Source organism: Trichechus manatus, unplaced genomic scaffold, assembly GCF_000243295.1.
Source record: "Trichechus manatus latirostris isolate Lorelei unplaced genomic scaffold, TriManLat1.0 scaffold00081, whole genome shotgun sequence".
NCBI classification, from domain to species: Eukaryota; Metazoa; Chordata; class Mammalia; order Sirenia; family Trichechidae; genus Trichechus; species Trichechus manatus.
The window spans coordinates 3,147,109-3,217,421 of record NW_004444017.1 but is presented as its reverse complement, the minus strand read 5'-3'; the positions used below and the strand labels follow the sequence as shown (position 1 = coordinate 3,217,421).

The 70,313-nt window shown below is 48.9% G+C and overlaps 3 protein-coding genes across 5 annotated transcripts in view; 2 read left to right on the top strand and 1 right to left on the bottom strand.

The window, feature by feature from the left end:
• Window positions 1–3,682, top strand: part of SLC6A13 (solute carrier family 6 member 13) — a 57,726-nt gene extending 54,044 nt beyond the window's left edge. The window contains exons 11-13 of one of the 2 annotated variants that reach the window (XM_004381195.1): window positions 1,045–1,145; window positions 2,145–2,315; window positions 3,225–3,682. In XM_004381195.1, coding sequence (XP_004381252.1) covers window positions 1,045–1,145; window positions 2,145–2,315; window positions 3,225–3,347 — 395 coding nt within the window. In that variant the 3' untranslated portion in view covers window positions 3,348–3,682. The remainder of the gene's footprint in view (window positions 1–1,044; window positions 1,146–2,144; window positions 2,316–3,224) is intronic. The other variant, XM_004381193.2, reaches the window with a different exon arrangement.
• A 5,886-nt stretch (window positions 3,683–9,568) lies between these two features.
• On the top strand, window positions 9,569–45,326 carry SLC6A12 (solute carrier family 6 member 12). Its single transcript, XM_004381192.3, has 16 exons — window positions 9,569–9,755; window positions 11,451–11,535; window positions 13,436–13,714; window positions 26,426–26,560; window positions 30,468–30,608; window positions 31,616–31,703; window positions 32,870–33,002; window positions 34,337–34,471; window positions 37,640–37,743; window positions 38,177–38,301; window positions 38,706–38,818; window positions 39,355–39,492; window positions 40,581–40,683; window positions 42,924–43,024; window positions 43,527–43,697; window positions 45,183–45,326. The coding sequence occupies exons 3-16, from the start codon at window positions 13,495–13,497 to the stop codon at window positions 45,324–45,326; spliced, it is 1,851 nt and encodes a 616-aa protein (XP_004381249.1). The 5' UTR covers window positions 9,569–9,755; window positions 11,451–11,535; window positions 13,436–13,494.
• Window positions 45,327–62,123: 16,797 nt separating this feature from the next.
• The window catches only part of IQSEC3 (IQ motif and Sec7 domain ArfGEF 3), a 115,771-nt gene continuing 107,581 nt past the window's right edge, over window positions 62,124–70,313 (bottom strand). Inside the window, exons 12-14 of one of the 2 annotated variants that reach the window (XM_004381190.1) lie at window positions 69,265–69,357; window positions 66,469–66,518; window positions 62,124–62,558 (exon numbers count right to left, since the gene is read on the bottom strand). In XM_004381190.1, the coding sequence (XP_004381247.1) occupies window positions 62,124–62,558; window positions 66,469–66,518; window positions 69,265–69,357 (578 nt within the window). Of the gene's footprint in view, window positions 62,559–66,301; window positions 66,384–66,468; window positions 66,519–69,264; window positions 69,358–70,313 lie in introns of those variants that run through there. The other variant, XM_004381191.1, reaches the window with a different exon arrangement.

Sequence of the window (70,313 nt, the reverse complement as noted above, 5' to 3'; positions counted from 1 at the left end):
TGCATCAGGCAAATCTGCTGCAAAAGACCTCTTTAAAGTGTTGAAAAGCAAAGATTTCATTTTGAGGACTAAGGTGCGCCTGACCTAAGCTGTGATATTTTCAATAACTTCATATGTATGTCAAAGCCGGACAATGAATACGGACAACTGAAGAAGAACTGATGCCTTTGAATTATGGTGTTGGCAAGGAATATTGAATATACCATGGACTGCCAGAAAAATGAATAAATCTGTCTTGGAAGAAGTACAGCCAGACTGCCCCTAGGAAGCTAGGATGGTGAGACTTTGTTTCACATACTTTGGATACGTTATCAGAAGGGACCAGTCCCTGGAGAAGTACATCATGATTGGTAAGGTAGAGGGTCAGCAAAAAAGAGGAAGACCCTCAATAAGAAGGATCAACATAGTGGCTGCAACAGTGGGCTCAAACATAGCAATGATTGTGAGGATGGTACATGACCAAGCAGTGTTTCATTCTGTTATACACCGGGTTTCTATGAGTCGGAACCAACTGGATGACACCTAACAACAAGAACAATATTGTTTGGTTTTAAGAATACTTCAGGGGATATTTTTGATTTAAGGTTTAAATATTATCTCAGGGCAATAGTTTCGGGAGTTCATCTAGCCTCCGTGGATCCAGAAAGTCCAGATTCCATGAGAATTTGAAATTCTGTTCTGCATTTACCCCCTTTTGATCAGGATTCTTCTACACAATCTTTGCTCAAAACTACCTTCCTGGTTTTGACTACACCTAAACTGCTCCAGATGGACCCAAACCTTTTCAACCTTTAACAGTCTTGACAACCAATAGGTTAAAAAAAGGTAATAACCTTTGCCTAAGCCAAGTTCTGCCCACTGCTGTTTATGCCTATTAATTCTGGGGAAGAGTCCTCATCCAGCTGTGCTTTGAAAAGATGACTGTGGTATCTTTTATTTATTGATACTTACTCATCCTGGTCTGGTGGCCCCCCCCCCATCCTGATGTTTTGGAGGCTAAAGAATATTCCTCCTCCCCCTCCTTCCTTCTCTTCTCCGTGGTAGGAGCCGGGCGCTTCTATGACAACATTGAAGACATGATTGGATACAGGCCATGGCCTCTTATCAAATATTGCTGGATCTTCCTCACACCAGCTGTGTGCACAGTAAGATAATCCTCAAGGGGTAAAGCTAGCTAGAGGGAGGGAGAGACGGTGGTGGCAGCAGGGTAGACAGACATTAGACCTAGAAGGGACTTCTCCCTAGAGATTGAAAATTATTTTAGATTTTCATTCATTCTCCTGTTGGATTTTAGAAAATGACAGCAAGATAGATTCTTCCTTTTCATTTCACAGAAGGATAAACTGAGGTCCAGAACTGTCAGATGGTTTGACCAGCACCACAGTGAGTCTAATGTTGTAGCAAGACTAAAACCCGAGTACATTAGGCTGCTCTTAATAACACTAATAATCACAGCAATAATAATAGCAACAGTTACAGAGTGCTTACTTTGTGCCAGACACAAAGTGCTTCATGTGTATTAATTAATTAAATCCTTACAAGAACCCCGTGGCTAAGTATAGACATTCAACTCATTTTACAGATGAAACTGAAGCCGAAGAGGTTAAGTAACTTACTGAAGCTGGAAAGTGACAGAGAGCTAGGATTCAAACCCAGGCAACCTGGCTCCGGAATCTGAGCCTTTAACCACTATGTGCTGCTTCCTCTCGCTTTATCTGTTTATGTCAGCCAATCCCCCTGAGTCCCTACTGTGTGCAGAACATAAATGAGGTACAGGGGAAAAGACGCATGGTTCCTGCCCTTGAGGGACTCAGCCCAAACTGATTGTGCAGGAGAATTAAGCACCCCTCACTACCACCCCACCCCACCAAGCACATAATCATGCCCAGATTGGGGGATCAATCATGTATAGAGGTGCCCAGGGAGAGGAGGGCCTGAAGTGACAGCGTTTGTGCCCTGAAAATACATAGTAGGGAATGTGAACTTTGAGTAGAATGTGGGTGGAGATTTCATTGACCCAGAAGAGCCCAGAGGCAAATCCAGCCTTGGAGTTTGACCTTGGCTAGGCCAGCTCTTCCAGGTGGGGGACTGAGGACATGAGCCCCTTTCCTCTGTAACCCCTTCCTCTTCTGCTCTCACCCCAGGCCACCTTCCTCTTCTCCCTGGTCAAGTACACGCCGTTGACCTACAATAAGAAGTACACGTACCCGTGGTGGGGTGATGCGCTGGGATGGCTCCTAGCTCTGTCCTCCATGGTTTGCATTCCTGCGTGGAGTTTCTACAAACTCAGTACCCTCAAGGGCTCCTTCAGAGAGGTAGGGAGTTAGTAGGGAGGAAAGCAGTCAGAAGGGGAAGGAACCCTATTAGAAGAGGTAAGATCCCTTGATGATAGGTGGGCTGCCTGCCAAGGGTAGAAGCTGGTACATAGAGGGTCCAGTGAGCCGGATGTGGGTGTTGGGGTGATAGAGTCCTCAGCCACCACCTATCCGTCAGTTTGTCATACTGTGGTGGCTTGCATGTTGCTGTGATGCTGGAAGATATGCCACTGGTATTTCAAATACCAGCGGGTTCACCCATGATAGACAGGTTTCAGAGGAGCTTCTAGACTAAGACAGATTAGGAAGAAAGGCCTGGTGATCTACTTCCAAAAATTAGTTGGTGAAAACCTTATGGATCGTGACAGAATATTGTTCAATATAGTGCTGGAAGATGAGCCCCTTAGGTTGGAAGGCGCTCTAACTACACAGTGGCTGCAACAATGTACTCGCGCTTATCAACGATCATGAAGATGGTGCAGGACCTGGCAGTATTTCATTCTGTTGTACATGGGGTCACCATGAGTTGGAGCTGACTCGATGGCAACTGACAACAATAACAGAGTGCTTAGAAGTTACAGAAAGAGATTGGGTAGCTCCAAGATTGCAGGAGCCCTGATGGCACAGTGGTTAAGAGCTATGGCTGCTAACCAAAAAGTGGCAGTTTGAATCCACCAGCCACTCCTTTGAAACTCTATGGGGCAGTCCTACTCTGTTCTATAGGGTCGCTATGAGTCAGAATCAACTCATCAGCAACGGGTTTGGTTTGGTTTTTTGGTGTGATTATAGGGTTTGCACCTGGAAGGGTACGTTTGTGCAAGGGGAGGCAGGCAGACATTGGTGATGAGGGAAGCTTGCGTTCCTGCCCCCCACTCCACCTCATAACAGCCGCCTCCACTCTCCTTCCAGAGAATACGCCAGCTCGTGTGCCCAGCTGAGGACCTACCCCAAAAGAACCGAGCAGGACTCCCTGCTCCTGCCACGCCCAGGGCATCACTTCTCAGACTCACAGAACTAGAGTCCCAGTGCTAGATGGGAGACTCTTGCATGATGCCTGTGAGCCTGGCTGTGGGGACAGCTGCAGAGGAGAGAGGGCAGAAAAAGCCCCACTGTGCTTCTCTGCCCCTCACCTGAGATAGCTAATACAAAAGGAGGTACTTTGGAATCTGCCTTCTGAGCTGGAAGCTCCCACTCCAACTTCCTTGCTCTAGGGGTGGTTTGAACAGATATGAAACGCCAGTATCAAGAGCATCTCTTTGAGATGAGCCTTCGGACGCTGGGTGAGGGCTGGTGGGTGGGTAAGAGCTTTGTCAGCCTCGGGGCCCTCCTACCCTTCATTCCATTAAATCCACATTCTTCTCACTGACTGTTAGCAATTGTGCCTGGTTTCTGCCTCTCTGCCCTGCTTCCTCGACCAACTCCCCACTTTAAAGTTATGGCTTCAGGACCCTGTCTCCTCCCCACCTTTCCTTCCCTCACAGAGTTCTCCTTGTTGACCATATGGCCAAAGTGATTGCTGTGGGGAGGAGGGTGATGAGGCCAAGCTGGGATCCTCCACCATCAGACACTTGGACCAGAGGAAGCTGTCCCACCTCTCTCCAGGCTGCCCCCAAGGTCCCTTCCCTCTACCTTTGCTCTGTGGAATAAGACAGGAAATTGAGGGAAGAATAAGGAGGAGACCTGGGCCCTAGTTAGAGGAAAGGAAGAGGAAAGACTGCTTGTGGCTTCTTCCTGTCACAGGTACCTTGCCGTGTCATTGCCTGCCTGCCTCCACTTGCCAATACTGTGCCTGTGTGTGCCCACCCAGTGCAAGGTGCTGGGTGCACAAGAGAGGGACTGGCAGGTATGGATGTCTCGGCAGAGCGGAGTACTACCAGGACTTGGCCAGCAGAGGGACCCCGCTTCCTCAGGACCACCTCACTTTTCTTCATCTGCTTCAGAGGCTAGGAGAAGCAGGATGCTGTCATTACTGGACATGGCCACAAGGGGGTGGCACTGCTGCAACCACAATTCATCACAGCCATGGCCTGAGATGTGGATATAAACTCTGAAGGTTAGGTTGCAAGAGGATCCCAGGTGTGAGGTAGAGCTTGTCCTACCTTGGGACCAACGGGCATGGCCTTGGCCCCAGAGGACCTCACTGGTGTGCCTCTGCAGCCTTACATCTAAGCTGGGGTGTGGAGCTGGGACACATGGATCTCGGAATGTTTATGTGTGTGTGTTTGTGTAAGTTACTGAACGCAGACACAGCTGCATTTCTCCCTGACTGAGTCCCTGGGTGGTGCGAATGATTAATGCACTCGGCTGTTAACCAAAAGGTTGGAGGTTCGAGTCCACCCAGAGGTGCCTCAGAAGAAAGATCTGGCGATCTACTTTAGAAGAATCAGCCATTGAAAGCCCTATGGAACACAGTTCTACTCTGACACACATGGGGTTGCCATGAGTCAGAATCAACTCAGGGACAACTGGTTATCTGTCTGTGTCCCTACCTCTGTCCAGATGGTTCTTCCAGTGCTGGTCAGAATGAGAACGTGTTCTGTGATTCTTCGGGCTGGGACAAGAGCTGCATTATTTATTTTTTGTTACTCTTGGAAGAGTTTATAAAAATTAATGACATCAGCCCTACTGTGTGTTGGCCTCAGCCACTCCTTCCTGGAGAATGACTGGCTGGCCATTCCCCAAGTGTGCCAGGCTCAATTACAGGAGAAATAAATCTGCTAGAGAAAACATGTTGAAACTCTAGATATCACATAACTGGCATCTCCATCCATCTGTCAATATTTCCAGAACACTGACTATGTGGTACTGTGCCATGTTCCTGACACAATGATAAGTAAAAACAGATCCACTGAAACAAGAAATTGTGAACAAGTGCTATGAAAGAAAAAAGCAGAGTGCTATGAGAAATAGTAACTGGGGCCCAAGAAGGAACCTGATGGTTTAGGTTAGGTGGTCTAGAAGGCTTTCTGAGGATGTGATATCTGTCTCCCTATCCATCCATCTGATCACAGTTGCGAGAATTGGCTGAGCCCAGGAAAATAAGTACTCAGTTCAATAATGATGATTCCATTCCTAGTAGGAGATCTACTCATAGTGGAATATAGTGGGAAAATAACCCACTGGCATAAGGATCAGGTGATAGGGGTTCTAGTCCTGACCTGCCTCTACCTTCTAACTTGCTGTGTGTTCTATGGGACTTACTTGGAATTCAGGTTCTTTATTTTTCAGATGGAGATAATAGTGTGCACCCTGACTATCACACAGGTTTGCTATAGGGTTCAAATAAAGTGATGGGTGTGAGAGCCCTTTCAGACACTCAGTGCCAAACAGCACGAGGTCATTAAGCCACTTGGGGGGATGGTGAGAGGGGCTGTTCCAACAACACAGGTCGGGCTGACACACTGAGATGTGAGAAAAATACCGCTTGCTCAGGTCAGGACTGGGAAAGGGAGCAGGGGTACCTGGACTTGGCTTTAGCCAAGAGAGTTGAAAGTATATGTGTGTGTGTAGGGGGTGAGGGGTGGTGGGGAGGGGATCCCTGTCCCCCCTGCTTTCCCTGCCTGGAAGGGTAGATACTGGATCCTGTTGCTCTCAGGGGAAGATGCAAAAGGAAGAGGAGCCCTCTCCTGTCTAGAGGCCACACCTATTGGAGAAGAAAGGCAGTGGAAGAAAGATGGGGAGGGAGAGCCTTGGGGCAAGTAACAGCTGACTAGAGAGAGCAAATGCATACATAACTGTGCAGAGTTACAAACTGCAGCCCGTGGTGGTGGGCAAGCACTGGCTGCCTTGGGTCCTCAGACCTCAGACCTTGCACACATGGACACACACCCAGGCCTCAGATCCACACATGTGCACACACATATGCACAGGCACACACATACACATGTGTACACACACCTATGCACACACACACACAGTCCCTCATTTATCTGAGCACATGTGCACAAATTCAGAGACACCACAGCCAGACAAGCACACTCCTTTACAGAGGCTGGCAGACCTGGCTTTGATCCTGGCCCTCTTACTAGCTGTGTAACCTTGAGCAAGTTAGCTTCTCTGACCCTTAGTGTTCTCCTCTACAAATGGGAATGATAATGCTTACACCACAGTGTTGCTGGAGTCCGGTAGAAGGTCTAGGGAGAGCTGCTCTGGGGACACATCCAAGCAAATCCATCCTATTTCCATGGCCCCAGCCCCACCACCTTGGGCTGTCAGTGAAGCAGAAAAGCCCAGGCAGAATTCAGAAACATCCTTGCTGCCCTAGCGCCAGGCACCAAGTTGCAGTGGCGGGGTTAAAAAAAAAAGAAAAAAAGAAAACCCAAACCCATTGCCATCGAGTCGATTCCAACTCATAGCGACCCTATAGGACAGAGTAGAACTGCCCCATACAGTTTCTAAGGAGCACCTGGTGCATTCACACTGCTACCCTCTTGGTCATAGCAGTCAAAGCTCTTAACCACTACACCACTGGGGTTTCCAGTGGACGGATTAGGCATTTCCTTTTGGGGAAATCAAATTCCACTCCCTGGGTCACTTCCTGGGCCAGGTCAACAAGATAGCTCTTCTATAGGAGTCTCTGGGTGGTACAAATGGTTAATGCACTTGGCTGCTAACTGAAAGGTTGGAGGTTGAGTCCACCCAGAGGTGCCTCAGAAGAAAGTCCTGGCGGTCTGCTTCTGAAAAATCAGCCATCAAAAACCCTGTGGAGCACAGTTCTACTCTGACACACATGGAGTTGCCATTAGTTGGAATTGACTCAATGGCAACTGGTATTCTCCTACAAGGTAAAGGAGAGGTGACAGGTCCTGCTGGACCATGTGCAAATTGAGGGCAAGGCCTGTGTAGTGTTCACCACTGAATCCCCAGGTCCTAGCATAAAGCCTGACCCATTGTCAGCACTAAATAAATGCTTTTTGAATGAATGAATCAACGAGGAAATCCACCCTCTTGTCCAGCCTGATTCTCTCCCTCCCTCTCACCTGCATGGAGAGGCTGAACATAGTGTTGTTCTGGAATAGCTGCAGCTGATTAAACACGTGGACTTTGGTGTTCCCTCTGTAATAAGTTCTACAGTCGACACATGGTGGACCAGGTGTGCAGGGACAGGGCCGACATAGCAGTGCAGCTTCCCATGGTCCCAGTCGAGCACAGGGGTAAAGGCTGTGAATCCTGGCTGTGACCATACCCTACTCTGACAAAACTGACCCCCAGCCTGGCTTCTGGTTTCACAGAGGCAAAGGGTCAGAGAACTGAAACTGGATCTGGATTTCTCTTGATGAGGAACCTCACAGGAGATGCTGAGAGGGGCCCTAAAGACACTGAGTGAGGGTGCTTGATGGAAAAGTACAGACTGAAATACTCACTTCACACCCCAGCCCTGCTGGGGAAGTCCTAAATCCCAAAAGGGAAGCACACGTAAAGGGGAGTTTCCCTTTCTCTCCACAACTTCCTCTCCTCCCACACCACCTGAAGTTGAAGAGACATCTTCAACGTCTTGAAGGAGACTCTGGCTAGTCTGGATGAATGGCCGAGGGACAGCCCTGTGCCCAGCACCATGAGGGCGTGCTCAGGAACAGACCCTGGTCTGGAGAAACCCACTGGCATGTGGCCTGGAGCACACATTTATTCAACAAATACCAGCTCACCACTAGTAGCTGCAAGGCTATTACAAACAAGGCACGAAGAATCCTGAGACATTGGTGGTCTGGGTAATGGTTTGCTGCAGTGGGGACAAGCAAAGATCTTTGCAGCCAGGAGGCCACAGTTCAAATCCCAGCCCCATCATTTACCAGCTGTATGGCCTTGGAACAAACCACTTAGCTTTTATTCACTCCAGTTATCTATTTGTGACTAGCTATGTGCCTTAGTGCTGAGAGGTGACCAGAGCATTGTTACGGCTGCCTGGGACCAGACACTCCACCACCCCAACCTCTGTTCCAAAGGACCCATCACAAACACAGTGACTCCCCCTTAAGGCCCTACAATATCCCAAGCAATTTACCATATTGTCTTTAACCCTCAACAGCAACCCTGCAAAATAGGTATTGTTATCTACCTTTTACAGGTTGGGAAACTGAGACTCAGACTCTTGCTCAGCTCACACAACCAGTAAACAAAGAGGAGGGGTTCAAACTCAGGTCTGTCTGACTGCAAACCTGCGCCCTTTCTAGATTATGCCTCTTGAGATATGCTCTGGGTGCCTTCTATAGGAAAATCCCAAGGAAAAACGTAGCAGTTGTGAAGAAGGTCCCAGAGTCTTGCCTTGAAGCCACAGAGGGCACGTACTTGGTGGAAAACTCCAGTAAATGATTCACCCTCCTGCCATGCCCTCGTCAGTGAGGCCAGTTCCCCCTCCCCGAGGTTCTCAGATTCCAGCCTGGGAGTTGGTGAGTCCCACCCTGCTGCTCCAGTAAGTGGGCTGTACTTTGTCCCGTACATCCCATCTGTTCTTCCCTCGGAAGGAGATAGTACTGGGAGGGGGCAAGGTGAGGAGGGGAGAGAGGGAAAGGACAAGGAATAAGAGGGGGGAGATAAGATTGGCATGTGAGTCTCTGAGCCCCCTCCCCTGCCCAACAGAGCAGCTTGGGCCACCTCTGGAGGGGTAACTTTGGGACACTGCCCACTGGGGTGGGGGGACAGTCTGGAGGGAGGTGGGGGCCACAGTAGGAGCAGGATGGGGGTTGGGGGAACTGGGGACCCAGGACTTGACTTTCTGAGGCTGAATGTTGTAATCCTGGTTCACAGACTTTTGGCCTCATTCCCTCCTGTTGCTTGTGGCATTTCTCTGTCCTTTCACTTCTCAATAAGCTGGCCTGGCGGGAGCACACACACACACACACACAGAGTCGGGTTCCCTCTGGCCATCCCAGGACAATGACTCCAATGGGATTCTGAGCTGAGAGGACCAGGAGGAGGCGTGAAGGTGGAGGACAGTTTCCTTTTCAGGTCCTGTCCCTCTCAACATTCTGGAAGCACCTTCCCCGAGACTCTCCTGAGGACCTGATGCATGGAGCTGAGGAGCTGACCACAGGAGCCAGGACGTAGGACTGAGGTGAGCCAGTAGAGGAGAAGCTACTCAGAGGGGCTGGAGGAGTCGAATCTGGGAGGAAATCCTTGGTAGAAATGTGTGTGGTTGTGATGGAAAGCAGAGCTAGGCAAACTGAGGCCAGAGGAAAATTCTGATGTTCTGGAATCCTAGGACAAGAGGTGTCGGCCCAGCTCCCGCCTTACCATCCACAGCATTGGAGTTGCCCAGGGATGAGCCTGTGTGCCAGAAAAGTCCATAGAGGGGGAGCTGGCCACAGGGAGTGGGTGAAAGAGGGAGTGATCAGCTGAGAGGGGGAAGGAATCAAAGGTGCCTAGTGAAGAGGTTAGGAATCATGGACCGGAGAAACCTCGGGGCATTCCTGAAGGCCCTTGATTTGCCATTAATGATCCCAGGTAAGGAGCTCCTGCCGGCCCCCTGCCAGGCGTGTACAGAGGACTGGGAACTTGTGTCTCCCAGAAAGCTGCCCTGGCTCGGGGGTGGCAGGGAGGCCTGGGCATGCTTGTGCTGAGGAGTCAATGAGGGAGCTGCGGGGAGGTGCGGGCGGCCACCAGCTGAGCTAAGGGGTGTGAAGGACTAGGGACTAGAGTCAGGTTTTGGTGCCATGCACACAGGTATGTGTGTGCAAAGGGACGTGACAGGGAATGGCACCAGTGTGTGTGCGGGAATGGGAATCGGTATGTGGGTGTGGGCTGAGCAAGGGCTGGGGCTTCCTGTCCCCCCGGTGTCCGGGGACTAGGCCATTCCTGTGCTGGATTGGGCAGTTAAAGGGGACCGAGGTGGGATCCCAGCAGCTGTAGGGAGCAGCATTTCTACACTTTTCCGTTCCTCTGCTAGACCCTGGCCAGCTCCTGCAAACAGAGTTAACTGTGGACTTTCCGGTCTCTTGAGGATTTCCTCAGTGGGCAGACCAAGCCCAGTGTGGGTACTGGTGTCTTTGCTTCTGGAGGGCACTGATTTATGGTGAGGGCCATCCCATGTCCCCATACCCTGCCCTAGCTTAGCACAGCAGGTGGGCAGCCTGGGGAGGTGATGCTAGGGACTAGAAAGTTGACAAAGCTGGGGTGGACCCTCGGGCAGGAAGAGAGTTCCAGAAGTTATCTTGACTATGGACAAGACTGCTGTTCAACTATTCCTAGCAAATGGGTTGGGGTAGGGGGACATGGGGTGGGGGTAGAGTGAGTATGGTAGGAGGGTGGAGAGCTATTCTTTTGACTTTTAAAATAACTCCAAAAGGAGAGCTCTGTACAGCTTGTTTTTATGTCTAATGTCTTCCAGAACATTTCTTCCCTGAGTCTGACTTAAATCTCCCTTGCTGCAACTTAAGGCTGTTTCCCCTTAGCTTGCCATGGCTCCAGGCCAGCTCTCTCTTTTCTCTTACTCTTGCTTTCATTCTGCCATTCTGGTTTTTCATTCTTATTGATAAATTATGCTCCTCCCAACTAGGGTTTTTTTTTTTTTTTCTTTCCAGCATATCACGTCGGTGTCAGTTCATCCGTTCATGTTCTCTTTTCTCTCCTCCCCTATCCCTGATACAGCCTTAGCCCTGAGCACAAACTGGGTTCTCTGATTCACTTCCCCGTCCCCACTCTCCTCTGATTCTCCTCCCTGAGCCTCTCTCCCTCCTTCATTGACTCCTGCTCCCCACCAAGTCTCTCCTCCCGCAGCTGTTGAGAATACCTTAGCCCTGAAATAGATGCCTCTGGTCTGAGAACAGAAAGGCTTGTATCCTGACCGACCACCCTCTTGGGGACCCTTGGGTTTGGGGCTTGGCCTGAGCTGAGCTACCCTCTGGCGTGGCAAGCAAAGGCAATAATCTCTCCTTATACTTAATGGACCTCATTTTTATTCCCCTAATGCCCTTGTTAAGGCGCCTGGTGGCACAATGTTTAAAGATCAGTGGTTCAAATCCACCAGTGGCTCCGTGAGGGAGAAAAGACCCGGTGATCAGTTCCTGTAAAGATTACAGCCTTGGAAACACTATGGGGAGTTCTACTCTGTCCTATAGGGTTGCTATGAGTCCAAATTGACTTGAAGGCACACAACAACAACAAATACCCCTGTTGAGCAGGGGTCATTCTCACTTGTAGGAAGACTTAAAGCCCAGAGTGGAGGTGTGAGTTGCCTAAGGTCACACAGCAAGTTAGAGACTTCACTCCACCACTTACTGTCTTGGTAAGTTTATTCAAACCATTCAAAAACAGTTTTACTGAGCACCTGCTAAGTGCCATTGTTTCTTAATCTCTCTGAGCTTCATTTTCTCGTTTTTGTAACACGAGGCTAAAAAAGGATGAAATTTAATAACATATGTAAAGATTTAAATGTTTTTAGCACATACAAATGTTAACCTTTCTTATGCTATTGGCTAGGTCTGGCCTAGAACTTGGGTTTCCCGTCTGCTACTTCTTCATCTATGTTTTTTAGTTCATTTATTCATTCAGTTATTTATCTGATAATGATTCAGGGGCCATTCCTCAGGGTGCCCCGGCCCCAATTCTGTGGCAACATCAACTTTTGGGTTCAGGTATCGCCAACTTTTCCTCTGAGTCCAAGCTCCCCTGTTCTTTCAATCTGTGGCTCTGGTTCTTCAAGCCCAATGGGGTCTGGTAGCTTACTCCGGACCTGGAGCTCTCTTCCCTTCCCTATTTCCCCCTCTTTCTCCCTTATATCTGATGCTCCTGGCTTTTGCTCCCCAATGGGTGCCTCTGTCCTCATCTTCCTTCTGGGCTGAGCTCACAGTGAAGCCTTTGAGTAGGTCCCAGTACCAGAATTTCACCCTGACATGCTTTCCCATTCCTGGGATAACCTGCACCCTCCAAGTCACCTTCAAAAATTTCCATATCCTCAGATGGCTCCTGCCCACGCCTTTCTAAATAACTTGGACTTGGGCTGTTGCCTGGGCTAAAAGGACCAACAAATAAGCATAGTCTCTTCCTTAATAAAAAGAATTGCTTGTGTTTCTCTAGCGCCTCGGAGGAGGATGGAGTACTTGGTAGACTCTGTTCACCCAACGTCCCCCAGAGGTGAGGGGCAGTGGGATGGGTGCTTCCCTCCAGAGTCTGGGGCACCTCCTCCTGCCAGCTCACTGGACATAAAGGCAGAGGTGGCCTTGGGGTATGTTGTGTGTGGGGGAGGAGAGGGAAGGCAAAGATGGGCTAGAGATACATGACTGTGCTGGAATTTATCCCTTGGCAGTTGACAAACAGTGGGGCTCTGCTCTTGAAAGGGGCATGGCTTTTCTGGAAGTCCGGGGAGCTTTGAGCTGTTTAGGAGGGCCTGCCAAGATGGGCCTCCCTCCTGTGTGGGAAACACTCTGACCTGCAGATGACTACTACCCAAGTGAGATGAGCTCTGGTGACCTTTTCTGCCACCAGGACCCTCTGCCTGTGCTCAGAGCAGAGGCAGGCCTGAGAGGAAAAGAACCTGGGTTTCCCTGAAGGCCTGCACTTGACCCTGGCACCAGTCCCTGTCCTAATCTGGACTTGCTCAGAGGTCCCACCTTCTTCTTCCCTCCAATCAGATGCCCAGAGCTAGCTGGCTCCCATGTTTACCCTGAGGAAATTGATCGCCCTGGCACAGGCTGAGTATGCAACTGGCCAGGGGAAGACCATTCAGTCACCCAAGACACACCTGCCCTTTGACCCCCTGTCACCCCTGGTAGCTTTTGATTCCTTCTGGCCCAGAGGCCAGAGGCTGGGCTGGTGTCTCTCACCAGGATGCTGAGGAGCTGGGGCTGACAGGCCAGCTGGGGATGGTGGCTGGCTGAAAAGATAAAAAGGGACTTGAAATAAAAGGCCCTAAACCCAGAATTTAATCCCAGTTCTGCTCCTGAATGGCCTTGGCAAGTCACTTCATTCGTCAAGCCCTGGATTTTCTCATCTACACAATGGCAGACTAAGATTTGTTCCCTATTTGCTCACAGGGTCATGAGGGCAAAGTGTGACTTTGGATGCAAACGTCTTTGAGAGTTTCGGAAGAAGAGCAATATTCCAACAGCAACAATCCGAGTAAAGCAAGCAGGGATGGCAGGGGCATGAGTTGGCATTTCACAGCTCATTCATTCTCCTCCCACCAGACTTTGCCTCTCTCGCCATCCTGCCCCAGCCCCAGCTCCGCGGCCTCCCAGCCCATTGCATGGCTATGGAAAGAAAAGTGGCAGCTCACGCAGATGGGGCTCCTGTGGACTCCTGTGTCCCTGTGGAGAGAGAGAAGTTGGACCAGGAAGGGGAGGACCAGGTGAAGGATCGGGGCCAATGGACCAACAAGATGGAGTTTGTGCTCTCGGTGGCCGGGGAGATCATTGGGCTGGGGAATGTCTGGAGGTTTCCCTATCTCTGCTACAAAAATGGAGGTGGTGAGTTCACTTTGAGGTAGGCGTGGTGGGGAGACCTGTGCCCTGACAGTGAGCAGTGCCTACCTGGGCCCTCCTGCCTAAGCAGTGTGGTAAAATGGAAGGAAGGCTGGAGTGGAATTAGAGGACTTAAGTTTGAGTTCCAGCTCCACCATTAGCCTCAGTCTCCTCCTCTGTGAAATGGGGATGATATCTCACAGTGCTATGGTGAAGATTAAATGAGGCCACGGGCAGCACCAAGGAGTCTGCATTTTTGTTTTTTGATTTTTTTATTGTACTTTAGATGAAGGTTCACAGAACAAATAGTTTCTCATTAAACAGTCAGTACACATATTGTTTTATGACATTGGTTAAGAACCCCACGACGTGTCAACGCTCTCCCTTCTCTACCTTGAGAAGCCAAAGTTACACCATTATGAAAGTTTCTACATGTACAATTCAGTGACATCGATTACATTCTTCCAGTGGTGCTGCTATTCTCACTATCCTTTTCCAAATTATTCCATTATCATTATCTTCAACTCACTGTCCCCTAGGCTTCCCATCAAAGCTTTTGAGTTACTGTTGTCAATTTGATCTCATATAGATAATTCTTTTTTTTTTTTTGTACCTTAGATGAAGGTTTGCAGAACAAATAGTTTCTCATTAAACAGTTAGTATACATATTGCCCTATGACAATGGTTAACAACCCCATGACATGTCAACACTGTCCCTTCTGTACCTTGGGTTCCCTATCACCAGCTTTCCTGTACCCTCCTGCCTTCTAGTCCTTGTCCCTGGAATGCTGTGCCTCATTAGTTCTGTTTTGTATGAGACTGTCCAATCCCTGGCTAAATGGTGAACTTCAGGAGGGGTTTCATCACTGAGCTAAAAGGGTGTCCGTGGGCCATACACTAGGGATTTCTCCAGTCTGTCAGGCCAGTAAATCTGGTCTTTTTTTGTGAGTTAGAATTCTGTTCCACATCCTTTTCCAGCTCTGTCCAGGAGCCTCTATTGTGACCCCGGTCAGAGCAGTCAGTGGTGGTAGCCGGGCGCCATCAAGCTGTACTGGACTCAGTCTGGTGGAGGCCATGGTAGCTGTGGTCCATTAGTCCTTTGGATTAATCTTTTCCTTGTATCTTGTTCTCTTTGTTCTCCCTCGATCATGAAGGGGTGAAACCAGTGAAGTATCTTAGATGGCTGCTCACAGGCTTCTAAGACCCCAGACACTACTCACCAAGGTAGAATGTAGAACATTGTCTTTATAAACTGTATTATGCCAACTGAGCTAGATGTTCCCCAAGACCATGGTCCCCAAAGCCCTCTGCCCAGCAATTCAGTCCCTCAGGGAGTTTAGAAGTGTCTATGGAGCTTCCATGACCTTTCCTTGTACAAGTTGTGCTGGCGTCCCCAGTATTGTGTACCATCTTACCCTTCACCAAAGTTACCACTTATCTATTTTGTTCCCTACATCCCTCCCATCCCTCATAACCGACAAAGATTGTTTCTTTTTGTGTGTAAACTTTTAAATGATTTATACAGTTGAGGTCTCATACAATATTTGTCCTTCTGTGATTGACTTATTTCATTCAGCATAATGTCCTCCAGTTTCATCCATGTTTTGAGATGCTTCACAGATTCATCATTGTTCTTTATCTTTGTATAATACTCCATTGTGTGTATGTACCGTAGTTTGTTTATCCATTCATCTGTTGATGGGCATCTAGGATGTTTCCATCTTTTTGCTATTGTGAACAGTGCTTCAGTGAATATGAGTGTGCATATGTCTATTAGTGTGATAGCTCTTATTTCTCTAGGATATATTCCTAGGAGTGGGATTGCATTTTGTAGTGCTTTTTTTTTTGCGGTGCTGATGTTTTCTTTGTTCCTCTTACTCTCCTGTGCTGAGTTCCTTTTGTTTGTGGATTTTTTTCATTTCTTTTGTTTTGTAGATTTTGTTTTTACTGAGACTTTGTTTTTCTTCTTTATTTTGATGATTAGGTTTGTTAACTTTCTTTGTGGTTACCTTGAAATCTACTCTCATCTTCCTAGATTTGTACTAGTCTATTACTATTTGGTATCGCTTGACTTCCTCTCCATTAGAAGGTTCTATACCTGCACCGTTTATTCCCTCTTTTATTGTTCTGATGCTGTTGTCATTTACAGATTAACCTCTCTGGTTCCCTTTTGTAATTCTTTTGGTTTTGCATAGTTCTTAAGAGTTCATTTTCTAGGTTGGTATCTGGCTAGTACAATCCTGTGTCCTATATTCAGCCTATGGTCTGATATTGTCTGTTCTCAGATCAAAGGACTCCTTTAATAAGTCTCGTAAGTTCGGTTTGGTTTTTACATAGTCCCTTAATTTCTGTTTATCTGGAAATGACCTAATTTCACCATCATATTTGAACGAGAGTTTTGCAGGATATAGTATTCTTGGCTGACTATTTTTTTCTTTCAAGGTTTTATATATGTCATCCCATTGCCTTATTGCCTCCATGGTTTCTGCTGAATAATCCGAGCTGAGCTTTATTGTTTCTCCTCTGTATGTGACTTTTTGTTTTTCTCGAGCTGCTCTCAGGATTCTTTGTTTGTCTTTGGTTTTGATGACTGTGATTATGATATGCCTTGGTGATTTTCTTTTGGGGTCTATCCTCTATGGGGTTCGTTGAGCTTCTTGGATGGTCAGCTTTTCATCTTTCATGATATTGAGGAAGTTTTCTGTCAGCAATTCTTCAATGATCCTCTGTGTGTTTTCTCCCCCTGTTCTGGAACTCCGATCACTCGCTGATTTTTGCTTTTGATCGTATCCCACATAATTCTCAGGGTTTCTTCATTTTTCTTCATTCTTTTTTCTGATTTTTCCTCAGAGTTCTGTCCAAGTGTTTGTCTTCAATTTCGCTGATCCTGTCTTCCATCGTTTCAAACCTCCTCCTCAGCCCTTGTATGACGCTGTCCATTTCTGAAATCTTTTTGTTTGTCTTTTGGATTTCTAATTGTTGTTTTTATATGATTTCTAGTTGTGAATTCATTTTAGCATTTTGTTTCTGTATTATTTTCTTGAATTCTTCCATTTTTTTGTCTGTATGTTCCATGAATTTGTCTGCTTTTTCCATGAATTTGTCTATTTTTTTCTCATTTTTGTCTGTTTTTTGCTTCAACTCTTGGATAATTCTGAATATTAGAGATTTGAATTCCCTATCAGTTAGGTCTAGTGCATTTTCTTCTACTAAAAGGTCATCGGGTGTTTTATTTTGGACTCCTACTGGAACCATCCTGTCTTGTTTTTGTAAATGTTTTGATAGTGTCTGTTGTCTTCGTGGCATTCACTGGTTATTTTCCTGATTTATTGATTGTAGATTTGTTTGTTTCGTCCTAATTTTTTGTTTTATTTGGTTATGTCTGAGCCGGCCAGCTGTGCATACTTTGTTGTTTGCTCATCTGTGGGCACGATACTTTTCACCTCCTTCTCCAGTGGGCAGGGTCAGTCACTCAGGTATGGTAGAGCAGGGTAGGTCCAGCTGAAAGGGGAGTTGCTGGGATAGGTTTTTTGTGGCATGTACCAGGGCTGACAATGCAGACCAGGAATCAGTGCAGGGCAGATTCCAGTAGGCCGTGCCTATGTTGCTTGGGAGTGTGATGTTCAGCGCATGGTGCAGGTAGGCAGGAAGGAGGTGGTAGATTGTGATCTGTGGAGCTAAGATGGGTATGGGAAAGATGAGAGAGAGGAGAGAGGAACAGGAACCAAAGACATACACACAAACAAAAAAGAGTGCTAAGGGAGCTTGTTATTAGAGTGGAGAGATGAGAGACAGAAACGGGGAAAAACAAAAATTAAAAAAAAGAAAGAAAAAGGATAAAAGAAAAAAATGAATAAATCGAGAAACTGGAAATGAAGAAAGACAAAAAGGGAATAACAGAGAGAAGAAAAGTAAACAAAGAAATGAAAAAAATAAAAACCTCGAAAACAAACAAGAAAAAAGAAGTGCCCCCAGGGAAGTCCCTGTGCATCTGTGCAGAGGAAGGGACTAGCTTCCAAGCCACGCAGTACTGCCCAGCTAGAAGGGGCTCCCAAGCCAAGAAAAGAGAAAGAAAACAAACAAATCAAAACAGACCAAATCAGAGCAAACAAACAAACAAAGAAAAAAGCCCCGGGGGTCCCACCAGCGTGGCTGCACGGGCCGGGAAGCAGTTTCACAGTCCAGCGGTGTTTCACAGCCTTTCAGGAAGAAGCAAAGATGGTGCACGGAGCCAGGTATTTGAGAGAAAGGAGGGGGAGGTGGTGAGAGGTAAGGAAGAAATCTAAAGAAGTGGAAAAAAGCAACACCAGCAGCCAACAAATGGCAGTCAGGGAGCTGGCCAGTGTGGGCAGGTGGAATCCAAGTGGAACTGGGGGGAAGCTGTGCTTCCTGGCCAATAGACTGTGGCTGCAGGAAGCAGAGGGGGCTAAGTGTGGGTGAAGAAGGGTGGGGGGTGGGAAAGCCTATATCGTGGGTTACCGGTTGTTCTGTCCCCTGCTGGAAGCTCCGTGAAGCTGCTTTCTCGTATCTCCTGTTCACTGATCTCTGATAGGAGTCCAAGATGGCAGATCCGTGCTGTGGTAGATGATTGGGGACCTCTGCGTGTATCTCTGCTTGCTCTCTGTTCTCGGTCAGTTTCTTATTCCATTCAGTGCTTGGCTGAGTTCTTTATCTCTTCATTTGATGGTTAGGGTTTCAGGATTGACGTGAACTCTGTTTGACTTAGTTTTTCTGATCTTTGCTGCAGAGGGACGGCATGGTGCTTCTGACTATAGCACCAAATTGCCCGGAAGTCTGGAGTCTGCGTTTTTAATAAGTTCCTTTGTTACTCTACACAAATGCAAGTTGTTGATAGAATTTATTCTTTCATTCCACTAATATTATTGCAGGCCTATTATGTGCCAGGCACTGTTTCAGGTACAATACAGAAAATATTCTGTGTGTTATATATTAGTGGGGAGAGAGTGATTATAAACAAATAAGTAAAACGTGTGGTATGTCAAGTGTGATGAGTGGAGTGATAAGAAGTAAAGCTGGGAAGAGGGGAAGGGGTTGAGGGCAGAAGAGTTTGAGACGTGAAAGAGGGTGACCAGGAAAGGTCTCACTGAGAAGGTGACATCTGAGCACAGACCTGAAGGAGGTGAAGAAGGATTGACTCTGGTGGATGGTTATCAGGGAAAAGAGCATTCCAAACAGAGAGAAGAGCAAGTGCAAAGGTCCTAGGGTGAAAGAGCAATAGGCTTGTCTGAGGAACAGCAGGAGGCAGGTGTGGCTGAAGTGGGACGAGTGAAGGGGAGAATAGTAGGAGATGAGAGTAGAGAAGCAAGGGAGTCAGATCTCTAGGCGTTATCTCTGAGTGAGATGTGAGCCACTGAAGGATTTTGATCAGAGGAATTGTAAAAATGGTGAGGGGGCAGAGTCTGACCTCCTCTAACTACACAAGGGGGAAGGAGAATCAAGATCAACAGCCCAAGGCTGATTCCTATGAGGCAGAGGTCAGACATGCCTCCTCTCTCCCCATCTTTACCAATTCTGACGCCAACAGTCCCTCGCACAGTGCTCTCTACTTCTTCTGGGTTCAAGAATTCATTGCAATGGCCACACAGAACTCACAGATAATACTCACAATTACGCGGTTTATTAGGGAAGTAACAGGCTACAATTCAGGTTCAGGAATGCTCAGAATATAGTTCTTTCATCAGGACAGCCTCTTTTCAGCTGTGCTCACAGGCACGCCTCTCCCTGGCCCCTCGGCCTCTGCCTTGCTGGAGCAAGTGTTACAAAGCTTTTCTAGCTCTGCCAGTAAGTGCCTGGAGGCACCCCACTCCGCCAGCAACCCTCCTGCCCAAAGACACTCAGCTTTCTTGCTCTGTGGGCTGGGAAGCCCACCACACCGTCTCCTGGTGGTCTCTCCTGCCGCCATTTCTCTGCCACTGTTTCTCGCCATCTTCCTCTCTTTCTTTCGGTCTCCTGGCTCCAGGAGATTTTCAGCCCAGGGACCCCAGGTCCAAAGGATGCACTCCGATCTTAGCTGTTCTTCCCTGGTGGTGGTGGGATCCTCTCTTTCCCACCTCTGCGATGGCTCATTTCAAACCCAGCAGAATGGCAAAACTGACCAATCAATCCCCTTGGTGGGCCACAATTACCCTATTTGCACAGTTACAAGACCATGGCAAGAAAGGCCACACAAAAGAGATCCATTGCTTCGAAGGAATGGTTTTATCTTGTCTATAGATACGATTTTAATTTAAAGAAATATAGTTTTATTATTTTTAAGCACTGGTGGTAAAAATTAGCAGGGTCTTGATGGGGAGGAGCCAGATTCATTTTTTAAAACCATTTTCAATGGTTTTTTTGTATAGACACAGGGTTGTGCAACCATCACCACAATCTGTTCTGGAAAATTTTCATCACTCCAAAAACAAACTCTGCACTGTTTAGCAGTCTTTCCCCATACCACCCACTCCCCCAGCTCCTGGAAACCACTAATCTACTTTCTGTCTCTATAGATTTGCCTATTATGGGCATTTTATTAAAATGAAATCATACAATATATGGTCTTTTGACTGGCCAGGTTCATTTTTGCCTTTTGAAAGTATCTTTATTCTTTTTGTGGAAATGATATATGTGTATTGAAAATATTAGAAATATCCTAGAAAGGTAAAAAGAAGAAACACTCCTATCTAGAGATAACCATTGTTTAGAAAAATCCTTCTAAGCACTATTTACATTTAATTTGGCCAATACTTATTGAGCATCTACTATGTATTTTGCTATGTGTTTTAAAACTTATAGTTATTATTTCAAACAGCTTGAACTGATGACTCCAAAGAGTTAGAAATGGAGTTTCTGCGGTAGGGGGGCAGGGCTGTGGAGCTGAGACTGGGAGTGGGGGACTGATGCTGGGTCAGTAGATGGGGGGGGCAGGAAGGAGTGGTAGAGCCAAGGGCTGTTTGTCCTAGGGACACATTTTCATGGATGTATAGAATGTTAGAACTGGAGCTAAAGATTACCTAGTCCAACCCTTCCTTTCACAGAGGAGGACACAGAGGCTCAGAGTGGTCAGTGACTTGCCCAAGACCACAGACCTAGTTAGAAACAGGTTCCCTGGCTGCCATATTCCCACATGCATCTCCCCTTCCCATCTCAAAAGGGGCTGGAACAGGGTGAAGGCCCAGGAGACAGGGTATCTTAGTTATCTAGTGCTGCTGTAACAGAAACACCACAAGTGGATGGCTTTAACAAACGGAAATTTATTCTCTCACAGTCTAGGAGGCTAGAAGTCCAAATTCAGGGCACCAGCTCCAGGGGAAGGCTTTCCCTCTCTGTCAATTCTGGGGGAAGGTCCTTGTCATCAGTCTTCCCCTGGTCTAGGAGCTTCTCAGTGTAGGGACCCCAAGTCCAAGGAAGGACACACTCTGCTCCTGGCTCTTCTTGACTAGTAGTAATGAAATCCTGCTCCTCTCTGCTTGATTCTTTTATATCTTAAAAGAGATTGACTCAAGATACCACCTAATCCTGTAGATCGAGTCCTGCCTCATTAACATAACTGTCTCTAATCCTGTTTAATTAACATCCTAGAGGTTAGGATTTACAACACATAGGGTAATCACATCAGATCACAAAATGGTGGACAATCACACAATACTGGGAATCGTGGCCTAGCCAAGCTGACACACATTTTGGGGGGACACAATTCAATCCATAACAAGGTTTCAGGTTCCAGTGCCTACCATGCCTCTGTGCTGCCTGATGGCTTTGGCTATGGCTGCGCTGTCTCTATTGGGGTGAGACAAGCACCTGTGATGAAGTGAGATGAACACTAGGCTGAACCTGGTCATCTGAGAAATGGTGATGGCAGAGCAGGTGGCATTACACATATCACTTAGGGTCTGAGCTCATCTCTCTGTGTATTTCTGCCTCTGTTACCCGCATTCTTGCTTTAGCTCTGTCCTAATCTAACTACATCTTTTCTTCATCTTTAATGCAGTGGTGCGGGGGGAGGGGGCTAAACAAGGTCAGGTGTCCCAATCTGGGGTCACCGGTCTCTGGGGGTCTAGGAAGGTAGTTACGAAGGTCCAGCAGTTGGTTGTGTTATTTCAAACAACGCAATAACGAACTTAGGTGTGAATTCGACTTCACAGACTAATCAAATGTTAATTTTGCTTTAGGCTGGAATTGTACCAACTTGCACTGACCATAAGCCCTGATTGGCACTTTAATATGATTTTCACTAATAGATGCAGAGAAATTAATTGATGATTAGTTAGTCAATGCAGTTCTGTATAGAAAAATCTTTCAAAAAAGGTAAAAAATAGTAACATGGTCTTTGATTATAAAAAAGAGGAGAATCACTAAATTAGATCATCCTAAAGAAATAAGTCATCTCAAAAGACGATTTTATAAAATTGGGAGAGATGATGCTTGTCCAGATTGTCAGTGGTTCAGGGGGGTGTGCTTGGCAGAGATACTAAGGACTAACTTAGAGCAGAGGGAGGGAGTTTTAAACTAACCACACCCCCAAGTCACCCTGTCTTCGAAGCTCTCTGCGGGACATCATCATAGCCTGGGCAGACACCAAGAGAATTATGGGACAGTGTAACGTCTCAAAGCAGGGGCTATGGTAAGTTGTTTTGAGGAAAGGGTATTTGTGGCATCAGTGTATGAAAAACCCAGGGAGAACAATGCCAAAGACAGAGGATGCCCCTATGCTAGACCACAGCCAAGCTCTCCTCAGGGCTGGTGCTGTCCTTTCAGGGTGGACCCACCTGCCCAGGCTCAGCTTCAGGCCTCCTGAGGTCACTCTATCTTCTGTCCACAGTCCCAGGACAGAACTGAAGCCACCTCCTTCCAGCTGGTTGAAAGGACTTCTAGGGGCCAGGTGCTGCCACAGACTTCCTATAAGGTGCCCTGTGGAGGAGCCCAGCCTCATCACTTTCTTCCGGACACAGCCCTCTGCTTAGCCCCCGCAGCCATCCAAGCAACTTAAACCCGAGTCAGTGGTGTTACTAATGCTGCGTTTACTAATGCTCTGGTATCATCCAGACTATAAAGGCAAGAACTCAAAAACCAAACCCGTTGCCATCAAGTCAATTTCGACTCATAGCAACCCTACAGGACAGAGTAGAACTGCCCCCATAGGGTTTCCAAGGAGTGCCTGGTGGATTCAAACTGCCCACCTCTTGTTTAGCTAAGCTCTTAACCACTGTGCCACCAGGGATCCATAAAGAAAAAGTCAGAGTTAAAAAAGACTTCAGGGACTCATTGGAGAGTTATTGACTTGCTGTGGCTCCCTCGGGCCCAGAGGACTCACAAATCCTTCTTTACTCACACTGATTTTGGGAATGCAAATTGACACAGGAATTTTGGAGGGCAATTTGGAAATGCATGTCAAAGATCTTAAAAAATGAACATACTCTTTGGAGAGTAATTTCTCTCCTGGAAATTTATACTGAGAACCAAATTAGACAAATGTACAAGGATGTGGACAATGATCTTCATTATAGCAATGTTTTTAATGAAACAACCGAAAAAGTCCAATTGTAAGGTACGGATGAAATTAGGACAGATACATATAATGGAATACTATGCAGCCTTAAAATTATATATATATATATATAGATATGAAGAGTTTCATGATATAAATTTTTTAAAATTTATTTTATTGTACTTTAGATGAAAGTTTACAGAATAAACTAGTTTCTGATTAAACAGTTAGTATACGTATTATTTTATGACATTGGTTAACAACCCCACGACATGTCAACACTCTCCCTTCTTGACCTTGGATTACCTGTTACCAGCTTTCCTGTCCCCTCCTGCCCTCTAGTCCTTGCCTCTGGGCTGGTGTGCCCCTTTAGACTTGTTTTGTTTTATGGGCCTGTGTAATCTTTGGCTGAAGGGTGAACCTCGAGAGTGACTTCATGACTGAGCTAAAAGGTTGTCGGGGGGCCATACTCTTGGGATTTCTCTAGTCTCTGTCAGGCCAGTAAGTCTAGTCTTTTTTTGTGAGTTAGAATTTTGTTCTACATTTTTCTCCAGCTCTGTCCAGGACCCTCTATTGTGATCACTGTCAGAGCAGTCAGTGGTGGTAGCCAGGCACCATCTAGTTGTACTGGACTCAGTCTGGTGGAGGCCATGGTAGGAGGGGCCCATTAGTCCTTTGGACTAATCTTTCCCTTGTATCTTTAATTTTCTTCATTCTCTCTTTCTCCCGAAGGGGTGAGACCAGTGGAGTATCTTAGATGGCCGCTCACATGCTTTTAAGACTGCAGATTCTACTCACCAAAGTAGAATGTAGAACATTTTTTAATAAACTATGTTATGCCAATTGAGCTAGATGTTCCCTGAGACCATGGTCCCCACAGCCCTCAGCCCAGCAATTTGGTCCCTCAGGGAGTTTGGATGTGTCTATGGAGCTTCCATGATCTTGCCTTGTACAAGATGTGGTGGCTTCCCAAGTATTGTGTAATGTCTTACCCTTCACCAGAGTTACAACTTATCTATTGTCTATTTAGTGTTTTTCCATCCCCACCCTTCCCCTTCCTCGTAACCATCAAAGATTGTTTCTTTTTGTGTATAAACCTTTTCATGAGTTTTTACAGTAGTGGTCTCATGCAACATTTGTCCTTTTGTGATTGACTTATTTCACTCAGCATAATGCCCTCCAGATTTATTCATGTTATGAGAGCTTCCCAGATTCCTCATTGTTCTTTATCGTTGCATAACACTCCATTGCGTGTATGTACCATAGTTTATCTATTCATCTGTTGATGGGCACCTAAGTTGTTTCATCTTTTTGCTATTGTGAACAATGCTGCAATGAACATGGGTGTGCATATGTCTATTCATGTGACAGCTCTTATTTCTGTAGGATATATTCCTAGGAGTGGGATTGCTGGATCGTATGCTATTTCTATTTCTAGCTTTCTAAGGAAGTGCCATATCGTTTTCCAAAATGGTTGTATCATTTTGCATTCCCACCAGCAGTGTATAAGAGTTCTGATCTCCCTGCAGCCTCTCCAACATTTGTTATTTCCTGTTGTTTTGATTCATGCTAGTAATGCCGGGGTGAGATGGTATCTCATTGTGGGTTTGATTTGCATTTCTCTGATGGCTAGTGATCTTTAGCATTTCCTCAAGTGTCTGTTGGTGGCTCTAATGTCTTCTTTGGTGAAGTATCTATTCATTTCCTTTGCCTATTTTTTAATTGGATTATCTGTCTTTTTGTTGTAAAGGTGTTGGATTTCCCTGTAGATTTTAGAGATTAGACCTTTATCTGATTTGTAATAGCCAATTTTTTTTCCCAGTTTGTAGGTTCTCTTTTCACTCTTTTGGTGAAGTCTTTTAAAAAACGGTTATCAAATAATATATAGTAGGTTCTCGGTTTTGTAAAAAAGAAATATATGTGTATGTATAAAAAATATGGAAGGATATACAATGTTCTTCCTTTCTTTTCCTTTGTACCTTCTATTTTCTCCACAAAATAATATGGATTACTTGAGGGGCATTATAATGTAATGCTCAAGAGCACAGATTCAGGATCAGACCATCTGGGTTTGTACCTCAGTTTCCTCATCTGTCCCTCAGTTTTCACATATTTAAACTTACCTCAGTTTTCTTATCTCTAAAATGGAGAGAATAATAGTACCTACCCCGTTAGGGGTTGTTTTGTGAGGATTTTGACATTCGAAAGCATTTAGAAGAGTTCCTGATGCTGAGCACACACCAAATAAGTGTTAAGTGCTATTCTTGTGTAATAAATAATAATTCATCCGATCCATAGATAAACCTCTGAAGTGAGGTATATGTAGTGACACCTACTGAAGTGGACACCCAGGCTTAGGGTTGTCTTCAAATTCCATTTTCATGTAGTTTGCTGGATGTCTGTTAAGCCTGGTCTCTGGTTGGGGCCCATAAGTCAGTGCCTGATTGGATGACTGTCTGAAACTCCAACCCCCGAGAATCTACCTTGAGCAAAGGAAATGGTCTTCTCTGCTGGTAGCCCAATTCAGAACACAGCCTGGTAGAAGGAAAAAACCCTCTGGGAAAAACAAAAACAAAAACATTTGCTGTTGAGTCAACTTCAATTCATGGCAACTCCATCTGTATCAGAGTAGAACCATGCTTCACAGGGTTTTCAATGGCTCATATTTCAGAAGTAGATCGCCAGGCCCTTATTCCAAGGTGCTTCTGGGTGGACACCAGCCTCCAACCTTTCAGTTAGCAGCCAAGCGAACAGTTTGAGCCACACAGAGACTCCCTCTGACAATTATTAGAGGAAAAATAATTTTTCCAAGGTGGTCTTGTTTTTCTCTAAAATGTACAAACATGATAATTTAAGTGTATCAACTGATACATAACATGTGTTTGTTCCAAAAGTAATAAACTGACTAGATTTGTAAAGCACACTCAGAAAAATAAATAGTGCATATATTAAGATTTTCACCTAAACTTTCATTTATTTCCCTTCAAAGGTCCATCCCATCCTGAGTAGGTTCAGAAACGGAAACTTTCCACCTATACCTGCCTAATCCCCCTGACAGCTCGCAGATAGGAGGAAGGCTGACTCAGGTCCTTGGGAGGTGTGAGGAAGGAGAGTAAAGATGGCGGGTGGTGGAGGACAGGTCTCTGGGAGAGGGACCCAGGGCTGAATTGAGAAAGGCTGAAGAAGAGCCGGGGACGTGGCTCAGCTCCTGCCTCACCCCTCTTTCGCAGGAGCCTTCTTCATCCCCTACTTCATCTTCTTCTTCTCCTGTGGCATCCCCGTGTTCTTCTTGGAGGTGGCACTGGGCCAATACACCAGCCAAGGGAGCGTCACAGCCTGGAGGAAGATCTGCCCCCTCTTCCAAGGTGAGTATTCTCCCGTCCCCTTCCTTCCCTAGGTCTTCCCTCCATCCATGGGGCCATCGCCTCACCTACATCCCTCCATTGTCCTTCACCCTCCCTAGGCAGCCATGGCCTCATTCACTCATCCACGCTCATCCTGTACCAAGTGGAGGGTGGGGTGGCGTGGGCTGGGGTGGTATTAAGACATATAATCAGGGAAGATCCAGGTTTTGAGGGACCCAAAGCTTGTAAAACTTGGATAGGAGGGCACTCTCTAAGAAAAACAATACAAAACTACAAATACAAAATTAGGTGCAGATCCTTGGAAGGAGTCTCTGCAAGTGAGGAGCCCTGAAGCTTACTTTTCATCAGCTCCATGGAAAATCTACTGAGTAGATGGCAATGTCCCAGAGGAGGCGCCAAAATACATAGTAATAGTAATGATAATATTAATGATTAACATCTATGAAGACCTTAGTATATGTCAGGGCTTATGCTAAGCATTTTACATGTATTTCTTCATCTAACCCTCCAATAACTATATTCACTTCATTTTGTAGATGAGGAAAATGAAGTCATTTACCTAAGGATTTGAATTCAGATCTACCTGAGTGGAAAGCCCATGCTTTTTACCTTTAACCGTATTAGGGACAGCTTCTGCCTCTCTCATTATGGATCTGTTGTCACTAATGAGAACAGCTTGGGGCAACCTTCCCCCACCCACCCCTCTAGTTGGTTGTACCAGTTTTCTAAGGGCCAGTGGGAAATGCAAGGGGTATCCTTGTCCCTGAGAGTTTCCTTGCAGATTTGAAATGGAGAGAGAACTCTTCCCTCATGCCAGTCCCTGAGGAGCCCCAGGGACTAGGTCCTCTAGGGTTCCCTCAGACAGGGGGCCAAACCGAGCAGGTTGGCTAGAGCTCGGCATGGTGGGGGCAAAACTGGCTCCTGCAGAGGCTGGGAACCCGACCACTGACTGGGGACAGGGCAAGGCTAAGCTAGTACTGATGCCTGGAGCCCTGGCTGGGGCTCAGCTGACTTCTTGGAGCCTCCGTGGGACCCCTGTAGGGGCAGCAGTGAGGGACTAGGCAGGGTGAAGCTTGGCCCACCCATGTTTCTACTCAGAGTTCTGGGTCCTCTGGGAGCGCTGCAGCCTCAGCCGGAGTACTGAGGAGGTTCCCTGCATTCTGTTCTGGCCCCCAGCCTAATGTCCCACCCAGCTGGGCCCAATTCCCAAGCAAGCAGTGGGCAGGCACACAAGCAAGCACTGTCCTCTCTGGGCCACGTGCACTATCTGATGGGGGTGCCATGGACAGGATGAGCAAATGAGCATTTGACAGGGACCTAGGGGAAGGTGGAAGAGGGTTATGGCCCTTTCCCCCTTTTCCAAGTTACAGAGCACCCCCAAGGCTTGGGATCTCAGGGAGAGCCTCACTCAGGCTGTGTGCACTCAAGTTGTTTGGGCATCCCAGACTGCTTACTACTTGCTCTCCACCTGCCTAACTTCCCCCACCCCACTTCCACCCACCCAGTGAGCCTATGCACACAGGCGCTCACAAGAAACACATCCCCGAGGGCACCCACGGCCTCCCTCCTCAACCTACCCACAGTCACAGGCTTCCCCCCTACTCTCCAAAATGGGGTGGGGTAGTGGGTGGTGGTGTTGAGAGTAAGTGTTGGAGTTGGGGGGACTGCCCCCTCTCCCCAGCCATCACCACCACAAACGCTCCCGCCAGGCCCCAGCCACTGCCCTCCTCCTGGGTCTCCGGTGTTTACAGAGCTGACACCCCCCACTCTCTGCTTCTTCGCTGCCTGCTCCCCGCCTCCCACCCTGTTTGGTCGGGAGCACAGGGGGAGCACAGCGCGTTCTGGGCGGCGGGCACAGCAGGCGCTTGTTTGTGTTTGTGTAGATCTGTGCGCGCTCTAAATATCCCGCCTGGCGCGGCCGCCAGCTCCCCTGGGACCCTCCTCGCCATTCCAGCCCCAACCACCACCCCTAGCGAGGCCCAAGCCCGAGGCTGCGCCGCCATCCTGCCGACGACAGCCTGCTCACCCTCACCGCAGACTCTTGGGGGCTCCTGTCCCTCAATGCTCTGGCTGCTGAGCAGGGACCTAAACCCAGGAAAACGCTTCCTTTCCCAGTCGAGGAGTGTGGGTTTGCCAGGTCCATCGGAAACGACAATTAGGGTGGGCTCTCCCTGCAAAGGGGTGGTTTTGTTTACAGTCAGCATTGATTTTTCGACAAGCCCTCAGGCTGACGGGTTGTTCTCGAACAGTCCATTAAATAGTGATTGAGTATTGGCTTCACAGGACCCGGAGACGAAAACGACTCTGCGGCCTCCGCGCTCCCGGACTCCGGATAAACGCGGCGGGAGGGGCGGGGCGGGCCGGTTCTAATCAGGAGGCCGCGCTCGCAACTTCTCACCGCCTTGCGTTCACAACACAGGGCTAACAACCGACCTGGCAACATACTACCTTTAAAATAACTGCAGGAAAGATTCCACTTTTGTAGAACATTGGCGGGGGGTGGGGGGCTGGGCGGCGGAGCCTTACTCCTCTCCTTGCCCCTTCTCACCCCAAATACATTTCCGCTGAGGTGACAGTGTACACAGCTAACCCTGAGACTTCGTGATAAGTGTGAAAATAGAAGTGCAAATTTTACACCTCATGACGTTCTTGCTCCTTGTTCTCCTGGCGAGATGGCATTTGATGCTGAATCAGGCTGCAGATTTCTTGTCGGCAGGCGCCACATCCTCCTCCTTGTTGGTTTCTTCTTGTTTTTTGCTGTTATATTACTGATTCCTACCAGTTTATCCCTACTTACTCCTTTATTCTTTCTGCCGCTTATTATACGAGTAACGTTGTTGTTGTAAGATGCCATCGAGTCAGTTCTGACTTATAGCGACCCTGTGTGCAACAGAAGGAAACGCTGCCAGGTCCTGCGCCATCGTCACAACAGTTACTGTGTTTGAGCCCATTGTTGCAGCCACTGTGTCAATTTATCTTGTTGAGGGTCTTCTTTTTCTCTGACCCTCTACCTTATCAAGCGTGATGTCCTTCTCCAGGGCCTAGTCCCTCCTGATAACATTTCCAAAGTACATGAAAGGAAGTTTTGCCTTACTCACTTCCAAGGAGCATTCTGGTCATACTTCTTCCCAGACAGATTTGTTTGTTCTTCTGAAAGTCCATGGTATATTCAGTATTCTTCACCAATACCATCATTCAAAGGCGTCAATTCTTCTTCGATCTTCTTCATTTATCGTCCAACTTTTGCATGCATATGAGGCAATTGAAAATACCATGGCTTGGGTCAGGCACACCTTAGCCTCAAAGTTGACATCTTTGCTTTTTAACACTGGAAAGAGGTCTTTTGCAGCAGATTTTTGCCCACTGCAATATGTCTTTGATTTCTTACCTGCTGCTTCCATGGGCATTGATTGTGGATCCAAGTAAAATAAAATCTTTGACAACTTCAGTCTTTTCTCCATATTACATTTTCTCGTGTATTACAAGTAATACATGATTGTAATTGAAAAACTAGAAAATATAGACAGGCGAAAATAAAAAAAATTTTAAAAATCAACTGAAATCTCATCACCTAGACAACCACTGTTAACTTTCTGGTGAATATGTAATATCCCTCCAGAGTTTTTCTCATGAAAAAAATATACATGCAAATGTGTATTATAAAAATGGGATAATGTATAGAATAATGTTCTGTAGCCTGTTCTTCTTACTTAGAAATAGGCTTTGAATGGCTTCTCATGCCAGTAAATAAACACTTGTGGTTCTGTTTGTGTAGCACTCAGCACCCTCCCAGGCGGCTTCTATGTGACTTTTTTTGTTGTTGTTATCGCTAACATTGATTTCTTGGATTCTCTTGTATCTCCTCCTCCCCCTCTCCCCCGACTCCCACCCCCCCATCCTTCGGAAGGCATTGGTCTGGCATCTGTGGTCATTGAGTCTTATTTGAACGTCTACTACATCATTATCCTTGCATGGGCCCTTTTCTACTTGTTCAGTTCCTTCACCTCTGAGCTGCCCTGGACGACCTGCACCAATTCCTGGAACACAGGTATTCATCGTTTCAGCCCCTTGGGGCTGGGCCTATGGTGGCTGGCAATGACCAAACAATGAAGGAGCACTTGCCCCAAAACCAGGCTATATGGGCTCTGGTGCAAGCTTTGCTGGCTGACCATTCTGCGGGACCTGAGACCAGCCACTAGGAGGTGGTTGTGAAACCCAGTGGGACTGTGAGTGTGTTACACAGCTGCAAGGGGTTACCATCACTCACTCATTCATTCAATTAACAAATGTTTACTCAGCACCTAGTATGTGCCAAACACTGTGCTGGAGGTCCTAGGGTGAGCAAGGGCAAAATGGGCCCTACCCTCATGAAGCTTACAGTCTACTGGTAGAAATAGACAAATAGACAAAACAATTACAAATTGTGATGAGTGAAAGAAACAAGAGTGCAGTAATTGTAAAACAATGAGAGGGAGAAATAATTTAGATAGGTTGTGGGAGACAGCTGCTCAGGGAAGGTGCTATATGAAGGCTGAAGGACAAGAAGGTGCTCACTATGTGAACAGCATTCCAGGCAGGGGAAGAGCAGGTGCAAAGCCTCAGTCACTTGGTCTGTAGGATAGAGAGACAGGGAAGATTGGGAAATTAGATGAGCATGTAGCAATCTGTGAGGGCGCAGATTGGATCTGAGGTCTGAATTGTGTCAGAGGTTGGAGGGGTGGTCAGAAGAGCAGCCACGTTCAGGGTGACCAAGAGCTGAGCAAGCCACATGGGAGAAGGGGTTGGTCCCATGAACTACCGAAGCAGCCAACTCCTGATACTCTGGAAAGTGGGGGCCCCAAAGGAAGCTCCTGTGGGTAAATGTGAGGGTACAGGTAGACTTGTGTGAGAATGTAGGTGGATGTGTGTGGGTGTGGGTGGAAGTGAAGGTGTAAGTAGTCGTGTGGGGGATGGGGAATGTGGAATCCACCAGGCTGCAAAGCCAGAGGGTTGGGGGGCACTAGGATGAAGTTTCTTCCAGCTGATACACACCTTGCTTCACCTTGTCCCTGACAGAGCACTGCATGGACTTTCTGAATCACTCGGGAGCCCACACAATGCTGCCCTCTGAGAACTTCACCTCACCTGTCATGGAATTCTGGGAGTATGTGCTGGACCTGGTTGCCAAATACTGGGGTGCCCCAAACAGAGGGAATTTGGATGTCTGAGCTCTGGGACTTGTGGTGCAAGTTGAAGACTCTTTATGCATGTTTTTCAGCACTTACTCACCACCCATGCCCGCACCCTACACATCACTGATGGATGAGTGAACACTAACGTATCCATTCCCACTTCCTACGCTTAGACTCACACATATATCCATCCATGTCCACTTACATTCATTCTCACATGTGTCTACCCTCACCCTAGCATCCACTCCCTCCCACATTCATCCACCCACATCCACCCTGTCTACCCACAAATGTCCAGTGGTGTGCAGGAAACAGCCCATACCAGCTCAAGAGAGCCGATCATTCACATTTCTTCCCAACCCTGTGTTCAGTGATATCATGTTGGTAGCTTGAAATCAGCCAAGGTGGGAGTATTTACACCACAGAAATTGGCAAACTTTATACTCACACATCTCCCACATGACTACTTACACCTTCATATCCACCCACACTTACACATGTCTACCTATATTCTCACACAAGTCTACCTATACCCTCACACTTACCTAAAACCCACACACATTCACCTACACTGACACATGTCTACTACACCCTCACTTCTACACCCACCCACCCACACATGTCCACCTACACTGACAAATGTACACCTTCACAGGTACCCAAACCTCACAACACCCATCTATAGTCTTACACACACAAACATACACTCACACATTTCCATCACTACCAAAAGTATCTTTAGATACTAACACACATTCAGCCCCTCCATTTGATGCCCATATACTTGCTCATCAACCTGCACATGTAAATATCCACTCTCCATCCATTCATTCATACATTCCCACCACCCTCATCGTCTCTTTCTTTATCTCTCTGTGCAACAGAGAAGTCTGAATGAGTTAGAAAGACAAAGATACCTATGGGATTACTGTGATTTGGTCTTCTAACAGCCAGGAGCGTTCAGACCACAGGTGGGAACATGGCATAGCCACGGGGGAGGTGAGGTAGGGATGGGGGAAGGGAAAGCCATGGAGTATGAGGTCTGTGGGGTCAGCTCTAGGAATCAGGAGACCTGGTGACAGAGGCAAGTTGTACTCTTTAGCCTCTCACTGGTTATTTGTTTTTTCCAACCCCTTAGGAGACGGGTCCTGGGCATCACCTCAGGCATCCACAACCTGGGCGCTGTGCGCTGGGAGCTGGCCCTGTGCCTCCTGCTTGCCTGGGTCATCTGCTGCTTCTGCATCTGGAAGGGGGTCAAGTCCACAGGCAAGGTGAGGTATTCTGGCTCCTTGTAAGCTCTCTGTGGCCCCCAGGGTTCATGGGGACACTTTCAGTGTCCCTCTGGAGAACTGAAAGACAGCATAGTCTAGGGGAGATGTATGGAGAGTACAGGGGAGTCATGGAAAGGCAGGTTTAGCTCAATACAAGGAAGTGCTTTCTCTTCAATATGACTTTTAAAAACCTATTTACAATAGTAATATACAGAGCAAATGATAAACATAAAAGTCACACACATTCCTACTTGTCAGAGCTGATCACTGTACAGGCCGTCTGCATGGTGGCAGGTCAAATCTGTCATCTCTGCTACCTTTTTCCTGTATTATCTTCTAATGTCTTCGATGTGTGTGTTTCTATATCTGGATCTGTATCTATATGGATTATGTGTGTATATTATACAACTAGGATCATGCACTTGTATGACTTGCTTTTGGTATTTGACAACACATCAAGACCATTTTTAGTATGAACTACCAAACAGAACTGTCTTTGAGGTGGTGAGTTCCCTGTCATTGAAGGAATTCTCACCAAGGATAGACAACAGTTGGCTTGTTGTATAGAAAGAATTCAGATTTGAGCATTATTTCCAGCCCAGGTAATCTGAGACTGATGCTTTATGCTTTTGGAAGCTGGAGATGGGCAGGGTGCTGACTTCTCTGATTAGCACATATATCTAGGCTCTTCCTGCACTGGCCTCCCCCTTCCCTGGATTGTGCTAATAATAATAATAACACTCACAATAAAAATAGTAATAGTAATAATACTAACAACAGATAGTGCCTGTGCTTCGGGTAAGGAGTTGAGCTTGGTCAGGGGCAGAGTGGGACACCCTCTCTGTGTCTCCAGGAGGCCAGAGTTCAGGCCACTGCTGCTCCCCAGCCTTAAGCCTGGAAAAGTACTGTCTAAATTTCCCCACATATCACTGTACAAATGTGGTCACCCTCGGGGGAGTCCCACCCTCACCGTGGGCATGAGGAGAATGGCCAGGGTAAGGGATTAAGGGAGACCAGACTCTGGATTTAAAAATAGTCTTTGAAATGTTATGGACTGGAAACTCGTACCCTTCCCTGTTCTTCCTGCTCCCTCCTTCTCCTCCCCCATCCCCTGCTGATGAATATCTCACACTTGGCTCTGCTAGGGAGCATGAGACCCACTGGAATGTGTAAAGGAAGGTGTGGAAAGTTTCACATGCTCACCGACTCTCAGAGTCTCTAGGTGTGACTCATGCTGCCTGGGGAGGGGTGTCAGGAGGACCGCCGGAGACTCCCTGGCAGCTCCTGGCTGCTGTGTCCCCACCAGGAGTGACCTTGGCCGGCTTCCTCTCCAGGTTGTTTATTTCACAGCCACCTTTCCCTACCTGATGCTGATTATCCTACTGATCCGAGGCATCACCCTTCCTGGAGCCTATCAAGGCATCATTTATTATCTGAAGCCGGATTTGATTCGCCTCAAGGACCCCCAGGTTGGTACCATGCTGGGGACCGTTTCCCCACATGTCTCCCACCCCAAACCAGATCTGGACTTTTGAAAGTCTTTTATTGCTTTTCTCTTGGTTTAAAAGCAATAGATGCCCACTGTAGAAAAATTAGATAACATAGAAGAAAATTATGAAAAAGGAACTAAAAATCTCTTTTAATCTCACCACTCAGATATAATCTCTGTTAACATTTTAGTATCTTTCCTTCTGACTTTTTTACTAGGTGGTATGTGTGCATTTTAACATAGTTAAGATAATTACATATAGAGAGACATATAGAGTTTTATGCCCTTTTTTCACTTAAATATTATCCTGAGCATTTTGTATGTTATTAAATTCATTTGTAAATGTCAGGTTTAACACTTGAATAATATTTCCTCTATCCATCATTCATTCATTTGACAAAAATGGATTGAGGACCCATTAAGTGCCAGGTATTTTTCTAGTGGAAGTCCCTGTGTGGTGCAAACTGTTAACGTGCTTGGCTGTTAACCAAAAGGTTGGTGGTTCAAGTCCACCCAGAGGTGCCTCGGGTCCACCCAGAGGTGCCTCGGAAGAAAGTCTTGGTGATCTATTTCCAAAAAGTTAGCCATTGAAAAACCTATGGAGCACAGTTCTACTCTGACACACGTGGGGTCACCATGAGTTGGAATCAACTCAATGGCAACTAGTAAATTGGTACTGTTTTAATGCCAGAGATGGGGTAGTGAACAAACAGAAGAGACACTGAGTCCTGTCCTCTTGGAGCTTACACATAGTGGATGTGTCATCATTTAATTTCCCCCAGTTCTTGGACATTTAGGTGATGACTGTCTTCCCCCTATTGTAAATACAGCTGCAGTGAACACCTTGTACATGTCTTTGACCACATCTCTATTTCCTGGTGGTAGTTAGAATCGGAATTAGTAAATCAAAGAGCATGCACAGTTTCAGGTTCTTGATATGTACTGACTTTAGAGAAATGTAGACTTTCATCATCAGTGTTTGAGGGTACCTTTCTTTCTGCAGGAGCCCTGGTGGCACAGTGCTTAAGTGTTCAACTGTTAACCAAAACGTTGGCAATTCCAATCCACCAGCCACTCCTTGGAAACCCTATGGGGCAGTTCTACTCTGTCTATAGGGTCGCTATAAGTCAGAATCGACTCAGTGGCAATAGTTTTTTCTTTTTTTTTTCTGTAAGGCCCTTGCTAGATTTGATTATAATTTATTTTAATCTTTGATAATGGGATAGGCCGAAATAGTATCATTTTATTATTTTAATTTTGTTGTTTTGACTCCTGGTAAGGTTGGACGTTTTCCCATAGATTTATTGGCCAGTTGTATTTCCTTTTCTAGGACTTCTATGATCGCATTCTTTGTTCGTCTTCTTTTTTTCTTTTCCCCGTTTGGAGTTTTTGTGCTTTTTTCTCTATATTTTAACGAAGTCACCTCCTTGCCCCCAGGTCCTAGCTGCCTGAGGTATGCTGTGCTAGTTGAATGAGTGGTGGTGGCTGTCTTAGCTTGCCCTGCAGACAGGTCTTGGACATCTCTTGATGCCTGTACTTGGTGCTTACTAAATGCTTACAAGGAGCCCTGGTGGCGCAGTGGTTAAGCGCTCGGCTGTTAACCAAAAGGTTGGCAGTTTGAACCCACCAGCCACCCGATGGGAGAAAAGACCTGGAGATCTACTCCCGTAAATATTATAGCCTAGGAAACCCTATGGGGCAGTTCTATTCTATCATACAGTGTCGCTACGAGTTGGCATCGACTACATGGCACACAGCCAGTGCCGAATTAAGGCATGTGAGGGCCCTAAACACTGATAATCCATGGTGCCTCCTCCTCTGTTTTCTCACTCATTCGAACGGAATATGTGAGTTATATATACATACACATATATGTATATGTGTGTGTGTATATATATATATATATATATATATACACACACATACATATGTGCATGTGGGACCCCGGTGGCACAGTGGTTAAGCGTTTGGCTGCTAACCAAAAGATAGGCAGTTGGAATCCACCAGCCGCTCCTTGGAAACCCTATGGAGCAGGTCTACTCTGTCCTATAGTGTCGCTATGAGTTAGAATCAACTTGATGGCAATGGGTTTGGTTTTTGGTTTATATATGTGTGTGTGTGTCTTAGCTATGCATGATATAACGTCTTTTTAAATGCGACTATAATATTAGCGATTGAATACGAAAGTGGCGTATGACATTTTAGTGGAATGAGATGAACTGGATTATAAAATTTTTAGTGGGTGAATGTAGCAAGAGTTAGACTCGACAGTCCACCCCACTTCTAGTTTATTAGGAAGAAATAGTATACTCCCAAGAGACCCACTGAGATAGAGAGTTTCAATTACACGGGAGGGGACTATAGGAGACAGATGTCAATGAAGGTGCTGAAATAGTAGGGGCCTTATAGTTTAAACAACCTTTCGAGGGGGCACCCTCATGACTCTGCGTGAAATTTATTTCCAGCCAGCACATTCTCACATAGTGGAACTGGTATCAATTCCATTTACTGCCTTGATAGTTCCCTTCCACTGTGGCTCTTGCTTTTCCTTGTATCCTGTTTGCTTGGCGTCTGTAGGTCTTTGCTTTGGACAACCGGTGCCCATTTTGTTGATGCCCTAAGCACGTGCTTACCTTGCTTATTGGGTAATCTGTCCCTGCACACAGTAATAACAAAAACAAAGAGGCCATAGGAGTCCCTGGGTGGTGCAAATGGTTAATGTGCTTGGCTGCTAACTGAAAAGTTGGAGATTTGAGTCCACCCAGAGTGCCTGGGAAGAAAGCCCTGGTGATCTGCTTCCAAAACATCAGCCATTAGAAACCCTACAGAGCACAGTTCTCTGACACACATGGGTTCTCCATGAGTTGGAATCTACTCAACTCAACTTAATGGGCAACTGGTTAACTGCCTACAAAAACAGAATTAAAAATAGTCCCTCTTGTGAGGAGATCACTGTCTAGACAGGAGAAGGACAAGTTAACGGGGAGTTGGGGTATAGGTGTGAAGCTCTAAGGGAATCCCAAGGGGACTAGGCTGCTGCTGTGGCTGGTGCTGTAGGGCGGTCGGTTCGAGTCTCTGTCCCTAGTGCTCCAGGCCCCAGTGGGCTGTCTCTCACCTTCTCACTACCATTTCTTGGGGTCTCATGTAGGTGTGGATGGATGCTGGTACCCAGATCTTCTTCTCATTCGCCATCTGCCAGGGATGCCTGACAGCCCTGGGCAGCTACAACAAGTACCACAACGACTGCTACAGGTGCAAGTTGGGCCACTGGGGTGGGAGGAGTGACCTGGTCTCTCTACGGGAAGGAGTTCTAGGGGTGGGCATGCCTCCAGGGACCACCTCCCAGTCACTGGGCCCAGGCCTTGTTTGTTTATTATCAGGGAGTCACATGTTGTGTCAAACTAACATTCTGGGCTCGTTTCCCAGGCTGAGTTTCTTTCTCCCTCCCTTTTCTCTCCCACTTTACTCTCTTCACCTTCTGATACCTGACCTGTGTCTTTTTCTTTCATTGTCTCTTTCTTTCCATTCTCCCTTCCATTTCTCTTTTTTGTTCTTTTACCTTCCCCCTTCTCTCTCCTCTTTACCCTCTTACTGTCTTTTGGCATCTCCTCCCGCGATTGGTTTCTTTCTCTCTTCCCCCTCTTTCTGTTTTCTCTGCTTGCACCCCCCACCCCCGCCCCCACAGGGACTGCATCGCCCTCTGCTTCCTCAACAGCGGCACCAGCTTTGTGGCCGGGTTTGTTGTCTTCTCCATCCTGGGCTTCATGTCTCAGGAGCAGGGGGTGCCCATTTCCGAGGTGGCTGAGTCAGGTAGGAGCCACCTAGCTGTCTGGGACCTCAGGGGAAGGGCGGGGAGGAGGTCAGAGAACTCAGGCCCTTCCTACAGAAAGGCAGGAGTCCCAAAAGCTGGGTAATTGAGACTTCTAGCATGAGGGCACTGTTTGGCACCAAGCAGGGGCTCCATGAATGTGAGTGGGAGTGAGGAGAGGAGGGAGATCAGAATGGATGACTGATAGCTACGTGCATGGATGCATGGATGGGTGGAAGAAGAGATGAACCAATAGTATGTTCCCCAGAACCTGGGAAGAGCAGAATAATGGATGGAATCACTGTGACCTCTTGAATCCTACACACACACACAGAGACACACACACAGTACTTGTGGGGAGAGCTCTTACCTTGGAGCTCACCTGATTGTGCTGTGTGCCTGGCAGGTCCTGGTCTGGCCTTCATCGCATTCCCCAAGGCTGTGACTATGATGCCCTTATCCCAGCTCTGGTCCTGCCTTTTCTTCATCATGCTCATATTCCTAGGGCTGGACAGCCAGGTACGTCACCACCACCCCCTGTCCTACCCAGCCCTGCCCTGGTGACCCTCTTGCCAGCGTCTGCATTTCCTGGCATTACTTCCTTTTCCATTCCATTTCCCGGTTTGTAAATTCCAAGGCTCCCTCCGCTCTCCAGGCTGTTCCTTGGGGTTGGTTGGGTGACCCCAGGCCCTGAGACCCTCTTCTGTGAGGGAGCTACCTGCTTTGTTCCTACAACCTTGACCCTTCCCCACACAACGATGCCCCGCCCAAAGGCTCCACCAGCCCCTTTCCACACCTCCAGCTACTCGGCTCAAGCCATCCTGGCCCCAGGCCCTCTCTGTCACCCCTTGGTGACAGAACATCACCTCCTCTGCAGTCACCGTGTAGATGTGGCTAAGGGCAGGCTGGCCTCACCCCGGACCCTCTCTCCCTCCTAGTTTTGGCCCTCTGCGCCCCTCCCTGCACTCCTGTGCATCAGTACGTGACTCTGAGAAAGAAGGGTCGAGCGCCTGTCCTCACATCCCTCTTACTCCCTATTCCCCTCCTGCCCACAGTTTGTCTGTATGGAGTCCCTGGTGACGGCCTCCATGGACATGTTCCCCAGGCAGCTCCGGAAGAGCGGGCGGCGCAAGCTCCTCATCCTTGGCATCGTGGTGGTATGCTACCTGATCGGGCTCTTCCTGGTCACTGAGGTGAGCTTTTGGGCAGCCTGCAGGCTGGGCTCCAGGGCCAGGGAGCCATGGGGACAGGGTCACGTGTCACTGTGGCCCTGACCTGAGCCCCCACACTGAGCCCCTCAGAGCCACAGTTTCCTCATCTGCTAAATGGGCGTGTTGACACCTGCCTGTCTCCCTCACAGTAGGGTTGTAGGGACCATCCAATGAAATACACCTACATTAATTAAGTCCCTTTTGATTGTAAGTGACAGAAACCAAATGCAAGCTGGCTTAAGCAGAAAGGGGAATTTACTGGGCCAGGTAACTGAAAAGCCTAAAGACATTTTGGTTTCAGGCACGATTGGATCCAGTTATGCTAATGACATTGTCAGGAATGCTGCTCTCTGTCTTCTGCCTCTTTCCTCTGGGAACTTCGTTCTTGGGCAAATTTTCTTCCTGCAGGAGAGAAGGCTGATGCAGCGCCAACCTACTTCTACCCTCTAACTAACCCCACAGGAAAGAGAGGGCCTTTTCCTGAAAGTGCCGGCAAGTGTCAGGCCTGGAGCAGGGTACCCCAACATAAAAAGAACACGCTTAGGGTGAGGTGGTGCCAATTTGCAGGAGATGGGATACTGGGCAGACAAAACAATCCATGCCCACTACAGCCCCCAATGTCCACGCAGGTGTCAGAGACTGTTGACATGATGTTGAATGAGGGGCTTGGGGGCAGGGACAGGCAGGGCAAACTCCTTTTAGATGCAAGGAATAGGTTGCCTCATATATATCCGTATTACAGTAAAACCTGCGAAAGCCGGAAACTGTGTAAGGTGGGAACCTGTCAGAGAAGAAAAATTCAAATATTTTCCACTAAAATGAGCAATAGAAAAGTGGTAAGACTGCCCCCTGTGAAAGGTGAAAAACTTTTGAGACCGGGAAAGACAAAGCCTTTACGTCGAGTTCCGGCTCTCACAGGTTTCACTGTATATTCACAACTGTAGAAGTTGCCATTCATTCATGGGCTGGGCAGGACAGCACCCCAATGAGTGTTTTGCCATCTCTTGAGGGTGGGAGTTGTCCTCTGCCCCCCACTGGCTAAGGCCTCAGCTCCACTCCCTTCTCCATAGGGCGGGATGTACATCTTCCAGCTGTTTGATTATTATGCTACCAGTGGCCTATGCCTGCTCTTCCTGGCGGTGTTTGAAGTTATCTGCATCAGCTGGGTGTATGGTAAGTGGGGTGGGAGAGTAGGGTAAGGATGTGGAGGAGGTAGGAGAAGAACCTCTGAGGCCCAGCAAAGGGCAGGATTTTCCAGGATGAGAGGCGGGTGCTCTGTCCTCTGGTTTCTTTGTGTCTTTGTATTGCTGTGTTGGGTCTTGTTACAGGGAATTTTTTGTACCCCTGGGAACCCTGGCACTCCTCATTATGGCAGGTAGAGTGCCTTAATGATCAAATGATCAAAGTCAGGATAATGAAAAAACTGATTTCCTTGAGTAATAATGATAATAAGAAGATGCTAGAGGCCCTTCATCAGTAGAAAGCTTAGTCAGAAGGGACCCTCAGGGCCCCTTAGTCTGGTCCTCTGCAAGCTCCCACATCCCCTTTTCCAACAAATAGGTTATCACTCACACTTTGCTTGAACACCTCCACTGACAGGAAGTTCATTCCTGCGGTTTTGAGGTAGCCTTTTCCATTGTGATTGTCATGCATTTCTTTCTTATACTGAGCTGAACCAACACTTCCACCAACATCAGATCAACAGCTTTGTCACCTTCAGTGCTGAATAACCAATTGCTGGTGCTTGAGAGCTCTGGTGGCACAGTGGTTAAGAGCTCGGCTGCTAACCAAAAGGTCAGCAGTTCAAATCCATCAGCCATTCCTTGGAGACCCAATGGGGCAGTTCTACTCTGTCCTGTAGGGTCACTATGAGTTGGAATCAACTTCACTGTATCAGGTTTTTGGTTTGGTACTGAATGCTGTAATATCTGTGATACTATTTTGCCCGATAACAATAAAACCAGTTACCATTGAGTTGACTCCAACTCATGGCAACCCCATATGTATCAGAGTAGAACTGTACTCCATAGGGTTTTCAGTGGCTGATTTTTCAGAAGTACATCGCCAGACCTTTATTCCAAGACACCTCTGGGTGGACTGGAACCTCCAACTTTTGGTTTGCAACCGAGTGCGTTAACCATTTGCACCACCCAGGGACTCCCCTGATAACAATAGAGGGGAAGAAACCTTTATTTATTGAGCATCTACTACGTGTCAAGCACTGTGCTGGTGGCGTCACAAGCCGGCTCACAATCCACAGGGCAGGCCTTTACAGGGAGGAGAATGAGGCTTAGAGAGGTTAGGTCTCTTTCCTAAGCTCACATAGCCAGTAAGTGGAGGAGCTGTCATCGTCCCCCAGGCCTGTCTGGCTCTACTACATCAAGTTAGGGGAAGACAATGCCAATGTTACAAGGAACAGGGCAAAGAGGATAAGTGGGTACCACACCATAGGGCTCAGGAGAAGCCATGAGCAGGAAGGTTTTTATTTTGCTACCTTGAGCCTTCCTACTTGGTGTCCTTTCCCTTCCTTGAAGATGTCGCCTACCCTTTCACCTCAAGCATCTGATGTCTTTCTGATTTCCCAATACTCCTTGTTCTTAGAGAGGATCTGGTACTCAATCACAGTGCGGTATATGTGTCTGATACACCTTAAGATGTTATATAGGTACTAACCCAGCAGTATCTGGGTTTTAACTGAGGTTGAATTTAGAAGAAAGGAATGGCTCTCCAATGGTGGGATTTCATGTACCAGTGACCAGTGGGAAGGTATTTGGTGGGGGCGAGAGGGGCCTTCCAAGTGTCTTTACCAATTGGTGGCTCTTTGCTTCTTAGAAGGCTGGCTCTGCTGGAATTAGAGCAATATGGAAACCTGAGGACATTAAACAAAATAAAACCTGCCAATGTTTTCATGAACACAAATCAGTCCTCTTACCACACTTCATTGGAAACTCAGAGGTGGTTCTTCGACAGCCTTGAATCTAGACCTTTTTCTATTCCCAGTAGATTTCTGGCCCTGTATACGCTGAGCGTGATATGCTTGAGCAGTGAGACCTTGCTGTTTTGCTGTCTTGACTTGAAACTGAATCTCTGCTACACAGATAAACAATAAGCATTTGTGTAGTTCTGGAAACTCGTTTTTTCTCACACCACTTCTCTGTGGATGGGACCATTGTTGTCTTATCCTTAGACAGGGAGAAAGGAGGTCTCACTAGGAGGGACATGGTGCTCGTTGGTGGCCCTGCTCCCTCCCACTTTCCCTGTGGCTGGGGTGCCAGGGACCCATTTCAGTCATTGTGCCCTGTTCTAGTTTCCCATTGCAGAATTAGGGATGTGGGGAAGAATCCAAAGCCGTGTGAGTCCTTCCCAAATACCCATGAAGCTGTTTTTACCCCCCTCCCCACTTGCCTCGTCAGGAGCAGACCGTTTCTATGACAACATTGAGGACATGATTGGCTACCGGCCATGGCCCCTGGTGAAGATCTCCTGGCTCTTCCTGACCCCTGGACTTTGCCTGGTATGTGCCCATCCAGCTATGCCTTAACTCCCTCCTGCCTCCAGAAGATTCAGGGAAGTGGGGAAAAGGATGCCTCCATTATGGGGCTCTAATCTCTGGAGGCTGGTCTATTCCCTCTTCTGGGGTTGCCCTCCTGCTCTTCTCTTCTGGGGCTGTCTCATTCATCTGTTTGCTTTACTGTCATTATCATCTATTCTAGTTTCTGCTCCATCCCCTTCTCACAGTACCTCATCCCATCTGCCTGATTTCCCAATTATTGGTCTCTTCCTGTCTGTCTTCTTTAAGCTCCTCCATTCCCCCTCCCTTCCTTTACATCTCCTCCTGTCTTAGTCCTTGATGTGAGTGATGCCTTGGCCTATGATTTGCAATGGCTTTTGTCAATCCATCTTATAGATGTACCACAGTGTATTTAACTTGTCTTCTGCCATTGGATATTTAAGTAGCTGAGGAGAGGGTGTTATGGATCTTTATCTCATCCATGTCTGCTCCTTCCTCATTCCAGGCTACATTCCTCTTCTCCTTGAGCAAATACACGCCTCTCAAATACAACAACATCTACGTGTACCCTTCTTGGGGATACTCCATTGGTTGGTTTTTGGCTTTCTCCTCCATGATCTGTGTCCCACTCTTCATTGTTGTCACCCTCCTGAAGACCCGGGGCTCCTTCAAGAAGGTAGGTGGCTAGAAGAGGTGACTACGGAGAGAGGTTGGACTTAGGGCAGTACCCACAGCTGGGGCCCAGGGTGCAAACACATACTCTGAGTGTACGGCAGCCCTTTGGTCTCATGGAAACTTAAAGGAGAAAGGTCTTGAAGACCAGTCTAATAGCTTTGTTTTTATAAACGTTCAAAGTCCTAGAGTCTCACAGACTTTCAGAACTAGAAGGGACCCACCAGATCATCGGGGCAGGCTAAACAGAGTAAACTGTCAAAGGGTTAAGGGGAAAAACTAAATTACAAACAAGGGAACATCAAGTACCCAGACACATATTACTTGCTCTTGGGAAACTGATAACCAACCATTATAGTTTATTGCATATACAGGCTCCTGGCTTCTTTTGTTATCTAAACCCTGGCTGGTGAACCACATGCAAAAGTTTCCCTGTTTAAAGTTTGGGACATTCTTTCCTGCAAGAAGCTATAGCCAGTGCCATAAAGACATTATATCTCTAGAAATATATTTGGCTAAAAGTAACAGACAATCTAATCTGTAATGGTTTAAGCAAATAGGCTTATTTTTTCTTTTCTCTCACATATTAAGAAGGCCAGAGATGGGGACTACTGCCATTTAGTTCAGGTGCTCATAGAGGTCATCAAGGATCAGACTCTTCCTATATTTCTACACTTCCACCCTGAGTATGTTGGCTTTTCACCGTCATGCTTATCACCTCATGGTTACAAGATGGCTGTCACAGTTCCAGTCATCATATCCGCATTCAAAGCAGGAAAAGGGGCGGGGCGGGGAGGAAATGGTACAAGACATATCTGTCCTTTTGTCATAAAAGCTTTCCCAAGAGTCTCTAGCAGAATTCTGCTTATGTCTCACTGCCCAGGGGAAGCTGGGAAAAGTGCAGGCTTAGCCTTTCCAGCCTCTATTGTGGAAGGTAGCAAGGGAGGAGGGAGTTGAAAATGGATGTTACATTGACTAATTGGCAATGTCTGCTACATACCCATTTGAATAATAACAATAACAACAGTAATAGTATTACTACTAATAAAAAGAAAAATAATAGACAATTATTGAACACAAAATAATGGTAATAGTAATAATAATAACAAAAATAGACACTGATTGAGCACTTACCCCATGCTAGGTACTGTTCTAAGTGTTTGACATAACTAATTTAATATTCACAACAATCCTATGAGGTAGGTACTATTATTATCCTCATTTTGCAGATGAGGAAATTGAGGCACAGAGGGGTTAAATGAATGAGTTGCCTAAGATCACACAGTAGTCAGTCGCAGAGCCAGGATTGGAACCTAGGCAGTTCACACTGTTAACCATGTTATTGCCTCTTCTCTCTTAAAATATTTGTTCATTTATTCATTCACACTGTATCGAGCTGCCCCGTGCTGGGCCCTGGGGATACAGATATGAGGAGACATCTTTGCCTCTCTTGCCCACAGTACCCACTCACTGCCTCTTCTCCCCACAGCGCCTGCGACAGCTCATCGCCCCTGACCCTAGCCTGCTGCAGCCCAAGCAACATCTATATCTGGACGGTGTCGTCAGCCAGGACTGCAGGCCCTCCTCAACCAAGGACGGACTAATAGCTGGGGAGAGGGAGACCTACTTGTAGGATGTGGCCAGAGGTTGGATGGCTGCTGAGCCAGGAATCTGGGTCAGGACTACCATCCCCCCTCCAGTGGACAGCCCCCCTCCAGTGGACAGTCCTGCTGAGAACCTTTGGGATGCCCATGAGCACCCCTCAGCCAGAGGCCAGACTCCTCTCCTCAGCTGGAGCAGCTTCTTCTGGTGGGCCAAAGACGCCACCACTGGAATATGCCATGCTGTGATGCAATTCCCTGTTGGAACACACCATCTTATTTATAAAGGAAGGTGGTCTTTTTGAAGTCCACCATTTGATTATAGCACATTACACTGTAAGAGAACTCTCATTGTGGGGATGTTTCCTATTAGAGCTTACAATATTTGTGCATTGGGAGGGTACTCCAATATACATAGTGATTAACTCAGAGACCCCCATGGAACACACCATATTGGAAGTGACAGCTGAATACATCACATTGGATTCTGAAGTTCCTTTACAGTACGCCAGCTCTGGTGATGGAAGCCCTTCACTAGGCCTAATATTCTGAAGATTCCCTGGGTAAGGAGGTAGAGAAACAGAAAGCAAACCTTCACTTGCCATGATCAGCTTGAATTATTTGGAGGCAGTCGCTCAAGCCATCCCTAACTCCAGCCCTAAGCTCCACACTTCGCTTCTTGCAGTGTTGTCATCAACTCAAGGCGCACCGGGATAGAGGAGACTTAGAGATGATTCCTAGATTTTAAAAATACATGGCATGCATACCTCTACTTTCCATTCCTATGCCTGAGGCAGACATTGCTAATTGATCACAGATCCTTCCCCACTTCATCCTTCCAAACACAGTGCTCCAGGCATCTCCACTTGCTATCCCTGCTTCTAGTCCAAACTCCTCATTTTCATGGATGAGGAAACTGAGGACCAAAGAGACCAAATGACTTTTTTAAGTTCACACAATTTCATAGGGCCAGAGATGAGACTAAAACCTAGTCTCTTTCCTCTCCAGCCAGAATTCTTCCCATTACACCCTCCTGCTCAGTTAACAAGCATGTATGGATCTCCGCCACTGTGTGCGTCTTTAATTTGCCTCATTTCTGTTCAGTTACTCTGACTTGGGATGGGAGAGAAAGAGGTCCCCTTAGTGGAGAGATGAGTAGCTCTCCACAGATTGGTGCCCCCACCTTGGTATTTTCTCCTGATGAGCTCATACTCCTCTGACCAGATTTCTGCTCTGAACCCTTTTGTTCTTTCCACTTTCCATCTCTCCACCCACAGTGGGTTCCTTGGAGTCTGTGAAAGCCTGGTCTCCCACAGAGAGAGGAGTATGGGTGTGGGGTCCTCGTCTTTGCTGCCACAATGCCTCCCTCCCTTTCTCAGCCACTCCTATTCCCCTTCCCCACATACTGCCTCCTCTCCCCACACCCCTCCTGAATATACCAGATCCTTCCCTGGCTGGGGACGGCTTCTTGGAGGAGAAAGGCAGGGCTTGGATATATTCAAGGTTCCTGTGTTCAGAAGGGAAGGGAGGAGAAGAGTGTGAGTGGGGTGGGAACTCCCTTTACCAGGGTTCTTAACTTCAGGACAGCTTCCTGGGACAGAACCTGGGCACTGGAAGAAGGCAAATAAGGGGGAAATAGGACCTAGACGTCATCCTGAGCCATTACCCAGCAGCCAAAGTAAAAATCTGTGGTCTGGCCACGGTAAGTCCCATTGCTGATAGCCCCCAGGCCATCCTCAGCGCATTCACCATCCTGCTCCCAGATCTGTAGGGGCTTTGCTGCCTGTGAGAACAAGGATCTTGGCACACTGAGCACCAGCAGAAGTCCAGACTCGAGTTATTGCAGTCCCCTTCTCCCTCCCCCTGGACTGCTCTGTGGACCTATGCCCGCCCTTCTTGGGTGAGTTAGTGGGTAAAGAAGGAGGCCCAGGAAGAAGGGATGTTGAGAAACTGCTTCAGCCAGGCTGCTCTCACTTATGAGACTGAGGACATCAGAAAGCAGAAGGGGAGGCGGGCATAGTGCTCTCTGCTGCTGCCTGGTGGCAGGTGGGAGCAGTGCCTCATCCCCTGGCCCCATACCCTCAGATCTCCAGGGCACCCTTTACCAGCAGGAGGAAAGAGCCCTGAACCCTCTGCACTCGCCAGATGGATGGACAGGCTGAGGGAGGAAGGTATGAGCTCTCTCCTTCCTTGTGTAAGCTCTCGCCCTCTGGAAGTCTAATACTCCCCACATCCTTCTCCCCATGCCCTGGTGGGGATGGGTGGTGGTAGAGGGCTCCCGGAGAGAGTCTGCACGTGCTCTGGGGCAGCCTCAGCTGCAGAGGACACAAGGGCTGAGGCCACTCTGTCTCCCCAGCCCCCTGCCTCTTGCCCAGAGGGTGCCATGCTTTCTAAGCCTTGGTACTTCCCAGCCTGGAAGACAACATTTTCTATTGCAGGCCAGGTGGGCAGTTCTGCACAAAGGTGAGCACAAGCTCTCTCCAGTTCACAGCCCCGAGTCTCACAGTCTGTCTCAGCTGTCTGTCCTCAGTCACCCATGGCCTCTCTCCTCTACCTGCACAAATCCACCTAGTACCCTCTGCTGCCCCAGATGCCCCTGGCTTTAAATTCACAGCCTGACTAAGAAGGTCTCTGCTCTGTGTGGGGGACAGTTAGAGGCAGTACCTTCCTCTAACCATGTCTTCATTCACTGGGACTCAGTATGGAGCCTCTAGGGCCCATGAGTCCAAAGGGATCTGGATGCGGGATATTCGGGCCTGGAGGGAACAGGGAGTAGGGAAATGTACTTGAGGCCAACTACATAGCTCATGGGAATCCATTCATATTGGGTCCACTACATGTGCAAGGAGCAACACTTTTACTTTAATGTGCCCAGAGTGCTAATACAGGTATATGTGTGGGTGCGTGTGTATGCATGGAGAGCAGGTGGGTGGTTTTGATTTGGTGTCTGTTTTCATCTCATCTCTTAGGCTGTTTGAGTTTCAAACTGGTAGCAGAGGCCTTAACTGGCAGATTTGATTTGTTTGGCCAGTAAGATATTTAAAAAAATTTTTTTTTTCTCAGTGAATAACTTTTAGGCACTTTCTAGTTTGCCACAGGCTCCACCACGCCCTTACTCACACAGGCTCTTTTCACACATTCATGTTTGAAGGCATTTGGCTTCAAAACCTGTGCCCTGGGGGAAGAAGTGAGAACTTTTGGGCAGAGGAGAGGACTCCAAACCAGAATCCTTGCTTGAGCAGGAGGAGAAAACCAGACGGCTGTGGTCTAGGAGTTCCGGTGCCTCAGAAGGGAGTAGCCATAGGACAGCTACCAACTCTGGCTTGTCATGTGTGGACTTCCCACTTTGTAGACCCTCTGATGCTATTTATGAATCCTGGATCAATTCCCCCTTCCACACAGACGCTTCTCTTTCCCAAAGAAGGATGGTGGCTAAGTTCAATGTCAAAGTTAGATCTAACAGTTTCAGGCCACAGCAGCCCCTGAATGACAGAGTAGACTCCAAACCCAAACAGATTGCAGTTAGGATTTTCTTGATGTTTGGGATCATTCCTGACTCCCAGGATTCCTTAGCAGTCATTCTCCCTCTCCCCTTATTTTAGGCAGAGGCATTTTTATCTGGCAGTGGCACCCCTACTCTGTGAGGCTAAGTCTGTCCCCTCCTTCCTGGCACCTTGAGCTACTCCTTGGGATGCCCCTCACACTCCCAGGCTGGGCTCCTTGCAGAGCTGGCTCTTTGAGGCTGCTGGTGTTTTGGGGTTTGCTATTCCCTAACTGCTCACCTTGTTCTCCCATAAGTCCCTCTTGCTGAGGCTGGGCCTGGTGTGCTAGCCTGGCCTTGGACTCTCTCTCCCTCCCTAGCTCACCCCAGAGGCACCTCCCACTGCCCAGCCCTGGAGGAAGGCCAGCACGCCAGTGCAGGTTGCCCTGCGCACAAGCTAAGGTGTGCTCTAAGGTGTGTGTGGTCACCCCACTCCCGTCCGCCAGGGCTCTGGGAGCTGAGGAGCACCCTGAGGTCCTGCTGAGATTAGAGCCAACAACCGCCTATGAGCGGACACCCCGTGTGTGGCGACGGCTGTGTGTGTTAGGTTGGAAAGGCACTGACCAGGGGAAATTATCCCCCATCTGGCCCTGCATCCCACTTTTAACAGCTTCCGCCACTCCACTCCATGAGATCCCAATAAGAGAAGGCTGCACTCCGGTTTGGGGCTTCCAGGAATTGCCCAAGCTCCACCTTCAGCTCTCCTCCCAAACTCACCTGTCAGGTCCAGGGCACCCTCTCCGCTGCCCCTGCTGACAGGAGGCATCTCCTGTGCCCACTCAGTTCCTTCGCAGTAACGCCCAGGGATGCTGCTTCTTGGTCCTGGGTCAGAACTCCTCCACCCCAGGCCCAACTACCAGAACCCTGGCTGAGGCCGGCAGACCTGCCCCTTGAGCCCAGCCTCACCTGGGTCCCTGATGAGCTCCAATCTCATCTGGGTCCCTGATGAGCCCCATCTGGAAGCCTAATTTATCCCCCTCATCCAGGACCCTTCCTGCAGTACCCAGCACCTCTGGATATATTAAAAGAACATTTGAGTAAGTGCTGAGAACCTGACCCTCCTCAGAGGGGAGGAGGAGATAGGTAGACTTCCTGCCATGCTGGGCTGGCTCTCCCAGGGAGGTGGGGGTGGGGGAGTGTGTGTGTGTGTGTGTGTGTGTGTGTGTGAGTGAATCACCCAGCTACCTGTCAGATAAGCCTTTAGTTGCCAAGGTGAGGCAACAGGACTATGGGAATGGGCTTTGGGGAAAGGAGAAAGGAACAGAATTGGGTACCAGATGGGGGGCAAGAGGGACATAGATTAGGAGTTCTGGAGGAGAGGGCTATGGCATTTAGGAGGAAACATCCAGGTCTGGGGCTTGTGGGGGAGTATCATAACCACAGAGCCCAGGTGGCAAAGTGGCTAAGAACTCAGCTGCTAACCAAAAGGTCAGCAGTTCAAATCCACCAGCTGCTCCTTGGAAACCCTATAGGGCAGTTCTACTCTGTCCTATAGAACCACTATGAGTTGGAATTGACTCATTGGCAGAGTGTTTGGTTTGGGTTATCATAATCATGGGGCCCTGGTGGCGCAGTGATTAAGAGCTTGGTTGCTAACCCAAAGATTGGTAGTTTGAATCCACCAGCTGCCCCTTGGAAATGCTATGGGGCAGTTCTACTCTGTCCTATAGGGCCTCTGTGAGTCAGAATCGACTTCACAGCTAGGGGTACCATAACCACAGGACTGGACCTTGGCTCACTGGAAAGGCCAGAATTTTGACCTGAAATGACCAGGGACATAGGAGGAGCCGCTGAGATAAACCGTTAGGTCGACCTTTACCCCTAAGGGCCCTGTGGTAGCCAGCTTCCAAGACAGCCCTCAATGATCCTCCCCTCCTAATATTCATACCCTTAGTCCACATAGTATATGGTGGATGTGATGGTGAGTGATCTCTGCAGCTAGGTCATAAAAGGCACTGTGGCTTCTGCCTTGACCTCTTGGCCTGCATGCTCTGGGAGAAGCCAGCCGCCATGCCTTGTCGACATTCAAGCAGCCCAACAGAGAGAGGTTTGTGCAGAAAGGACTGAGGTCTCCCACCAACAGCCAACACTAACTTGACAGCTGTGCAAATAAACGACCTCAGAAATGGATCTTCCAGCCCCAGTCAAGCCTTCAGATGACTGGGATGCTACGTGATCTAGACCCTGAGCCAGAAATGTCCAGTCAAGTGGGCCCCGAATTCCTGACCCACAAACCGAGAGCAATAATACATTTGTATTGCTGTTTTAAGCCACTGTGTTTTGGAGTAAGTTGTTAAGGGGCAGTAGATAACTAATAGAGAATTGCCCTTTGAGGGTTAGGCGTGGGCCTCATCAGTGGCAGCCCTCAGCACTCTGGTAGGGAAGGGCTCCCTGGTGCTCTTCTGGTCTGAATTCTTTGCCTCTCCCCCACATCCTCACCACTCCTGACCCCTCCAGAGACCTCCCCGGCCCTAGGCCTTGCCCTCTGCTCCTCGCTCTGAGGCAGGTGAGGCCTGCCTGCCCCTCTCTCTGCCAACCTCAGTCCTTGCATGCCCAGCTCCCTGATGACCACGCCCACGTGGCTTCCCTGCTGGTTTCATTGCTCAGTGAAGTAACAAGGGCTGATTGGATCTGACAGGGATGAAAAGCTTATTAACCACCCATCAATACAGAGAAGCCATCCTCAGACATGTGAGCTGGGCGGGGAGGCCGGGAGAGACACCGATGAGAGCCAAGCCTGGTGGGTTACAGGGAATTAAGTTAGGTTGGTGCCTGGGGCCCTGGTTCCTCCATCCAGTGTCCTCTACCTCCAGTCTAATGACCAGCAGGTCAGGCCGCTCAGCTGGTCTGAGGAGCCCTCCGGGCACATGACGAGTGGGTGAGGTGAGCACAGGACTGCCAGGTGAGACCATGGACAGAGGGAGGAGGGTCACTGTCTGCCAAGGCTGACTAGAGTCCTCAAGGACCTGGCTCTCTCCAAAGGGTCAGTGCCTAACCTCCCTGCTATAACAAGAAATCAGCAAGACTTCAGACGCAATCATTCTGAGGCTTTCTTTGCCCATACTCATCTCACCAACACATGGAAAACCGCCAAGGCAGAACTCCCACCTCACCCCATTCCACACTAGCAATGCCATTACAAAAAAAAACAAAAACAAAAACGTTGTTGAGTCGATTCCAACTCATAGCGACCCCATGTGTTACAGAGTAAAACTGCTCCATAGAGTTTTCTCAGCTGGAATCTTTACAGAAGCAGATCACTAGGCCTTTCTTCCACGGTGCTGCTGGGTGAGTTTGAACCACCACCTTTAGGTCTGTAGACGAGCACCAGCAGTTTAAGCCACCCAGAGACCTAATGCCATAACTAGCTGTGGACAAACCCCCACACCCCACCCCGACCCAGCAAGACTCTGGTCTTTCATCTCCAGCTAGACTCCCTCCCACCCCACACCCCGCACCCAGGAGTGTTAGGAGGAGTCAGTAAAAGTAGGCCACACACCATCTCTGGCCAGAGTCTGGCCTCAGTAAGTGTAGTTGGAATTTGGATCTGTTATTGAGAGAAGGGTCCAAGGAGGGAGGAGAGTAGGGATGAGGACAGAGAGCTGCCAGAGCAAGCTAGTAGGCAGAGGAAAAACAGCCGTCAGCCAGGTCTTAGCCAGGCGACCAGGTCCCAGCACCAGCCCTGCTACCACTATGTGGCTTTGGGCAGGCCACCTCCTCTCTGGCCACAGCCTTTTCTTCTGTATTAATTCTTTTTGTTTTTTTCTTCTATCGATTCTTTAGGCTTTGTAAGTAGACAATCAGGCTGTCTGGAAATTAATGACAGTTTCATTTCTCCAATCATTATTCCTTTTACTTATTTATTCTTTCTTGTCTTCCTCCACTTGATAACAAGAAGTGATGGTGGCAGGCATCCTTGCCTCCCTCTTGGTTTTAAAAGGAATTCTGAATTTCACTATTAAGTATGATGGCTGATGTAGATTTTCTCTTTTCCCCAGTTGCCGTTGAGTTGACTCTGACTGATGGACACTCCATGTATGTCAGAGTAGAACTGTGCTTCATACGGTTTTCAATGGCTGAATTTTTCAGAAGTAGATCAGCAGGCCTTTCTTCTGAGGCTTCTGCTGGTGGACTCAAACTGTCAGCCTTTTAATTAGCAGCCAAGTGTGTTAACCATTTGGACCACCCAGGGATTCCTCCACTGGGGGAAGATTTTTGATAGATATCATTTATTTGGTTATAGTTTTCTTCTGTTCCAAGTTTGCTGTTTTTTTAAAATCAAGAATAAGTGTTGGATTTTATCAAATGCTTCTTGTGCATATATTCAAATGATTGTATTTTTTTCTCCTTTAATCTGTTAATGTGGTGAATTGTATTAACAGATTTTAAAATTACTTAACCATCTTTTCATTCCTGGAACAAATCCAACTTGGTCTTTGTGTATAATTTTTTGTTATAGCTGCTAGATTTAGTGTGTTAATAGTTTGTTTAAGAATGCGTTGCCTTAACACAGTTTATAAAGACAATGTTCTACATTCTACCTTGGTGAGTAGTGTCTGGGGTCTTAAAAGCCTATGAGCAGCCATCTAAGATACTCCGTTGGTCTCATCCTTTCGGGAGCAAGGGAGAATGAAGAAAACAGGATATAAAGAAAAGATAAGTCCAAAGGACTAATGGACCACAGCTACCAAGGCCTCCACCAGACTGAGTCCAGTACAGCTAGATGGTGCCCGGCTACCACCACTGACTGCTCCGACCGGGATCACAACAGAGGGTTCTAGACAGAGTTGGAGAAGGATGTAGAACAAAATTCTCACAAAAAAAAAATCAGATTTACCGGTCTAAAGGAGACTGGAGAAACCCCGAGAGTAGGGCCCCCAGACACCCTTTTAGCTCAGTGGTGAAGTCATCTCCAAGGTTCACCGTTCAGCCTGGGAGTGGACGGCCCCATAAAACCAAATGGGACTAATGAGGTACAGCAGTCCAGGGACAACGGCCAGAAGGCAGAAGGGGACAAGGAAGCTGGTGAGAGGGAACCCAAAGTTGAGTAAGGACAGAGTTGATGTGTTGTGAGGTTGTCAACCATTGTCATAGGGCAACATGTGTACTGTTAAATGAGAAACTATTTTGTTCTGGAAGCCTTCATCTAAAGTGTGAATAGCAGCACAATTGGAAGAGTGTAGTCAATGTTGCTGAACTGTGCATGTAGAAATTTTTGAAATGGTGTATCTTTGGCTATGAGTATTTTTACCAAAAAAAAAGGTCAAGAAGGGAGAGGGTTGACATGTTGTGGGGTTGTTAACCAATGTCATAAAACAATATGTGTACTACCGTTTCATGAGAAACTATTTGTTCTGTAAGCCTTCACCTGAAGTACAAAAAAAAAAAAAAAAAAAAAGAAAGAAATACCTGTTACACAGAAAAAAAAAGAATGCTTTGCCTTTATGTTCATAAGCAAGATTGGCCTAGAGTTTTGCTTTTTTATCTGGTTTTGTCCTTGTCTGCTTTTGTTTTTAAGGTTACATTAGGCTTATAAAAGGGGTTCAGAAATGTTCTTTCTTTTTTTCCTCTGCAAGAGTTTATAGGAGATTAGAACTAGCTGTTCCCTGAATGTATAATAGAATTTTGTAAAATCATCTGGCCTGGTATTGCAGTTTTTTTTGTTTTGTATTTGTTTTTTGGTTTTTTTTAGTGGGGGGCAGAAAGGAGAGGATAGATTTTAAACTACACATTCAAGTTTCTTTAATGGTTACATACCTTAAATCTTCTATTTCTCCTTAAGCCAGTTTTGGTAAGATATTTTTCTAGGATAGTGTTCATTTTGTGAAGGTTTTCAAAATTGTTGCCATAAAGTTTATAGTTTATTTATACTATTTTCTCTCTTTTAAAAAAGAAATTCTCCATATTGGTAGTTGCGTTCCCTTTATTTCCCTCAAGTGATTTATTTGTGTTGACTTTCTTTTTCATGACCAGTATCATCAGAGGTTTGTCATTCCTTAGAACTAACTTTTGGCTCAGTTAATTCTGTTTATTTTCTCTTTCATTATTCCTGTTCATGTCTTTATTATCTCCGTCTTTCTACTTACTTGGGGATTATTCTGTTGTTCTTTTTCTAGCTTAGTCTGCTGATCTGTAAAAGGAAGCAGTTGGACTAACTAACCAGTGAGGCTGCCCCAGGCCTGACAGTAGGATTTGGAGGCTCCCCGGGAAGGTGGACAAGGCTCCTTCACCCTCTGCCTTCTGGTCACCAGTGGGGGTTAGGGAGGAAGGATGGCTCCTAGCCAGGTTGTCTTGGAAGGAAAGGAGATTGCAGGGCTCCTCACGGGCAAGGAAGAGAAGGGTAAGGCAGGTCCAGGGGAGTTAGGGAGAGGGGAACAAGAGCCAGGTCTCCTGATGGTTTCCTGCCTGCCCTGAGGCTACTTCCCACAGCTTTCCCAGAGCCGGGCTCAAGGTTATTCCTTAGGGTACTTAGGGTCATGGGAGCAGGAAGCACTGAGATTCTAGGGACTGGGCTAGTGGGGCTAAGCTGCCTGGTTCCCTAGGGAAAGAAGCCATCCAGACCTGCAGGAGGGATGAGAGGGACGGAGGGGATGAGGAAAGTGTTCCCATCCCTCCATCCCCATCTCCTGACATCCAATTTCCTCACTCCTCAGTCTCATCCAGAATGGAATTTTCCTGGTGGGATCATTCCTGGACCTGCCTCTCCCCACCCCCTTCCCAACTCCTGTCGCCTCATTTGATCTCCCTGACTCCAAGCTACGCTTGGGGCCTGTCCCTGAGCCCGGCTGTCCCTGAAGCAGGAAGCTGACAAGAACTGTAACTCTACACCACTGGCTCTGGCTGGGCCTCCCCTGCTCCTTGAGGGGCACCTTCCTGTGCCCTCTGAAGAAAGGTCTACCTCCTGCTCTAACACGACTCCCATCCAAACTATTGTCCTTCAGTGTGGCTCAACGAGCATGTCATGGAGCCGGGTGGCAAGTTAATTTCACCCCAGGGATCAACAAACATTGATTGATGGTGATCTCTGGAAAGCAATGGTCAATTAGCCATGACTGTCAAGGCTGGGGAAAGGCGTGGGAGTAATGTCAGAGCCCACAGCGGTGTTTTGCCAACCCTACTTTAGGAAAAAATCAGTCTTACTGCAGTATTTATATAGCCCATGCTGAGGTGTGAAAGGTTGTCAACCCCACGACCAGGTACAAGGCTATCGGGGTCCATCTCATTATTATTTGTAAATGGGAAACCTGAGTCTGCTTGGTTTGGAGTGACAGGGGAGGAAGGCACTGCCTACAGGCTGACCAGACCTTTAGATGGGGGGGTGTTCTCCCCTATCAGGAATCAGGATGGCCTTGGTGTCAGGCATCTTTGTCTCACTGTGGCTGGTGTTTATTTTCCAGGGTCTACATTAGTGGCCTGGATCCTCCTGCTCTGGCTGCCCACCTAGCCTGGAACACTGCCCCCACCTACACTGCCTGAGTTCCCCCAGTCTGCTTCTGGGGTCTGGGCCTTTCTGGAGTCCCTTGACTGCCAACTTTCAACCTACTTCTTTTCCTTGTCTGTGGTTATGGTGACCATCTGTCCTGGATATTTTGGGAGAAGCCCAATTTTATTATTTCTTCAATAAAGGTGGTTATAACATGCATTTTAATACTTTAGTAAGACTTTTCATTTAAATAAATTCATATATCAGGAAACCGTCCGTTGGCAGGCTGTCCTGATTTCTACCTCAAAAAAACATGTGGTCATTCCACCCATAGCCTCTGTGGAGGTGGTCTCTGGACGGTTCACCTGACCTCAGACCTGACCAGATCTGGTCCACCCTGATGCTCACTCTGAAATAGCCCCGCCACCACGACCTCTGTTGCATCACCATCCGCTATGTGAAAATCACTGGCCCGTTTATCTGTGTGTTTGTTTCTCACAAGACCAACTGAAACCCCTCAAGCAGGAACTTTGTTTGTCCCATCACTGCTGTATCACCTAGAACAGTGCCTGGCAGATGGCAGATGTTCACAAGTTTATTGTTGAACTCATCCTGATTTCTGGCACTGGCATCTTGTTCTGGCCCATGGCTCTCAGCCAGAAACCAGCAAATCCAAGGACCCCTTACTAGAAACATTCTAAGTCAATGATGGATGAGTTCCCCCAGTCTGCAGAAGATCATCACAAAGGGAGATGTAGCTGACCACAGCTCTCCATCTCTATGGCAGACGACACCAAAGGGACAGGCATTCCTCCTAGATGACCTCAGGGGCCATCAGATACGGAAGATGGGTGCCACACCCCACAGCCTGGCACACACAGTGGGGCCCTCTCCCAGGCCTGCCCTGAGCTGGGCTCCCACACGGGTGCTCTCAAGGGGCCGGTCCTCAGCTTACTAGGTCAGAGAATTCCCAGGATGGGACAGGTCATAGTTGGCCCCAGGCTTCTCCCAGAATTTCCTGTTTCCTGGGAAGAGGCCAAGCTCATGCTCCTTTTCGGGCCTTTAACAGAGGATGGTGGGACCAGCTGGCGAGGGCGTTGGAGCTTTCCGGATTTAGGACATTCAGAGTCTGGTCCCCAGGACAGCTAGATGCCCTCTGCAGGCGCCCCAGGACCAGCCATCCTGGCCTCTGCTGCCTCTGTGCTGCTGGAAGGCTCTCTCCTCTTTCCCTGCAGGAGAAACTGCCCCATCTTCAAGCCCCTCTCCACGGAGCCTGTGAGCATTCCAAGTAGCTGTGGACACTGGCCCGAGCACCGTGTGTCTCTCTGGCCCTGACATCAGACTTCTGCTTCTGTTACACCCACTTGGCTACTGTCTCATCCCTCTGCAGAACCCCATCCCTTCTGGCTCCCAGCAGGGGGCCTGGCTCACTGTGGGGCTCAGCAAGTGTTTGCTAAACTCTGTTCTGTGGCTCCAGAAACTTCATCCATCCTTTCACCTGAGCCTGCTGCCCCTCCATTCAGGAAGTGGATTGTTGGGCTTGTCAAACCAGATCACGCCATTAGAAGGCCTGGCTTTCCTGAGGCTAATGATCAAGCATGGTCCTTCCCCCGCACACCCCCCCGCCCCCATACCCTGGCTCTCCACTGCAGAGAGCATAGCAGGGCAGATGGAGTCCTGGCCTCCTCACCTCTCACTCCTGCCTTGAGGCACATGGGCTGTTGGGGTGCATTCTCCCTCCAAAGCTGGTCTCCATTGGAACCTGCTCTTAATTGGCCAAAAGCTCTGTGGTCCCCGGTGGTTTCCTGCCTGTCCTGAGGCTACTTCCCACAGTTTTCCCAGACCCGGGCTCAAGGTTATTTCTTAGGGTCCTTAGGATCATGGGAGCAGGAAGTCCTGAGATGCTGGGGACTGGCTAGTGGGGCTAGGTCTCCTGGTTCCCTAGGGAAAGAAGCCACCAAAGCTGCTGGGGGAGTGAAAGAGGGGAGGGGTTGAGGAAAGAGTCCCCATCCCTCCACCCTGTCTCTGTGTGCATACGCACGCATGTGCTAGTGAGGGTAGGTGAGGCCAGCACACATGGGGTCAACTTCCCACCCTGTACCCCCAGTTCTGCCCCAGTGCCCACCCCCAGATGGCTGGCCATACCTTCCTCGTGCCCAAGCCTCATTTATGTACGGCAGAGCTTCCTAATTGTTTCACATCATGGCACGTTATCCTGGGGTAAAAAGAGAGACTACTGTGGCCAGAGGAGAGTAGCTTGCCTCCCCTCTGCCAAGGCCTTGCCCAGCAGCCTCAGGGCTGAGCGCAGACGTATCTCCTCTCACCCTCCGACCCACACCAATTGGACGCTCTGATTAAAGGTGGGCCCTCCTTCTTGGGGAACAAAAGAAACCAAACCGACACAGTTTGCTCAAGTGACATTTTTCAATATAATCTCTAAAACTCTATGAATTGAACAGATAAAATACCTCTGGGCTATTTTGTTACAAAATATTTGCCATTTGGATTAGTCGCTGGGTGCAGCCACCCTGCCTTTCCCTAGAGAGGCTTCTCTCCGATAGGGTGGAGGGGTTTGTTTGGTGGGGAGGGGTTGCAGCAAGAAGGTATGTACAGCAGGACACAGAGACAGATGGCTGTCGGAGCAGCCTATTGGGCACAAAGAGACATTCTGGCAGGCTGTGGGGGAACAGGTGTGGTAAAGGTCAAGAACTTCAGGCGTCAGGGCCCAGGGCTGTTAAAAGCGTGTGGGAGCCTTTGGAGACAGACAGACAGACAGACAGACTTCCAGAACAAGCTACCAGGGCAGGGTCTTGTTTCAGGTCTGGAGGTGGGATTTGCCCAAGAGTGGGTGGGAAAGCTAGTTTCATCTCCCACTCATGATTCTGGAATTGGGGCCAAATGGATAAAACTGGGAGAAGGACCCAGGTCCCCTAAGTAAGGCTGAGAGAGTTGATGGAGTGGGACCATCTTCGGGTAATTGGGCAGGTAGCCAGGGGGCTGGGGCCGGGCACTGGAGGCTGTGCCTGGGGACTCAGCCATACTCCACTCCTGCTCAGCCTTGGGAGAGCAAGGGGCCCAGGAGCATCTCCAGCTGGGTCCTCTGGGAAGGCCTGAGGCCCTGACTGGCTGCTGCCATAGGCAGGGGCAGGAGGCATTTCCCAGGCTCTGGAGGCTGGGCTGTGTGGAGAGTGACAGAGGTGGGCCCCAACCTCAGTCTGCTGGCAAATCGGGCACAGAAGTTATAGCTGTGAAGCTCTTTTTTCCCCTGACAGTGAAGAGGGCCAGCTGTGCCCTGCTCCAGGGTTAAATGGGGTCTAAGCCTCTTGGGGATAAATGCCCCCCCCGAGGCTTAGCATTGGCTCTGTGTGCTGCTAACCCCAGGCGGCTTTGCTTGCCAGGGCAGGACTCCCAGTGCTGCTAGTGGGCCCAGAGCAGCCACCACAGCCCCCAGGGGTGGGGAGCCTTCCACCCTGGGGAAGGGGCTCTGAGATGCCCAAGAGTTCAGATTCTCAGAGGAGAGGCCCCGCCAGCCCTCAGACTCTGCCGGCCCCCAATCTACAGGGAAAACCAGGGCTCAGCAGAGGTGGGTGGGAGGGGCCCACCTACGTCTCAGAGCAGTGGTGCCCCTCACCAGGGAAAAAGGGCACTTTGTAAACCGTGGAGCATGATGGGAACAGGAGAGCTCAGCAGGCCGGCTGGGCTGTCAAGGGCTGTCCCCCTTCCTCAGTGGCCCCTGGCACTTATGGTCCCCACCCCATACATATATTCAGCCACACTCATAACTCATACTTCTTCATAACTCATACTCCCTGCCTCCCATGCATCATTTTCACTCAAACTCTTATTTTTGTTCCTCCTCATTCAAGATCCATCCACTCTCATGCTCGCAACTTCACTGACTCTCTGTGTCCCTGACACCTGCTGCCCAGGCTTTCACTTTTTAAAGGTGAGCCCTGCCTTGGACAAGGGCATCAGAGGTGGCTGATTTGGGCACCCCATCTGCCAGCTGCTCCATTCTGAAAGGTTCTGATTGGCGCGTTCCTGTTATGACACAGAAGATGGGACCAGGGCAATGAGGGCAGCCATGAGCACGTGGGCTGAGGAGCCACAGCGGGAGAAGAGGGCAAACTGGCTGCAAATTATGGAAACAAGGCCAACAAAGACAGGACCAGAAATAAACCCGTGGGGTGACATCAGAATGACGTCTGGGTGACCACACACGTACACACAAAACTAGGTCATCTGGAACCTCAGATAGTGGGGAAGAATCTTTGCCTCCCAGCTGGCCCAGGGTACTGCAGGTTGGGGCTTGGGGTAGGGGTTAAGTCCATTCACTTTAGACTTTGTAGATATCCACTTTCACCTCTCAGGCCACTGTAACGATGGGTTCCCGGGAGTGGGGGATGCTAACGCAGGACAGCAACTACCACTGGCACACGACTGGAGGTCCAGTCAGGCTTGGGACAAACACTTCCTGAAAAGAGCACGACTGGAATAGGTCAAGGCACACTGCCTCCTGGTCTCTGAGGCAGGGCTGGCCTCTCATGGGGCTGGCGAGGGCGAGGGGCTTCCCGAGGCCTGGGCTTGGTGGGTCTGTCTAAAGGCTGCCTCTCAATTCTGCTCGCCATTGGGGAAGTCGGCGAGAGTTCGGGAGCCTCTTGCTGGCTCTCCTTTGTACTTTTGAGGGTTTAGGGTCTCTTTGAGCCACCCCTGATAGAGGCAGGTCTGGTGCTTCCGAGGAGGGGAGGTTTAAAGGCTGAGGGGCCAGCTTGGATGGCCGCTGGGGAAATGCAGGTGGCTGTGCAGCACACGCTCCTGTCACCGCCTCTGTGCCCAAGCCCTTCCTGGAGGCCACAGAAGTCAAGCAAGAAGGGGCCCTGACTCCCTCTGCTGGCTGCATCTGCCCCAGGCAAACCACTGCCCCTCTCTGTGTCTGCTTCCACAATGGAACAACGCAACCTGGTTATTGAGTGTTTCTCTGTACCTACCTGGTTCCAGTTGGCTGGGTATTTGGGGCTAGGGAACTAAGATACTCTGAAAAAAGTGCATTTTGCAGCTATATGACCTCATGATTCCACAGCCCTGTTGAACTGGCCACAGGAGAGCTGAGGGTGCTCCCCTTTGCCTCCTTCCTGGAGCCTAGGAACTTCTATTCTGGACAGCTCTGGGCAGGCAGAGCCCCAGCCCCTGGGAAAGCCAGAGCAGAGATCCTGGGATGAAGGGGAAGGGTGTGGTGAGGACAGGCAATCTCCCTGGGGATGGAGGGGTAGCCTCTTGAGACCGCTGGGCTGGGGGTGGGGGACAGCAGTGAAAGCTGCCCCTTCTCACACCTCCTATCCACCTGGCTCCTCCAGGGAGCAGGGCCAACCCTCCTCCACCCAGTCCACCAACAGATGCACCTAATCCTGAGGTACGAGACCACCTTCTGTCCTATGCTCTGGTGCTGGCCAGCCCAGCCTCCCACACTCCTGCCCACCGGCCTGAGGCCCTGTGGCACTAGCAGACTTCAGGGTCTGGAGAAGGGGGGACCCTCCACTCCCGTTTTCTTCAATCCATGGTCCAAATGGGGAGCGTGGTGGCAAGAGGAAGAGGAGGCTCTTCACTCCCAGCTGTGCAGGGCTCCTGGAGGGTGAGCTGGTGTCTCCAGATTTGAGGGTAGGGTGCTCAACTGAGTAAGGGAAGCATGGTCGGAAGAGGCAAACCAGGTGCCAGGGATTGGAGTTCTGGTTTCAAAACGGCGGTGATCGGTGACTGGGAACGCACTGTGTTAGGGTGTGGGGAGCCACGAAAGGGCAGTCTGGGCTGCCGTGCACAGCCCGGCCCCTGGCGGCCAGCCCTCCGTGGACAGCAGGGTGGGAGTGCAGACTACACCAGGCTCCTTGAGCCGCTGGAGTAGCGGCGCCGGTGCAGCAGGGAGCCCGGAGGGCAGTACTGGTGTGGATGGTTGTAGGGGGGCGGGGGCGGGGGCAGCGGAGGCTGGTGGATGACCTTGACGGGGGAGCCTGGGCCACCCAGGGGTGTGGAGCCACAGGAGTCGGAGGAGGACGAGGCATAGCAGGAGAGGGCCTGGCTCAGCAGGGGCTCCATGCGGGCCAAGCAGGGCTTGTCCAGGACAATGACTTTGACAATTTGCTGGCACTGCACCAGGGTCCCTGGGGGCGTGGGTGGTGGTGGTGGCAGCAGCTGGGGCTGCTCTCGCAGGGGGCTAGGCTGCGGGTTTAGCAGTGGCGCCGGCGCTCCCTTCTCGGCCTCCAGCCCGGGGTTGTGATGGGACGTTTGGAGCCTGTTGTGAATTGACACCTAGTTTAGAAACAGCCAGAGAAGCATGAAATGTTACAACACTAATTCCCAGCTGCTAGGACTGGCTACCCTCAGCTGCCCTTTGCCTCCCCCTCTCCTGGCTCCTGCTGCCCGAGAACGTGCACTCAGCCCGCACTTTAACCCTTTCCCCCATCTCTCCACCTAGAGGAAAGCAGAAGGGCTGACCCTGGTCATCCGGAGAGGGACAGTGGAGTCGAGGGTTCCACCACTGACCGTGCGCAATCTCACCTTGCTAGACCTCAGTCTCCCCATCTGTGAGATGGACAGTTGGACCAACTGACTCTAGGTTTCTGCAGAGCTCTACAGTCTGATTACATGGACCTGCTGGGCTGGTAGCTTTGGGCCGTGGCTAAAACTTCACTTGCCTCACTGCCCGCAAACCTCAGAGTTTGGAAAGCAGAGATAACAGCCTCTATTCCTTCCCAGCCTCTCAGGGGTGTGTTGACGACAAAGGGGAACTAGACACAGGACAGTCAAGCATCTTTGAGCCTTCACCCCCCTCTCCTCCTGCCAAATTTGTTAAAGGGCAAGCCTCATCGTCACTGCGACATCAGACAGGTATCCAAACCCCAGAATGTCAGGGACCCCGGAAGGAGTGGTCTGGACCTAGCCCATCCACCCAGACTCCCAAGTCCATGACCAGCACCAAGAGCAGCTCAGATAGCCGAGGGCAGAGTCTTAGGTCCCTGGCTGCCTTTCTGGCCCGACCTAGGTCCTGGTTAAATCTGTTCTGCTGTAGGAAGGAGTTACCCAGAAAAGGCTCAACAACTCTTATCCCCTGGGTAGGGCAAGAGGAGGTGGCCCAGATGGTGCTCACGAGCCTTTTCTCTCAGACCATGGAAGTCACTGTGAACCAGGCTGGCCTCTTCTAGCTGGCAGAGGCAGGTGGGTGAAATGAGCTCAAGGGAGGCTAGCGTATTCTGGAAGGAGAGGGATTTCATTCCTTACCATGGTCCATCCCCAGGCTCTCTAGCTGATAGGATCTACCACACCCATACAGAACAACCCTTAGGGGGATGGCTGAGACCCTTCTCCTCTCTGAGGACGCTTGCTATTGGGCCACCATCTGTCTGGGGGCACCACCTCCCAAGGCCAGCTGCTCAGAGCACAGAGAGGGAATTGAGGTTGCGGCGGGGCGGGGGGACTTTATCCCTGAGCCTAGACCAGGATGGCCCAACCCAAAACGATCTCAGCCCTAAGCCAGCTGATCTTAATACTGTTTATTGCCCAAAGGTACGATTTCAGGGATCCCCTTTCCTGGCTCTAGGCACCCCCATGGCCTCGCCAAGCCCTGGTTCTTTGTCCTGACCCTCAATATTCACAAGCCCCCAACTGCCAAGCTCAGCACTTTGCCAGCCTTTATTCTTTACTCTCAACCTCCAGCCTCAGCAGCACTGTCTAGGTCTGAGGTCCCCTAAACAAAAGAGCCCCCTGTGCCCCTCACTGCCCTGCTGAGACCCACAGCAGAACAAGAGCAGGGCTGCAGCCCACTTTCTTCGTGGGACCTCCTGGTGGTCCTCATTCACACAGAGGGCCTTCGTCACCACCGCTGCTGGAGGGGATAGGCTCTTCCCCGCACCTGCTTGTATTCTGAATTCTTCCGCCAGGAGAAAAGTGGCCTGAGATGGCCAGGCAGGCCAGGCCCCTTCTGCTTGCTCTCCCCAGACTTTACAGTTGCCCTTCCCCAGGCAAATGCCTGGTTGCCCCAAGCCCAGGCCACTGAGCCTTCTTCTCCTTCTCCCCCCACCTTCTCCCCCCACCCCCGCCATGCCGCTCAGCCTTGCCCTGCACCTCTCCTCCACCTCCTGCTTTCTGATCCCCCCTTCACTGTCTGCACCTCCCACTTCTCCCTCCACCCGCCTCCAGCCTGACACCTTTATTTTAATGGTTCATAAGCGAAAAGCAGGAAGTGACAGCAAACCCCCCTTGCATTCTGACCCCCTTCTCACCTCCCTGCTGATGCAGGAAAGAAAGAAAGAAAAAGAAGAAAGGAAGGAAGGAAGCAAGGACGGAAAGAAAGGAAGAAAGGAGGAGAGAGAGACAAAGAAAGGCAGTCAGGTGGAACAGGAGTAGCAGGTCAGAATAGCTCAGAGACAATGGAAAAGCGCCTGCCAAGGGGCTCGGCCAGGCATTGACACAGAGAGGGCAGGGGAGAGAGAGCTCGGGGTCCAGCCGAGAGGCCACTGGGCAGTGAGGCTGCCCTCTGCGCTGGGAGCAGAGGCTGGCAGGGCCCTGGAGCTAGCCAAGGGGGTGTCAGCCTTGCAGATAGCCACATGCCCTTTGGGGCAGGGTAAGAGGGAAGAACGGGGCATTGGAGTGCTTGTCCTCTCTAAGGCGTAGGCAGGGCTCGTAGAACAAACGGAGGGCTGGTAACTTAGTGCGCTTATCTGCAAGGCTAGAGAATGGGCAGCTGCGGGAAGATGGGGAGGGGAGGGGACAGAGGACGGAATACCCACCCTGGGGGCTTGTCAGCTGCTGGGGCGGGAAGCTCCTCCGTGTAAAGGTGCCTCCTCCAGACACAGGTGTGTGGGGATGGGGGCCATAGGGATGGATGGAAGAAAGCGAGCTCCCCTGTGGGGATCCTGGGGCTTCCCAGAGTTTAGTCAGGCTGGTGGGCTGGCACCTCCCTCAGACATCTAAGTGCAGGTCCCCATGGAGCACCAGAGTGGGAGGCCCCTCCAGCTTGGAGTGGGGTTGGGGAAGGAGGTGTGCGTGTGTGAGAGCAGCCAGTGGTCCCTGGTGGCCTGGCGAGGGAGGGAGGGGCTCACTGAGGTTCTAGGAGGCCAGTGTGGGTGGGCCAGTCCCAGTCAGTCTTGCAGGGGCAACTGTGTGCTCCCCAAGTGACAATTGGGTTTGGCAGAGGCCAGCTGCTGCTGCTGCGTCCCCACTCCCTTCCCATTCTCTCACTTGGGCAACAGAACAGCCAAGGAAGCTGTGGCTTGGGGATTGACAGTCTTCAGTTTTATCAGCTCTTCTCCCAGGAACCAAAAAACCAAACCTGTTGCTATGGAGTCGATTTGACTCATGGTGACCACATATGTTTCAGAATAGAACCGCTCCATAGGATTTTCAATGGCTGTGATCTGTCAGAAGCAGATCATCAGGCCTTTCTTCCAAGGAGCCTCTGGTTGGATTTGAACTGCCAACCTTTTGATTGGTAGCTGTGTGCTTAACTGTTTGCACCACCGAGGGACTCCTGTCCCAGGAAAACCTCTAACATAACCCCAACCCAGCTCTTCCTTCTTGGCCTCATTTTCTCCTGTATGCATCCCTACCCCATGGCCAGCATTCCAGATGGACCAGCTGCTCCAGGGAAAAGTTCCACCCTCCCAGCTGCCTGCACTCTCAATTCTCCAACTTCTCCCAAGAGGTATCCAGGAGGGCAGGGTCTACCCTGAAAGTGACTACTTGGGAACCTGACTTAGGGGTGATTCTCTGGAGGAAGCCCAGGCCCCTCGTATGGAGGGTGGGAGGATTTGGGGAAGGGAATATAGAGCTCTCTGACAATAACAAGTATTTGGGGATCAGTGAACAAGAAGCAGTTTGCTGGGGAAGTTGACTTGGGGAAGCATGGGAGGGACCGGCATGGAGGGTGTTATGGGCTTCATGTCCACGGTGTTAGTCTGGGAGCTCAGCCTTGGAGGGCAACCAGCTGGGGCAGGCTAGGGCGGGGACGGGTAGAAAGTGCTGGCGGCTTAATTAGGCGCTGGAACAGTGGCATTACCCATGCTAGCAGTAACTTTTAATTGTATCTCTTGAAATTGGTAAAATGGTGAGTCGGGCTGGGGAGGCATTGATTAATACCTGAGAAGAGAAACAACAGAGACGGTGAGAAGAAGGGCAAGCGGGGCACAGAATCACTCACCTCAGCAACCAGGCTTCCACTTACCTCCACTGTGCTCTCCGCAGGCCTCTCCCCCAGCGCCACGTCTCTTTTGGCTTTGAATGCAAAGGGCACAGGGCTCAATCTCCACCTACCTTGAAACAAATCCGCCCCTCCCCCATCTCTGCAATTAGATGGTGTGAGTAGGAAGACCCCATGTGCCCCACTACTCACAACTGTGATGCAGCCTGGGGTGGTAGCCTGGAAGTCAAAAGCCCAGCATTCTAGTCCTAGTCCCGCCACTTAGTAGCTGTGTGACCTTGGGCAAGATGCTATACCCCTCTGGGCCTCTGAAGACTAGATCTCTTAAGTTCTTTCTGATGTTGGCATTGTTGAGTCTAATTTACCCAGTGAAAGCATTCCCAATACAGACTTTGAAAGTTGACTTATGAAGTGAGCGTTGGTTCTTTGCTCTCAGAAGCACAGGGGGTTCCACTGTGTGGGGGGGGCACATGTTAACCTGTCTCCTTCAACCACAGACTCCTTGAGGGCAAGGGCCATGTTTCTTCTTTGTTCCCTTCCCTGCTACCTAGCTGAATAAACTAGCTCCAACTCATGACAACCCCATGTATGCCAGAGTAGAACTGCTCCATAGGGTTTTCAATGGCTAATTTGTCAGAAGTAGACTGCCGGGCCTTTCTTCTGAGGTACCTCTGGGTAGACGTGAACCTCTAACCATTCAGTTAGCAGCCCAGCATGTTAACTGTTTGCACCACCGACGGACCTAGCCAAGCAATGAGGATTAAATGAGTGGAGGCCTGTAAAGCACTCACCGTGCCTGGCACAGTGAGAGCCTAATAACAGCTTTGTCATGACTATTAGGGTGGTTCTGACAGGCTTGGCACAGCACCAGGGTCCCTGTGGACCCCAGGGTCAGTTTGATAACCCTTTCTAGCTCAGTCACCCCCAGTTCCCATCCTCAACGCAAGCAGGCATCTCAAGGCCCTTCAGCTGGAACCCCTTTAGTTCTCAGATACCGCCCCTCCAAGGGTGCTACTTCCCCTCACTGTGCTGACCCCTCTGCTTTCTATAGCACAAGGGGGAGCTGTGCTGTTGTTTGGGAACATCCCACTGTGGGGGCTCCTCTTGGAAAAGTCCCTGGGGACATGCATCCCAGCCTGAGGGGTTATTGCTTGCAAAAGAGGCAGGCTGGGGTGCGGGCTGTGGAGTGGGGAGGTCAGGGAAGAAATCACAGCTGAGCATTGGCTCTGAAGCTTAAACAACTGTGAACACGCAGTGACCCATGCACTGTGACCTTATAGTAATGAAGCGGTGTTGTGGATTGAATTATGTCCCCCAGAAAATGTGTGTATCAGTTTGGCCAGGCCATGATTCCTGGTACTGTGTGATTTTCCTATATGTTGTAAACCTGCCTCTATGATGTTAATGAGGGAGGATGGGCGGCAGCTGTGTTAGTAAGGCAGGACCTGATCTACAAGACTGGATTGCATCCTGAGGCAATCTCTTGAGATATAAAAGACAGAAGTGAGCAGTGAGACAGAGGGACCTCATACCATCGAGAAAGCAGTGCCAGGAGCAGAGCACGTCCTTTGGACCGGGGTCCCTGCGCCGAGAAGCTCCTAGTCTGGGGGGAACACTAATGAGAAGGCCGAGAGAGAGAAAACCTTCCCCTGGAGCTGACACCTTGAATTTGAACTTTTAGCCTACTTTGACTATGAGGAAATAAACTTCTCTTCGTTAAAACCATCCACTTGTGGTATTTCTGTTGTAGCAGCACTAGATGACTAAGACAAGGGGCTACTGGAAAGCAGAATTATGGTGCTTGATTGCAGCCCAAACCCATACACAGAAGAGGCTACATCTCCACATAGCAAAGAGAGTCCCAAGTCTTGCTCGGAAAATGAATCGCCTCTCCTAGCTGGTGTGACCAGTTCATACGGTACTGCCTGTCCAAAGCCTTGCATCACGGCCAATGGCTGAAGTTACAGGCCAGGATGAAATCCACTGGAGTTTCTCCGCTCAAACTGATGTCTTGCTATGACACTTGCTTTCCAGTGCTTAGCACAGGGCACACAGCAGGCACTTAATAAATGCTTGTCAAATGTAATAATAAATAACTGAATGAATTAGCGAACAATTCTGGATGTTTGCTGGGCTTTTGTTGGGATGAGTCTTAATCCTTATGCCATCTCTCTTCCTAATTCTCTTTCATTCAGGGTTGGTGGAGTGGAGGTAGGGTAACTCTTCCCATGAGCGCACAGGTGGGGGCTGAGGTTAGGGGCAGGAGGGAGAAAGGCAGGACCATGTCAGCTGGTGGAAGGAAGCAGGTCTAAAGAAAGTGGGCAAAGGCGAAGCAAAGTCTGCAGCTGGCTTGAATCATCTGAGGTGAATCATTTAATTTAAGGAACTGTTTGGGAAATCGGGCTTGAGAGTTTATCTGGATTTTGGGGTGGGCTGACTCTGGGCCTGGGATAACAGAGTGCTCAGGGTTTATTAGTGAAAGGACTTTAAGGGGAAGAGCAAGAATTCCAGACCCTTCTGTGCAGCCTTCCTTCTCCCCTGCTCTGGACTCTGGACCTCTAGTGCCATTTATACCATGGATGCATTTCTTTCTCACCTGACATATTTCTTCCCCTGACTCCCAGTGATAATAACAGCCCCACAAAATAAAGAAAATAAGCCCGGAGCTCCTCTGCAGAAACGAATGGTCATGGAGATGGGCACTCACCCAAGTTCCCCAGGAAGCCAAGCCCAGGGACTGTGCGTGGCCTCAGTGGGCCCAGGGCCTGGGCCATCCCTGGCCTGGGGTCCCAGGAGCTCCGGAGTGGAGCTGCGGCTTACCTGTAGGTGATCCTTGCTTGGACTGTGGGTCCACCTGGGCTCCGCTGGACTTGAAGGAGAGGGTCTTTGCTCCTTGCTGTTTCTCTAGCTCCCCTAGGGGATGGAGAGGCCAGTGAACAGAGAGAAACCCCTACCCTTGATCACGCAGAGCTGAGAGGAGAAATGATGAGAGAGAGCAGGAAAAGGTAGAAGAAGGGGAGGGACATCCCAATCCCTGCTACCAAAACATGGACTTCGGAGTCTGGCCAAGTTAGCTTTGAATCCTGGCCATATCACTTAATTTCAAGTTAAAGAGCCTCTCAGAGCCTCGGTTTCTTCATCTATACATGGGATGATAGTATCTACTTGCACGTCACAATAGAGAGGGAGAACAGGTTAAGAGGGAGGCAGCCTGGGTTTGAATCCTGGTTCTGATGCTTCCTGGCTGTGTGGCTTTAGGCAAGTTTCTTAACCTCTCAGTGTCTCACTTGACAGGACAGCAGGGCCTACTTCAAAGTGTTGTAAAGAGGATTATGTGAGAAAATGCATTTAAAGCACTTAGAACAGGGTCTGGCTTTTATTACAATGTATAAGAAGCACTTGGCACACAGCAGACTTTAGGACTGTTGGTTAGTGATGTCTCATCCATTCCCCGGCACCTGCAGGCCGGAGCTTCTATCGGGTTTTCAAAGCCATCTCAAGGAGGAAATCCCACGTGCTTCCAGGGCCAGGACATCTGTCCTGGTACTCAACTTTAATTCCTCTCATTGGACTGTAAACCTGTTCCTTCTTGTTCTTCCCTCAGCGGTGTTAGAGATCTGCCAGTTACCATCCTTGGAGACTTGACAGTCATTATTAAATCACTCCTCCAGCTTCTCTTTTCCAGGAGACATAATTCAAGTTCCTTTTATTAAAGCGACTCTCCTGGGTCCCATTATCTGTCTCTCTGGTTGTCTATAATCCAGGGACACTGAACTGCAAACCCCCAAACCAGAACCATCTGTACCGATTGCCTGAATCACACCATCAATCAGTACTAAATATTTTTCCTGAACTGAGAGTTGTTCCTC

Coding starts and splice junctions, on each gene's coding strand:
- SLC6A12 (XM_004381192.3), top strand. CDS start 13,495: ATGGCTATGGAAAGAAAAGTGGCAGCTCACGCAGATGGGGCTCCTGTG. Junction 33,003..34,336: donor GGGTCAAGTCCACAGGCAAG/GTGAGGTATTCT, acceptor CTTCCTCTCCAG/GTTGTTTATTTCACAGCCAC. Junction 43,698..45,182: donor CCCGGGGCTCCTTCAAGAAG/GTAGGTGGCTAG, acceptor TTCTCCCCACAG/CGCCTGCGACAGCTCATCGC.